Raw genomic sequence first — 72,089 nt, forward strand, 5'->3', positions numbered from 1 at the left:
GAAATTCCGATTTAGTTTAGCTTTTATTTATTTTTAATTTGGATGTGTTTGTAATTGTAATTTAGTAGTTTAATTAATCTTATTAAATAAAGTTCATGTTTTTAATTACAATTTAATTTAGTTTTAATTTGTTCTTCACTTGTATGTGTTTGTGATTTGAATACATTAGTTTAATTAATCCCGTTAGATAAAGTTTAATCTTGATTTAATTTATTTTTTTAGTCTAGAGGCATTTATGTGTTTAGTTAATCTTATGTTAATTATGGATTGTTATTCTCAATTTATGCTCTTCTTGAATCCTTGTTGCTAATTCTTGATGGATATTTCATTAGCTTATTTGATCTAAATATTAATAATTTATTGCTTTGATAGTTTCCTTTTTGTTCAAAGGCCATTGGAAAATCATGAAGATTGGCCTCCACCATCACCATTATCATTTTTGTTAATTACTAAAAAAAAATTTTACTTTGAGGTTTCATTTTTGTTTTGTTGGGTATTTTATTTCTTATATTTTATTTTTTCCAAATTAATTCCTTTTATTTTAAAATAAAATACTTTTCTCAAAAAAATCATTTTAAAAATCTATTTCAAAAACTCATTTAGAGTCCTCAGGATCAAAATCTCTTTTTTTTTTTATTATTTAAAAATAATATGCAACCATATCTTGTTCGGTTTGCGTCCTTCTCGGTTTTCAACAAAAATTTTGGTTTTGAACAAAAACACGAATCAAAGCTTGTGGTCCCAAATAATGGGACAATTCTGGGCTAAATTTGTGTATATTAATTTGGGGGATTGGTGAAACCCCTACATAAGAAAATCTTTTCAAAAATTATTTTTGTTGCCATTTTTGTCACTTGTTGAAATTATGTCTATCTTTTTTTAGGAATTGTATACAGGATGAGTGTGATAATTAATGTTTTCATATACTTTGATAATTTTTGTTATGCTAATTAGATAACAAGCATGCTAGGGTTTCTTTATTTTATTATTATCTAATCCCTCATGTCTTATGGAAGCGCATTGTAAGTTATCTATGCTATCCAGGTACGCCTCCCCCTATCACCTACTTTCTAAATTTTGTAAATAATCATGTCACTGTGAAGTATGTATATGTTTGATAATCCTTAGGTGTTTAGATGTATGCTTGATTCACTATGATTAAATACATGTTGTGTGTTATACTTCTATACTAACTCTGATGTTTTATGATAGCGCTTGAGAGGCAGTCCAGGTACGCACCCTAACTCTCCTTTATTGTGATTTGATCTTGTTTAACATGCAAATTTTTGTTTGAAATCACCTAGCCTACTTAGGTATCCATAATTAACCGATTAATTGTCATATTCCCCTTAACTTAGTCAGTAGAGACCTCTTTAGGGCTTAGAGGGGTGCTACCTCTTAGAGATACCTTCCCAATAAGTAACCTGATCCCCGGACCAAGACTTGGGTTTTCAAAGACACGTTTTTCCAAAAATTATGGAGTCATTTTTTTTAGGGTTTTATTTCTTGTTTTATTTTCCCTTCAAAAATAAAAATAAAATAAGTGGCGACTCCAACTTTTTTAAAATTAATTTTTCACAATAAAAAGCGAGTCTCGCCGATCGAGTGGGGACGCACGTGAAAAATGCGGGTCCACATCTATTACACCATTTTCATAGAAACATCCCCACCATATTGTGTTGGAAAATGGTTGGTAGATTGTTAGAGCAATAATTAGGTTGATAATTTTATTTCAAAAATCATCAATCCGGATATGCTTAATTTCCATTGAGACTTGACATGTAGCCTGTAGCCTCAAGAGGTGCTTGAAGGCTCAGGTGAGTATATTTGGAAAGCACTAAGGAAAGAAGATATAGGTTTTGGAGAGTAAGTCCTTAGGGTAAAATTGTCATATAAATCCATGTATCTTATTCTCATACAGTGAATTAATAGATTTGAGGTCTTAGATCCCATGGTTTTTTATCTCCACAATTAGTGTGAGGGTTTTCCACATAAAAAAATCTTATGTGATTGTGTTTGTGTTGAATATTCATGTTATTTCATAAGATTAAGTTGATCTAAAATGGGTTAAATTCATCTCTTAGATCTTAATTTGAGTTAAGTTTTACAACTCTTATATTGTAATATTTAAAAATCACTCATTCCGCCCTCCCCTATTGCCCCTTTGTGGGTGTTACCCTACTAGACATAAGGTTTTTCATAAGTCGTCTAATTTGAAGTATGATTTTAACCATAAATTTATCTTATTACTTTTTATTCTAAAAAATATTTCAAGTTAATATTTTACAAGCCATTTATTTAATAAAAAAAATGTTTCACATGAGGAAAAATTGAAACATAGGAAAGGCAAGATGCTTCATTGTTCTTGTGTTGATGGGATAAATGATCAGGCAATCTGTCCACCAATGAGTACATGATATTTATTGGGAAGCATCACAAATTCCTAATTAATATAGATTCTTTGTTATAAAGAATAAGAATATTTCTTATATTCATATGTCATTGTAATATTATATTTTCTTATAAAATAAGAAAAGGTATTAAGTTTACAAATATTCTAGGTTATAAGGGAAAAAAGTTATGAAATAAAGATGGACTTATAAAGAATATATATATATATATATAATGGATAGAGATATGAAGAAAAATGAGAGATACACAATGGAATGAAAGAACTCATGGTTAAAGGTATCTGATATAAGGAGTTGAATGATTTTCTCTCATCTATGAATGTAGGTATGTTTCGTCAAATCATGTTAAAATCTTATGACATTGTAAATATTTATTTTATATATTATTAAAATTAAAATTTTAAAAATAAAAATAATAAATTCTACCCAAATGATTCAATTGATTCAATGAATAATGAATATTCCTGTTCAATGTGTAATAAAATATTAAATATTAAAAATAAAAATTTAATATTAAATATTAAAATTTTAATATTCAATTGGAACTTTGCAAATTACAACAATGCAACTCATTGTGGGAGACTGGAGAGTTGTCGATGGCGTCAATGTCCTCATCGACCGCCGGTGTTAGCTCTAGCGATGCTACAGTTGGAGGTTGGAGAATGGAAGCTGGATGGAGAGCAACATCAGCAAGGGGTAGCGATGGCAAGGTGATGCGACTCATGGTAGCTTAGCTTTAAAGGCGTATCAACAAAATTTATACCTTGAATACTATTACTAAAGTAGCCAAGCTACTATAGCATAGTGGTTCTAGGATCGTTCACTGGGAAGGGTTTTCGCAAACACAAGTGATATTCAAGTTAGGAAAATAGGTGATTTTCTTATGGATGTTAGCTTTAAAAGAAGATGTAAATGTTTTAGAAAGATTTAAACTAATCTAAGCTAACATTAAAGACTAAAATGAAAGGGTGTAAAAACAAGTTTCTCAAAGATAGGATAGCTATGCTCTGGCTCTTATGCAAATTGGAAATCTCAGGATAGGCTCCTCGCGTTGGGGTTGCAACTATGGTGATGCTTGCTTCCCGAACCGGTATGGATTTAGCAAATCACGTTTTAATCCTTTAAAATGGCAAAACAGATGGTAGTGAATTTCATCAATGGTTATTCACCTTAGACTTCCTTTGAATGGCTCGTAAGAGATAACTAATGGTCTAAAGCCAAAAGCTTACCAAATATTGGCAACTCAAAGTCATTCCAGGTGATAAACTCACCTTTCAATGGCCATTGAAATTGGTTCTAACGGATTAATACAAAACTTGGAATTGAAAACCTCACCTTCCAATAGCTCGTAGGAGATAACTAATGGATAGAAATCCAAAAGCTTATCAAGTATTGGCCGTTGGAAGTTGTCCAAAGGAAATAAAAACCAAACTTTGCATTAATGAACCTTTAATGAAAAACGACTACCTTACCTTCCGGGTGTGAGAAATTTCCATGGGATTGCATCCAAGTCATCACATAACATCCATACTTTGAGAAACTAAAAGTTTTAGCCAATCATCCTCTGAGGAAAAGCCCTTAGAGGCTGTTTGGCTACCAAGAAAATAAAATAGTGAAGAGAAAAGAGAAAACGAGAGAGTGTAAAACGTAATATGTATTATATATCTATATGTCAATATATCAATATTTGTTACAACGGATGCAAGGGGATATAAATAGAGAAGTTTTTCCAACCTTCCTAGCTAAGAAATCTTATGATTGGTGGATTACAAGGAGAAGAATGGAAATTAATACAAAAATATCCAAAAGAAAAGATCTCGTGTGGAGTCGGCAGAAACAGGGGAAAATTCGCACCACGCAAGGGGTGTGCGAAATTTTCGCACACCTGAAGAAGGTGTGCGAACTTCGCACACCATTCGCACAGCTAAAGGGGGGTGTGCGAAATTCTCGCACACCTGGAGCAGTTGTCTTCCGAAGGCCATATCTTCCTCGTTTCAGATCCAAATCATACACGGTTTGAAGCGTTAGATTCTTGACTTCCTGAGCTTTGAAATGGTATATAGCATGTAGCAAATGGACTTCGGGAAGTGCTCCAAAAGTGCCAAAGAAGACTGCAGCTGCTGTCCTCTGTTTTCCTCCTTGCTTCTCTTTGCTTTTCTTTGCTTTTCTCCTTTGTTGGCTTGCTTTGGTGTAGCTAAAAGCTTGCTTTAACTTGTCCAAGTAGCTCCTCCATCATTTGGCATGCTTGAATTGATTCATAAGCTGATATAAACATGTAAACTTGCCACAAAATGGTTAAAACCAATTACTAAGGACCTTAATGAATTAATTGGGTTAAATGAATATGATTACTACTCAAAGGTGCTTAAAACCATTATAATTAGGTCTACAAAATAGCACTTTTTGGTAGTAATCACAAGGCAGGAGATTAAGGCTGCTAGGAGAATAAGGAGTTTTATACTGAACCAAAACAATGTTGTTTCAATGCCAAATGCATCAAAACGATGTCGTTTTGATGAAGAAAAAAATTAGTTTTTGAACTGTTCGGTTCACTGATCTGACCGCCAGTTCAAACAGTTGAAAGTTGATCTTATCTAGTTTTTAAAACCATACTTTTTCTTTCCCCTCTACTTTTTTTTTTTTCTTTCCCTTACATTTTTATTCACATTTTTCAAGAATCAAACATAAACTAAAACATAATGGATGACAATTGAAAAGGACGATGTTATGTAAGTCATCTAATTTGAAATGTGATTTTAACCATGAATTTATCTTATTGATTTTTATTTTAAAAGATTTTTCAAATATTTACCCATCGATTTATAAAAGTTTGGATAAATTTAAAGTTAGAGAATAGAGTAACAGTACTAAAACATAGAGAGTTTACATAAATACTCCTATTTCCAAATAGAAACCTTAAAAACCGACAATCCCCCAACAGATGATAGGTCAAACTTCAGATTTTACTAAACCTCTTGGTCTTGTCCAACAAATCAGATTTAGTAGCTCACCACCTGAAAAACAAATACACAATACTCCATGTCACGCCCCAAAACCCATTCCAAGGGCATGATGGTCATTTTACACCTCAAATCCAAAGGCTCAAAGTGAAAACAATACAAACATTTGTATTGTAATTGAAAATTTACTAATTACCAAATTCATGTCCAAAGTAGTAGGATAAAATTCTAAAATTTTCAAATATCAACTTTAAAAATAAAAAAAAATTAACACATCAACCAAAGTGTTATTATGCAAATATCTCCAAATTCAAATAATTTAAACGGGAATTAAATTTTAACATTTAAACAATGTCCAAAATAAAGTTTGAACTAAAATCCTAACAAAGAAAAATTTCCTAGCCTAGCAATCACTCCTCATCCGACCTGAAAGTACCTGAAAAATTATCAACGAAGGAGCATGAGCTTAAAGCTCAATAAGAAACATCAATGTAGTTTCATGGATTAAACATTTTCAATCATACTTGCAAATAGGAGATATAACATATACTTATTTTCATAAAAACTTTTGAGTTCAAAATATTAATACATTCAAACTTTTCAATAAAAATTTCTCATCTCCAATTCAAAACAATTTCTCATCAAAACCAAATCGAATACATTCAAAATATTTTTACTCTAGTTATCGTATGACAAATGATGCCCAATCAGGTGGGACTTCACAATTAAGTAACTAATTTCAAATTTGTTCAACTTAAGGTGAATAAAACCAAATGTCAACAATTATAATCCGTTGACTAGGGTCTTAAGGTCGATTATTATAACCCGTTGACTAGGGTCATATAATTCAGAGTCAAACACATTATTTCATTAATTCACACTTACAAAACAAAATATCATATCTCCTTAATTTTTTTCACTTTTCAAAAATAAATAAAGAAAATTCTCAAAAAAATATTTTTCATACAAAACACATATTTGATCCATGAGAAAGATAAAAATAATATTTTTACACATTTCAAATTACAATATAAAAAGAAAATAATTTTTATAAAAATTTGCATTAATTTCCCTTACCTTGATAAAGCACTCAAAATCTTGAAGTATTTAACTCTGAAGAATTTCCTCGTCATCTAACATAATATCAAGCACCACATTTATTATTGATTATTTATCTAAAGATATAAATTTAACAATTCTAAAAATATTTTATTTAGTTTTAGTAATTCTAATTAATTTCCTATATTAATATTATTATCATTAATATTATTTTAAACTTCCTAATCAATAATAAATTAATTTAGTGAGTTTCCAAATTTTTATAAAAATTCATATTCTTTTCTAATTTTACCCTAACTATATATTTTTTTATATGCTTAAATTAAATTAAAACTTACACCAAAACTATTATTATTATTATTATTATTATTATTATACTAATACTTCCACTTTTTAGCGGTTGATTTTTATTTTTTATTCTTTATTTATTTATTTATTATGTCGCCCCAACATAGTGCCTCAAATCCAAAATCTAGAACATGCAATTCTTCTTATTATTATTTTCCAACCCCTTAAGCCACATATAATCATATATTTATTTACTCATTTAATTTTTAAAATTTCATTGTTTAGATCCATTCATCTAAAAAAAAAACAAATTTGAATTTCCCTATATTTATAATTTCAATATTTTGATCTTAAAATAAATTAAATAAACTAACCTTAATCTAAATTAAAATTTTCTAAAGAATATCTAATGTGTTCAAAATTAACTAACGAATATAATATATTAATCTAGGGTTAGAATCTTACTTAGAAAAATCTGAACTTCAAACTCTAGACTTGTAAACCTTTAGCCCTATGGTCTCCAATTTTCTAATTTTTCGTGAATAGAGTTTTCCAAATAAAGAAGATAAGAAAAAAATATAATTTATACCTATGATTTTTAATTGCAAAAGGACTCTTTTACCTTTAATGAGCTTAATTAATTATTTATTTTGCCCCTAAAGTTTATTTTGGGTGTTATAGATATGATCAGGGTTAAGCATGAAGCAAATCACTGATACATACAAACAGTTATTTTGGCTTGAAAGCTTGTGGATTGATACCTGTTCAAGTTCCATGTTGTCTTCTTTCCCATTTGCATTTCTTTTGCAGACGTGTGATAACCACCATCACTCTATCTTTCATCTCATCCAGGAACCGGAAGTAGGCTCGCCTCCAAGACCTATTTATTATCAAAGGGCCAAAAACTCCCCAAAATCCCACCACAAATCCAGGCCCCATGCTGACGTAGAACCACTTCATTTCAAACTCATCTTCATGTTCATCATCATGGTCTTCATTATCCACCCCGGAAGTAGTAGCTTCATCATCGCCTGGGCACTTCATTGGCAGAGGCTCCCCGCAGAGTACAAGGTTATTCTTGTATATGGATGGGTCATTGAAGGTTTGGAACTGGTTGCTTGTTGGAATTTTACCAGATAGTTTGTTGTATGATAGGTTCAAGTGATTCAAGGAAGTCAGAGAAACCATGCTTGGTGGAATCGGGCCAGAGAGCTGGTTTCTTGAGAGGTCCAGAGTTTCTAATTGACTTAAGCTCCCAATGTCCTCTGGTATATTTCCTGTCAAATGGTTTATGGACAAGTTCAGGGTGCCTAGTCTTGAAAGATTTCTTAGTTCAGGCAACTTTCCTGATAAATTATTGTCTGAAAGATCTATGCTATTCACAAGATACAGAGTATTCTGATATATGAGTTCTCTTCCTTTCATCACAACCGACAATTGCCCCTCGTATCGCTCACTGCTAATTTCAGTAGCCATGCCACTCAAATTTCCCAAACAAGAAGGAATGAATCCAGACAGATTATCATGTGCGAGGTCCAATATATGAAGATGGGAAAGACTGCACACTTGGGAGGGAATGTTTCCATCAAAGAAGTTTGATCGCAGGCGTAGAATCAACAATGATTGCATCTCTCCTATCCATGATGGAAGGTTCCCCGATAATCTATTGTCGCCAAGGTCAAAACTATCCATGATCTTGCAATTCTGCAGTGAAGAAGGAATTTCCCCTGAAAGTTTGTTGCCACTCAGTATCAAGAACATAAGTGAATTCAGGGTGCCCATTGAGCTAGGGATCTCACCAGATAAGCTGTTATTTGCCATATCTACAATGTACAAATCTGGTTTATCATTCCAAATCAAAGGAATTTCACCAGACAAATGATTATTTGAGAGAACCAGACTTGCCAAACCCGTAATCTTACCTATAGACAAGGGAATGGTACCATTTAGAGAGTTCCAAGAGACATCAAAATTGGTCAACCACGGCATGGTTTTGCCAACATCCAGAGGTATTGGTCCAGAAAATAAATTGTCTCTCAAATACAATGAACTCAGGTTAGAAGAAAAGTGTGGGATAGGACCGTGAAAGCGGTTGGAGCTCAAATCCACAACAGCATTTTTGGGAAATTTCAATGAATTTGGGACCCTCCCACTCAATTGATTATTGGCAACATCCAGTAGGTTGAGCTGCAAGTCTAACTTCCAAAACCAATCAGGTATAGTGTCTGAAATCCTTGCATTGTTGAGCACTAATGTCTTCAGCTGGTTTTGGTTTCTCAGCCATGCAGGAAATTTGGGACCTAGTTGGCATGTTCTGAGTTCCAGGTAATTGAGTTTAAAAGGAGGAATCCATTTAGAACTCACATTGAAGGCCAAGGTAACGTTTGGAGATACCTTCTTGATTGCCAACTCAGTTAAGTTTGTGAGGTTGGAGAAATGAGACTCGGTTATAACACCAACCCAAGGATTCTCTGAGAGATCCACTGCCACCAATGCTGAGAGTTGCCCCACACTCTCTGGAATTATCCCATTCATTTGATTTTCAGAGATGTAGAATTCTTTCAAGGACGACAAATTTCCAATGGAGTTTGGAATTGACCCCACGAATGAGTTGCTCCACAGACGAAGAAACTTTAAGTTCTTTAGATGTCCCAAAGCATCAGGAAGAAACCCACCCAGTTTATCATTGAACCCCAAATCCAGAGACTCTAAGCTACTACCGTTTACACACTCGGACAAGCCATCCATGAATCCAGTAATCTCACCACTAATACTGTTGAAAGAGAGTTTGAGAGTTCGCAAGTTGCAAAGCTTTCCTAAGTTTCCTGGTAGGTGACCTCCAATAAATAAATTAGAAGACAAATCAATGTATTTAAGGGAAATCAAGAAACCAAATCCATCGGGAACACTGCCTTGAAGATTGTTGGAGTTGAGATCAAGGTATGCAAGACTACTAAAGTTGAACAACCAGTGAGGTATGGAGGAGTTGAAGCCATTATTGGAGAGATCGAGCATCGAAAGTGAGGTGACATTACCAAATGGAAGAGAGAGATCAGGAAGGGAAGAAAGCCCACATCCAGGTAAGCGTAGTTCCAAGAGTGAAGAAAGGGAGCTAACAGCTCGATGCCAATAAGCTGCAGTCTTGCTAAAATCTATATTTCCCAAATTAAGGTGTCTCAGAGAAGAAAGACCCGATAACCAGTGCAGGTCATTCTCAACTGATTCAAGAGAATATGAGTTGAGATCAAGATAGAGCAGGCTAGAAAGGTTCCCTAGGTGGGGTGGGATAGTTCCACCGAAGGATGCACCTGAGAGATTGAGATATCTCAACCTCTTGAATGATCCAATGAACTTGGGGATTTTGAGTCCTCCAAAATAGTTCATGCTCAAGTCCAAGTACCTCAAATATTTCAAATCAAGTAAAGAATGACTTATCTCGCCGCCAAATGCATGAGCTGCTCCATAATAATCCCCAAAAGCACCGGTAGCTTCACCGTCGGCATCTGGACTTCTAGCATACTGGTTGCGGAGTTTGAGTTTGATGACTTGAGGTGCCCTCTGGCTGCACACCACACCTCTCCATCTACAGCAATCCAGGCCAACCCAAGAAGAGAGCCTGCCGGAAGGATCAGTAAGACCTTGTTTGAAGTCAACAAGGGCTTTTCTCTCAATTTCAGTGCAGCTGACATTGAGAACGCCATTGCAGGAACCAAGTTTAACAGTTTCAAGATGGAGAAAAGTGGAGGAGAGGAAAATAAGCAGAAGAAAATGAATGGAGGCATTGATATTAGCCATGTAGGTGGAACTGCAGCAGAAGTTGTATGTATGGAATGCACAAAATACTGATACAAATGCTTTTAATAAGCCAGTTCAGATCATGTGTGGAGGTTTAGAATAGTAATGACAAAGAAAGTGCTTCTTACAAGATGGAAACTCCACTATCAAAATCATGACTTATCTGGCGTCTTTTTCATTCATTTAATGCTAACCCATTTGAGTAGTTTAATATGCTAATATATTTTTTTTTCCAACTTTTTTTTCAAGTCACTGGATAACTGTTGAATTTTGACTTAGTATCTGCTGGAATTTGAATTTTGAATATTGCAGCTGGAGTCTTGCACAAAATCTGCAACATCTAGATATTTTCTTATTTTTATTTGGTCAAGATTTGGTTTCTATTTTATAGGAAGTAGTTGTTCATCATCTAGTAGCTTGATTTTCTGCTATTCTAATGTCATTTTTAGTTACAAGCTCATGTATAAATTCAGCACTCTTCATCAATAAAATGTGTTCCAGCAGCCCAAAAATACATATTTTGTATAAGTATTTAATCTTATACCAACAAAGTGGTATCAGAGCCATAGTTATCTTGAGGGGCCAGTGAGGTGAGTGAACCCAAACACCTTCTAAAATCATTTAGCAATGGAAGAGTCAAGTCTCACAGTTGCACCATCAATTCTTGATGGAGACAATTATGAAACTTGGGCTGTTAGAATGACAGTTCATCTACAAGCACTTGATGTTTGGGAAGCAGTGGAAGAAAATTATGAAGTTCCTCCCCTAGGAGCCAATCCAACGGTGGCTCAAATGAAGTTGCATAAAGAAAGAAGGACAAGAAAGGCTAAAGCGAAAGCTTGCTTGTTTGCTGCAGTTTCACCATCAATTTTCATCAAAATTATGAAAATTGATTCAGCTGCAGAAATTTGGGAGTATCTCAAGGGGGAATACAAAGGAGATGAAAGAATCACGAACATGCAGGTGATGAACTTGATTCGAGAATTTGAAATAAAGAAAATGAGGGAGTCTGATGCTGTTAAAGACTATGCTGCACAACTTCTTTCAATAGTAGACAAAGTTAGGCTGCTTGGAAAAGAATTTTCCAATGAGAAGATTGTTCAAAAGATATTGGTTACACTTCCTGAGAAATATGAAGCTACAATTTCCTCTTTGGAGAATTCAAAAGATCTGTCAACTATTAGCTTGACAGAATTATTACATTCCTTGGAGGCTGTGGAACAAAGAAGACTCATGAGACAAGGAGATACTGCAGAAGGAGCATTTCAAGCAAGAATGCAGAAAAATGCAGGCCATAAAAATGGAAAGATGAACAACAACAAGCCATGCAGCAACAACCAGAAAAATGGAGTTTTTCCACCTTGTCCTCATTGCAAGAAGACAAATCATTCTCCACAAAAATGTTGGTGGAGACCAGATGTGAAATGCAACAAGTGTGGTAAACAAGGACATGTGGAGAGGATTTGCAAAAATCAACAACAGGAAGAAACTAGTGCAGCAGTTGACTATTGCCAGGAGGAGCAATTGTTTGCAGCAACGTGTTTTGCTAATAAAAGCACCTCTGAAAGCTGGCTTGTGGATAGTGGTTGTACAAATCACATGACAAATAATCAAGATCTCTTTAGAGAACTTGATAGAACAACTATTTCCAAAGTCAGAATTGGAAATGGTGAGTATATTCCAGTGAAGGGCAAAGGAACGGTTGCTATCGAAAGCCAAACAGGTTTGAAACTCATTTATGATGTTTTGTTTGTGCCTGACATTGACCAAAACTTACTCAGTGTTGGACAGCTCGTTGAGAAAGAATTTAAAGTTTATTTTGAAGATAGGAATTGCATTATCAAGGATGCTGAAGGCAAAGAAGTGTTCAACATAAAAATGAAGGGCAAGAGTTTTGCCTTGAATTTACTGGAAGATGAGCATACTGCTATTTTACAACAAGATAGCACAACAATGTTTTGGGACAAAAGGGTCGAGCACTTTCATCATGATGATGTGCTCTACATGAAGAAAAATCAAATAGCTGAAGGACTTCCTGACTTAGAAAAAGATCTTCCTATATGTGCTACTTGTCAATATGGGAAGCAAACTAATCTTCCCTTTCCAAAGAAAATATCCTGGAGAGCAACCCAAAAACTGCAACTGGTGCATACTGATGTTGGTGGATCTCAAAAGATGCCATCCTTGAAATTGAATGCAAACAATGTTCACCAGCTCACTGCACCATATAATCCACAACAAAATGGAGCAGTCTATTTTCTGAACATATTGCCAACAAAAGTGTTAAAGAAGCAGACCCCTTTCGAAGTTTGGTTTGAGTGTCTACGTGCAAGACTTGGAGTTTGCATCTACGAAGTCAAGGAGGAGTGTTGAATTTTGACTTAGTATCTGCTGGAATTTGAATTTTGAATATTGCAGCTGGAGTCTTGCACAAAATCTGCAACATCTAGATATTTTCTTATTTTTATTTGGTCAAGATTTGGTTTCTATTTTATAGGAAGTAGTTGTTCATCATCTAGTAGCTTGATTTTCTGCTATTCTAATGTCATTTTTAGTTACAAGCTCATGTATAAATTCAGCACTCTTCATCAATAAAATGTGTTCCAGCAGCCCAAAAATACATATTTTGTATAAGTATTTAATCTTATACCAACAATAACCATTCATGTTTCTTTTGGACTGGTAATATTGATTTGGCTTAATTTCCTTAGGGGAGCTCTCCAAGAAATGGACCGTAATAGAAAATTTGGAAAAATCAATTGCTGACTATTCCAACATAAGCCCAAGTGAGCATATATATTATTATATAACAGTGAAGTAATCACGATTGACCGTGACTTGAGCCTTCTTTTTGCTGTTGTTTTTCCAAGTGGGACGTAAGTTTTAACTTTCCATATAACCAACTTTAGTCGAGAACCATCAATTTTCAAGAGAAGTTAAAAGAGGTCCGGGGCACAGTTTCATGGAAGCATACTTATGATTTTGTATTGGAAAATGGTTAGGGAAAGCCAAATGCTCCTTTGCAGTGGAGGAAACTTAAGCCATGTGGATTAACTTATAAGAAGTGAATGTTGATAAAATCACGCACATACAGAAGCAAAAAAATAAAGAACATGACCCCGCGATCAACGTGATCCCGCGATCAACATGATCCCTACGTCCACAGAATGCACTACCACTCAAGAAAGTAATTCAAATATTTCAAATCAACCAAAGAAAGACTGATCTCACCGCCCAACTTGCCATCTGTTCCATCATCATTGAGACTACGCAGATTGAGTTTGATGACGTGTCCAATCCTGTTGTTGCAGACTAGGCCTCTCCATTTGCAGCACTCTTCCCCTACCCAAGATGAGAATCGATGAGAAGGATCTGTAAGGCCTTGTTTGAACTTGAGAAGAGCTACCCTCTCAGTTTCAATGCAGGCTGCCCTATGGTGATGACAATCACTGCAGCCTGTTTTAAGGGTTTCATGGAAAAGAAACCCCGAGGACATAATGAAAAGAAAAAGAAGTTCAAAAGAGGCATTGGTAGTAGCCATGTTTGTCTGCGAGTTGCTGAAGTAGCATACCGTGAAGCTCTATATATAGGAACAAATGCAATTACCCCAAAGCTTGTCATTAGACATACACTGAAAGATGATGATGAAGTTGCTGACAGAGCATGACTTCACATAATCGAACCCTGGCTATTGAATCTATTGATTCAAATAGCAAAATAGTTTAATCAAATAATTTTAATAGTTATTTGTTTTATTCTTTGTTTTCTGTCTCTTGGCAGTGTCCCTGAGTTATCAAATATAGGTGTTTACCAGAAGATAGAAGAAAAAACCAGAGACATAGATGCACATTGGAAAAGCTTGGACTCAATACTTTATTATATTATAAGAATGTAAACAAAACCAAACACCATTGCATACAAGCCTTCATTTCTTTCAAGAAACTGCTGAAAGTTATTCAAATACTACCTAGATTCAGTTTCCTCCGCAGACGAGCTACATTCAGTGAGATAACCATGAGCAGCCATTCTTTCACGTCATACACAAGCCTAAAATAAGCATGCCTCCACGAATCCTTGACTATTAAGGTGCCACAAACTCCCCAAAATCCCACCGCAAATCCTGGCCCCATGCTCACGTAGAACCACTTCATTTCAAAGCCATTTCCGTTCTCATCCTCATCCTCTTCACTATCCCCACTGCGTGGTTTAGGCGGCTCATCATCACCAGGGCACTTGGCTGTTGTTGGAGGCCCACAGAGTGCAGGGTTGTTCTCATATATGGATGGATCATCTAGGGTTTGCAACTGGTTGCCTGTTGGAATTCTACCCGACAGGTTGTTATACGACAGGTTCAAGTGATTCAAGGAAGTCAAAGAAGCCATACCTGGGGGGATTACGCCTGAAAGCTGGTTCCTTGAGAGGTCAAGAGTTTCTAACCCCTGTAAGCTCCCAATCTTGTCTGGTATTTTTCCTGTCAAATGGTTTATGGACAAGTTCAAGGTGCCAAGTCTTGAAAGATTTGTTACTCCTTCAGGCACCTCTCCACATAGGTTATTGTTTGACAAGTCCATACTATTAACCAGATAAAGAATACTTTTGTACAAGTCTTCTCTTCCTTTCCTCCATACCATCAACTCGGCCTCATATCGTTGAGAGTCAATTTCAGAGGCCATGCCACTCAAATTCCCCACACAAGAGGGAATGAATCCCGACAAATTATTTTCTCCAAGATCCAGTATGTGGAGAGAAGAAAGAGTGCACAATTGTGATGGAATACTCCCATGGAACAAATTTGATCGTAAGCGTAGAATAAGCAAGTTAGGCATCCTTTCTCCTATCCATGCTGGAACATTGCCTGAAAATCTGTTGCCTCCAAGATCAAGAGTATGAATGCCTGTGCAATTCTGCAAATCTGAAGGAATTTCGCCAGAAAGATGATTGTTGCTTATCATTAGGAATCTAACAAATCTTAGGGAACCCATAGAACTTGGCAGCTCACCAGATAAATTGTTGTTGTTCATGTCTAAAACATATAGGTCAGGTAAACCATTCCAAAATTCTGGAATTCCTCCAGACAAATGATTGTTGGAGATGACAAGGGTCAATAAGTTAGTTAGTTTCCCGAAGGAGAGGGGAATGGTGCCATTTAGAGCATTCCAGGAGAGATCTAGATCTGTCAGCATGGACATTCTTTCACCAAGCTCCTGAGGAATTGGGCCAGAAAAGAAATTGTCATATAAATTCAGTCTCGTCACATTGGATGACCATAATGGCAAGGGACCCTGAAAGTTGTTTTCTTCCAAATCAACAGTGGCTCCAGGAAGGAACTTCATTGAGTTTGGCACCCTGCCACCCAGGTTATTAGAACCGATGTCCAGCTCATCAAGATACATATCCAACTTCCAAAACCACTCCGGTATGGTGCCTGAGATCCCAGCATTACTGAGCACTACAGAGGTGAGCTCGGTTTGATTTCTAAGCCATGCGGGAAACTTGGGACCCATTTGGCATGATCTTATTCTGAGGAGGCTGAGTTTAAAGGGAGGAATCCACTCAGGACTGATATTAAAGGCCAGGGAAACTCGTGGGGTCACTCTATAGTTTGAAAACTCCTTTAAACTTGTAAGATTTGAAAAATGAGCCTCTGTTACAACTCCCGTCAGTGGATTCTCAGATAGCTCTATCGCAACCAACTTGGAAAGTCCTCCAAGAGTTTCAGGGATGGTCCCATTCATTGGGTTATCTGAGAGGTACAATTCTTCCAAATACGATAAGTTTCCAATAGTACTCGGAATCGAGCCTACAAAGGAGTTATACCAAAGCCAAAGAGACTTCACGTTTGAGAGTTTTCCTAGGGAATTAGGAAGAAAACCACCCAGATCATTAAAGCCCAGATCCAGCGTCTCTAACCTACTGCTGTTGCACCCAGATAAAACATCAATCAGTTCAGTTATTTCCCCATTCAAATCGTTCTGAGAAAGGATCAATGTTTTCAAATTGCACAGACTACCCATGTTTCTTAATCTTTCAATAGAAGTCCTGTTTGCAAAAGAATCTAGAATTGAGCCTCGTAGATTGTTCGAACTGAGATCTAGATACACAAGATTCCTCATCTGGAATAACCAGTGGGGTATTGTGGAGTTGAAACCATTGTTGGAAAGATCGATGACTGAAAGAGATGTGATCAGACTGGAAAATGGAAGAGAGGGAGGAAGGTCTGCAAGTGCACAAGCAGGTAGGTGCAACTCCAAAAGATAAGAAATCTTGCTAACAGCTTGAAGCCAATAAGCTGCAGCCTGGCTTAGATCTACACCTCCTAAATTAAGGTGTCTTAACGAAGTAAGACCCGATATCCAATGAAGATCATCCTAGCTTGACTCATCGAAGTATTCCTTAAGATCAAGGTAATGCAGGCTGGAAAGATTTCCAAGTTGTGGAGGAATAGGTCCACCAAAGGATGCACCAGAGAGATTGAGATATCTCAACTTCTCCAACGAACCAATGAACTCGGGGATTGGAATCCCTCCAAAATTGTTCATGCTCAAGTCTAAGCAATTCAAATATTTCAAGTGAAGCAAAGCAGGACTGATCTTACCGCCCAACTCGCCTTCTGTTCCGTCACCATCAAGATGACGCAGTGTGAGTTTGATGACATGACCGCTCCTGTTGTTGCAGACCACGCCTCTCCATTTGCAGTAGTCTTCCCCGACCCAAGATGAGAGCCGACCCGAAGGATCTGTGAGGCCTTGTTTGAACTTGAGAAGAGCCACCTTCTCAGTGTCAATGCAACCCCTTTGATGATCACCCTGGCAGGAGCCAACTTTAATGATTTCATGGAAAAGAAACCCTGAGGACGTGATGATAAGAAAAAGAAGTTGAATGAAGACGTTGTTATTAACCATGCTTGTCGCCACTGGAAGACGTTGTGCTATTCAGAGGCCACCTGTGGTGAAGCTCTAGATATATAGACATACACCCCATAGTCTTTGTCACTGGACGTTTTCTAAGGGATGAAAACATGAAGAAGACGTTGCTGACTAATAATACATGATTTCAAGTAATTCATCATTACTTGTTGGATTAACTTGATGGATCATCACGTGGCTCACATCTAAATTTTCTCTTTCTCAAAAACAAGGGGCCGTGGTGGGTACTACAAATGTGAATGCAAGAAGCAGCAAAGGAAGAAAATGAAAAGGTTAGCCTATATTCTCGTGCTCGCTCAATAAAAATCAAAAGACAAGAAACAAAAGCAAATCTAATTCATTGAGCTTAAGTCAAGCGACAATCTCATTAGAAAGAATTAAAAGAGAGTTTTTGACTAAAAATAGTAAGTTTAACAAAAAAAATTCATAAAGTAAACTTGATTCCAAAATTGTCCAATTTAGTGCATCTTGGTCACGTACGCCTCCACGTCACAAAACTGTAATTGGTGACAACAATTTTCATTTTTTTTTTAATGATCAAAATCGTAATCACCGACCACGGCTATAACTTTTAAAACCGTAATTGGAAACTACAACTTTAACTATTTTGAAAAAAAATATTAAAATCATAATCACCAACTACAGTTTTAAGCTTAAAATTAAAGTCATGGTTGATAATTACAGTTTTAATTTTTTTTTAAATGGTCAAAGTCATCGTCATCAACAATGGCTTTAACTTAAAATTTATATATATATATATATATATATAAAATTATACTGTTTCATTTGAAATATTTAACTTTAATTTTTTTAAATAAAATAATTATATTATTTTTATTTTATATTTATTAAAAATATGTGAGTGGTTAATAAACTTATATGATTATTTTAAAAAATAATAATATATGAAATTAAATAATTGATAATTTTAATTTGATATAAAAATATTTTTGTTTAATTTTATTAAAACAATTGGTACTATATTTAATATAAATATAATTACTTAATTATATTTCAATATAAATTAAATATAATAAATTATATTTATTTAAAACAAATAAATTATGAAAGCCTACTTAGAAAAAAATAAATAATATAAATTATTATATTAATTAATTATTTGTTATATACTATAATGTAAATGGTATATAATATCACATGTATATAAGTTCAATTTAAATTTAAAATTTATCTTATTTTCATTTAAATATATAATAATTTGTTCATAATAAAAAAATAAACAACATAATATAAATGAAAATAAACACAAAAAATGAAAAACAGTCCTCAATGAGTACCACATGATGGGGTCTTCCTCTTTCTCTATGACCGCCTATAATAAAAAGACATATTAGTTGAATCTATCTATGCAATTTGTCATGTCTCCATATGTGTAAATTGAGATAGAGCTAATGGAGGCAAGGCTCGACGTCTACGTGGATCACAATTTCACCTAGGTGGGCATACATTTAGTTGTGTAACATGTGTGGGGGTATGATGTATGGCAGTCTCTATGGGAAGACGTGTAGGTGATGGTAAGATGGTAGATGGTGGGGCGATCTCAGGTAGGTGATATCTAATATGGTGGCTTCTAGGAGAGGTGATATAAGAGATGGTAGAATGACATTTGGTGTAATGGTCTCCAATGCAATAACATTTGATATAGTAACTTCTAGGAAATGAGATATAGATGATGATAGTGAGGTGACATGTGATACAGTGGTCTCCTCAAGAAAAGGTAGCGGTGATGGTAGATTATAGATGGTAGGGTGATCTCTAGTGTAGAGGTGTGTCCAATGGGTCGGGTAGCCCATTTTGGCTCGTGGCTTGGCACGCCAAAAGACTAAACCGGGTTGGCACAACCCAAAGAAGCAAGTCGTGTTGGGCCTAAGGAAACAGTTTGCTATGCCATCATGCCACCGTGTCGGCCCATCTCCTTATTTTTTCATGTAATTTATTAAAATATTGAATAAAATAATTATGTTTTTATACTTCATTTCCTTTTATATTTCATTATTTTAAATTTATTATTATTTTGATAAATAAAAAAGCAAATTCAAATATAATTTTTTACTATTTTTAAAAACAAAAAAACTAACATTTCTATAAATTTTACAATTACAAACTCAATAAATATAAATATAAAATATAAAAATATATAATTATTAGAGGTGTTTAAAGTAATAAAAAGAAATTTTATTTAATAATGAAAAAAAAAACTTAAGACAAAAAGACTTAAAAAAATTAAATTAAAACTTTTAACAAAGCAAGTGGCCCATGGGCCATGGCCCACCGACATAGCACAACCCCTAGCATGGAACGACACGATTAGCCTGTGGGCTTTTGGGCCACCTATTTGGCTTGCATGGGCTGGCCCAACCCAACAAGATTTGTAAGTGGGTCGTGTCGGCTCCGCACATTGGCCCAATAGCACGACCCATTAGACACCTTTACTTTAGTGTAGTGACATCAGATATAGTGGTCTCTATGAAAGAAAATAAAGATTATGGTAAGGCAGTACTGATACTACAAGAAATTTTACTTTTCCCAACTAATATACATTGTCGGAATAAACATTTATCGACGGATAATTCTGACATATAGTGGTCGAGGAAAGGTGTGTTGGCAAAAGTCTATCGATATGAATTTTTCGTCACCAATAAATAAAATTTAGCGACAAACTATTGAATGGATTTGGACCATCTCTATTATGTTGGTTGGAAAATGTAAATAATAAATTATTTTATATTGTCATTAAATTTTGATTTCATTAGTTTTTTTTTTCTTTTAGTAAGCATAGAGTCTAACGTCTATTTGATAAATGTTTTCAAAAATGGTTTTCTATTCTTCAAAAAAAATAAATAAATAAATAAAAAATAGGACAACCAGAGAACAAAAAATATTTTATGTTCTTAAAAGTAAAAAATATAGTGTTTTCAAATAACATTTTTTAGTTGTTTTCACTTGTTTTTTTATTATTATTTTAAACAATAATTATGCAAATATGGAGAATGACTACAAATGAATCATTGTATATAAAATTTATTTTTAAAACATATTTAAAAACATACAAAACAAATTAAAAACATTTTAAGTTTCTCGAAAGACATTTGTTCTACAAAACATTAGAAAACAATTTCTGAAATTTTTTTAAAAATAACTTTTTTAAATTGTTTTCAAAAGCAATTAGAAGTGGAGGATCTTTTATATAGATATATATAAAAGTTACTAAATTTTTTCTGTTTTAATAACAAAAACTTAGTAAAATCATTTCATTTAATTTGAAAGAATGAATAACAATTAAAAGAGTTAATTTGACATATTCTACTTCATAGATTTGCTCAACCTCAAAAATTTTGGAATAAATCCAATTGCGTTAGTCATGTTTGCATGTGTTAAATAGAAAATCCACTCGAGTATTTGACTTAGAATAGAATATTGAAATATGAATAAAAAATAATTCAAAAAGATATTCATTACCCACTTTATTTCATGTGATTTTGCCTACTACTTTTCAAATGAGTGAAAGGTATACAAATCAAGACTTACCTATTTCTAATTTTCCACTTAGTGAGTTATGGTGCACCTTCAAAATTTATACTTGAGTTGATACTTGTTTTATGCATTTTCAAAACTTGTCGTACCAGCACTAGTCCCTCCAAAAGCCTTAATTTTTGTTAACTTAGTAGATGGAAAGATTTTTATTTTTATTTTTATTTTTTTGCTTTAAAAAAAACAAAAAACAAAAGGAAAATATCTTAGACTAGAAATGTTTCCTAAACTCATGTGCAACACTTAAATAAGAGTCACTTGACATTGTTAGATTGGCTTTTCCCCAATCCTTAGTTCGCTCTGCTAAGCAAGGCACACGACTCGAAAGCTAGAAACAACAAAGGAAGCAACATTTAGAGGGTTTGGAAGAATGAGACTTATATGGCATAGGAATGCTTTACAAGGCTAGAAATCCTCTTAAGTGCTTGATGCCTTAGCCAAATGAGATTATCCTTTATTAATAAGCACTTATGAAACTCTCTAGAACCTCAAAATTTTATGGCCAAATGAGAAAATTTTATGATTTTTTAGTTGAAAATATCTTTTAGGGGAGAAATTTTCATTTAAAAATATTTGATTCAGTGTAAATTTCATCCATACTCTCTTATTTGTCATCTTTAGGGTAAAACCCAAATTTCTTTTTGTGTGAATTCAAGAAGAGGTGAAAATCAAGTTTAGTGTGAACTTCAAATATGTTTTGAAAGAAGAAGATGAATAACTAAAGTTTGGAGATAGTAGACAAATCGTTTATGAGAGGATTGAAGGTCTTAGGCTAGTAAATCTTTTTACTTGGTTATTTTCTTTATAGTTGATGTTTTTTATCACTTGCGGTGCCATGGTCTTTATCCCTATCCCTTCGTTTCATTTTGTTTATCTTAGCTTATAAAATTTTCATCGATTTATCTTTAGAATAATGAGAAATAATTTCTTGGTTTTAATTTTGATGGATATTTGAAAATGTGTTTTGAATAGTTAAGATTCTTTGTAAATCTTGAGCGACAAGTGTTGGCTCATTTGCACATGAATTACATTAACTAGCTTCTTAGGAGAGCGTTAGTACATCAATTTTTGCATGTGTATTTGGTTGCTTGTTAATAAGATTGAAAAAGTAAACATCGAAATATCACGGAGTATTTAGCATTTGTGAGGTACTATCTCAGTATTTTTAAGAACACTTCTTCACCCCTCTAGATGTTACCTATAATGGAGATTCATCCATAATGTCAATTGTCCATCCAAATTCCAATGCAATGATTATATAACTGGTGCTTAAGTATTGTTTTTCACTAATCAGATCCGTTAGGCCCTCGTATTGAATCACAAGTCTCTGTTCCCAATCCAAATTCACCATCCTTGCAGCACCTTCAACTTAAACCAACCATCCAAACTTTGGTCAATTTGGACACTGACAAAAATCATCTCAAGAAAATAAAAAATAAAAAATCCTAAGCTCCATATGTATTATAGAAGAATATCAATAACCAAAAGAAATTGACATCTCATATGGTGCACCAACAAAATTCAATTGTGGTTTATAAATTGCATTTAGATTTCAGGCATGTAATAAAGAAGATGTGTTGGTTGCATCCACTACCATCTCATTGCAGGAGAAACCATTAATAGCAACCATCTCCAACTCAATTTGTTTGCTTCAATATTCTTATTCATATTTTCTGAACGCCTGACAAAGCTTTTGGGGGGAACACTTCCTTTTGCAGACATGTTCCTCCATCCAGTTACATATAGTTAAAACAATTCATACAACCAGATTCCTTTGAAATCCACACCATCATTTCATCAGTCATCAGTGCCAAAGTACCGGTCACCAAACTCCCCCATGCCTGGTATCACCCTGAACTCTTCATTCAATGCAACATCAATCTCTGAAGTCACAATTTTCAGGGATGGGAACCGTTTGTTGGAAGATATTGATAATATTTTTCTAAAATAAGAATTTATTACAATCTAATTTTTTCAACGTAAAAAAAAATCTATATTTGTAATAAATTAATCATTGCATTGAATTCTATTTCATAATAGATTAAAAGTCAATTTCTAATAGTGATAAAAAATTTAAAATTCTTCTTATTTGACTTTAAGTCCATTACTACTTGCAAAAAATTTAAATTTTATCCAAAAAAATCTATATTAAAAATTCTAATAATATTTATAAAAAATTTTAGAAAATTTTATCTTAAATTTTTTTAATATATTTAGATTCATTCATTTTAAAAATTAAAAATTATGAGAAATTTATGAGATAATACTGCAGCTCAAAGGCCTGCCTTTCTTGGATGCGAATCCTGAGCCATGGATGAGAAATTTAACTGTTGGGGAGCATGCAGATGCCAAGCCACAAGTTGTTACCCTTGGTGAAGTGGAAAAGGGAGCCCGCCTTGTAGATGTCCTGAGAAACACCACGCACAATGGTTTCCCAGTTGTAGATGAAGGGCTGGAGCCACCGGTTGGTCTGGTCATAGGAGCAACTGAACTGCATGGAATTGTGCTAAGAGCACACCTTGTTAAAGTGCTGAAGAAGAAGTGGTTCCTGCCAGAGAGAAGGAGAACAGAGTGGGAAGTGACAGAGAAATTTACCCAGCTAAATCATGTTTTTTTCTTTTCTTTTTTTGTGCATACAATGATAACAATGGCCATCTTGTGAGAGAAACTACAGTTTTGAGGTAAATATGACTAACCTGATTGTTTCCTTCACTTGCAGGTGTCTCCAGTAGTTGGGATCTTGACCAGGCAGGATTTGAGAACCTACAACAAGTTGACAGCCTTTCCTCATCTAGCGAAATCCAAGGAAAGGGATAAGGGAAACTGAGCAGCTTTTACGGAGCATTATCTTAATTTATTTTTCAACATTTTTGTAGAATTTTGTTCATTCAAATTATTGTTATTTACAAGTCATTCAGTCAGTAATAAACAACAAGTTCTTTTTTCACAACACTAGAAAAACAGAAGTTGATTCTTGGTATTTCTTCTGTAGTAAAATATTGAAAGAATCCTTCATTCCTTTTGCTTTGGCACAACCTAACCTCTACTCCCGTTGATCATTTTTCAGCTCCAACGCCACATCAGTAACTAAAATATTCCTCACAAGGGTTTCTTCTTCCTCTTTCCTGACTTCTTTTTCTTGAGACCTACTCCTGGGACCCTTTTGAACACAGCCAAAACCTTGCTCGATGCTGCAATCATAGCCAAACATCATTTATAATAGTTAATAAGCAAACAAAGGAATGAATGTAATGTGCATATCATGGCATACATCAGAACTAACATGTATTCACTTTAAGTTGCTCAAGTCAATCAGGTAGTTATTTTCCATTAAGAACCAAGTATGCCAGTACTGGAACAACAAAAAGTTAAGGGATAAAGTTTAAATTGCTTAATGCAATTTTATGCACCTGTATCATGTATGGCATCAATTCAAATTTCTAGTACAGATTCCCCTTTACCCTAAACGCAGTGAAATAGATTCTTTCTTCTGGAAATTGCTATATGCCTATGTTAGGATGACAAATCAGTAAATCATCAAATAATGAAGGCATTTAGTTAATCCAAGAAGTTCCCAAGAGAAAATTTCATAGACAGTCTACAACTGAAAATATGTTCAAAGCCACCTTAGTGTAAGAGACAAGCTTGATGCCCACTCATATGCCAGTTTACAAATAAACAAGGCCTAGGACTCTGCCAGTAATGAAGCTTTAACTGTAAAATAGATTTGGCTGATTATTGCTGCTGCTAACACAATATTTAAAAGCAATCAAGATCATAAGAAACAATTCTCAAACAGAAATTTATTTGTGTAAATGGCAGGTTTACAATTTATGAGAAATGATGTTTTCATGAAGTATCTCTCCATCTTAAAGCATGTTCCCATATTTTCTTCACCTGCGACAGTTTATTTCCAACTGTTGAATTTTGACTTAGTATTTGCTGGAATTTGAATTTTGAATATTGCAGCTGGAGTCTTGCACAAAATCTGCAACATCTAGATATTTTCTTATTTTTATTTGGTCAAGATTTGGTTTCTATTTTATAGGAAGTAGTTGTTCATCATCTAGTAGCTTGATTTTCTGCTATTCTAATGTCATTTAAGTTACAAGTTCATGTATAAATTCAGCATTCTTCAATCAATAAAATAAGTTCCAGCAGCCCAAAATATATTTTTTGTATAAGTATTTAATCTTATACCAACAAAGTGGTATCAGAGCCATAGTTATCTTGAGGGGCCAGTGAGGTGAGTGAACCCAAACACCTTCTAAAATCATTTAGCAATGGAAGAGTCAAGTCTCACAGTTGCACCATCAATTCTTGATGGAGACAATTATGAAACTTGGGCTGTTAGAATGACAGTTCATCTACAAGCACTTGATGTTTGGGAAGCAGTGGAAGAAAATTATGAAGTTCCTCCCCTGGGAGCCAATCCAACTGTGGCTCAAATGAAGTTGCATAAAGAAAGAAGGACAAGAAAGGCTAAAGCGAAAGCTTGCTTGTTTGCTGCAGTTTCACCATCAATTTTCATCAAAATCATGAAAATTGATTCAGCTGCAGAAATTTGGGAGTATCTCAAGGAGGAATACAAAGGAGATGAAAGAATCAAGAACATGCAGGTGATGAACTTGATTCGAGAATTTGAAATGAAGAAAATGAGGGAGTCTGATGCTGTTAAAGACTATGCTGCACAACTTCTTTCAATAGCAGACAAAGTTAGGCTGCTTGGAAAAGAATTTTCCAATGAGAAGATTGTTCAAAAGATATTGGTTACACTTCCTGAGAAATATGAAACTACAATTTCCTCTTTGGAGAATTCAAAAGATCTGTCAACTATTAGCTTGACAGAATTATTACATTCCTTGGAGGCTGTAGAACAAAGAAGACTCATGAGACAAGGAGATACTGCAGAAGGAGCATTTCAAGCAAGAATGCAGAAAAATGCAGGCCATAAAAATGGAAAGATGAACAACAACAAGCCATGCAGCAACAACCAGAAAAATGGAGTTTTTCCACCTTGTCCTCATTGCAAGAAGACAAATCATTCTCCACAAAAATGTTGGTGGAGACCAGATGTGAAATGCAACAAGTGTGGTAAACAAGGACATGTGGAGAGGATTTGCAAAAATCAACAACAGGAAGAAACTAGTGCAGCAGTTGACTATTGCCAGGAGGAGCAATTGTTTGCAGCAACGTGTTTTGCTAATAAAAGCACCTCTGAAAGCTGGCTTGTGGATAGTGGTTGTACAAATCACATGACAAATAATCAAGATCTCTTTAGAGAACTTGATAGAACAACTATTTCCAAAGTCAGAATTGGAAATGGTGAGTATATTCCAGTGAAGGGCAAAGGAACGGTTGCTATCGAAAGCCAAACAGGTTTGAAACTCATTTATGATGTTTTGTTTGTGCCTGACATTGACCAAAACTTACTCAGTGTTGGACAGCTCGTTGAGAAAGAATTTAAAGTTTATTTTGAAGATAGGAATTGCATTATCAAGGATGCTGAAGGCAAAGAGGTGTTCAACATAAAAATGAAGGGCAAAAGTTTTGCCTTGAATTTACTGGAAGATGAGCATACTGCTATTTTACAACAAGATAGCACAACAATGTTTTGGGACAGAAGGGTCGAGCACTTTCATCATGATGATGTGCTCTACATGAAGAAAAATCAAATAGTTGAAGGACTTCCTGACTTAGAAAAAGATCTTCCTATATGTGCTACTTGTCAATATGGGAAGCAAACTAAACTTCCCTTTCCAAAGAAAATATCCTAGAGAGCAACCCAAAAACTGCAACTGGTGCATACTGATGTTGGTGGATCTCAAAAAATGTCATCCTTGAAATGGAATGCAAACAATGTTTGGTGGATCTCAAAAAATGCCATCCTTGAAATGGAATGCAAACAATTTTGGGCTAAAACTGCAAGTAGAGCAGTATATTTTCTGAACATATTGCCAACAAAAATGTTAAAGAAGCAGACCCCTTTCGAAGTTTGGTTTGAGTGTCTATGTGCAAGACTTGGAGTTTGCATCTACGAAGTCAAGGAGGAGTGTTGAATTTTGACTTAGTATTTGCTGGAATTTGAATTTTGAATATTGCAGCTGGAGTCTTGCACAAAATCTGCAACATCTAGATATTTTCTTATTTTTATTTGGTCAAGATTTGGTTTCTATTTTATAGGAAGTAGTTGTTCATCATCTAGTAGCTTGATTTTCTGCTATTCTAATGTCATTTAAGTTACAAGTTCATGTATAAATTCAGCATTCTTCAATCAATAAAATAAGTTCCAGCAGCCCAAAATATATTTTTTGTATAAGTATTTAATCTTATACCAACACCAACACCTACACCTTTCTTGTCAGACGGGCTACATTCAGTGCCACAGCCAGAAGGAGCCTATCTTTCATTTTGTTGACAAAGCGAAAATAAGCATATCTCCATGACTTCTTGATCACTAATGTGCCACAAACTCCCCAGAGTCCTATGATGAATCCCAGTCCCATGCTAACAAAGAACCATGGCAACTCAGAGTCATCTCCATCTTCATCATCTTTGTCTTCTCCTTTCCCAGTTGGAATTGTTCCATTGTTGTCATGACACTCGTTTGTTAGAGGAAATCCACAAAGTGCGAGGTTTCCCTGGTAAATAGACGGATCAATCAAGGTTTGAAACTGGTTGCCTGTTGGGATTTTCCCTGACAAGTTATTGTGTGACAGATTCAGGTGAACCAAAAAGGTTATGGAAGCCATGCTCATTGGAATTGGACCAGAAAGTTTGTTTCTTGATAGGTCGAGAGTCTCCAACCACTGCAAGTTTCCAATCTTTTCACGTATAGTTCCCCCCAAATTATTGCTGGACAAATTCAAGGTTCCCAGTTTCAGAAGGCTTGTTAGTTCTATAGGAATCTCTCCTGATAAGTTATTATAGGACAGGTCTAGACCAGTCACAAGGTAGAGACTGTGATAGTATTCAATTGCTCTTCCTTTTGAATCAAGGTTCAAGCGTCCCTCATACCGTGCTATATCTCCGAAAGTTCAGATTTGAAGCCGCTCAAGTTCCTAAAACAGGGAGGAATAAATCCTGACACATTGTCGTGTGAGAGGTCCAGAATGTGTAGCGCGGAAAGGGCACAGATTTCTGAAGGAATATTACCGCTGAAGAAGTTGGACCGCAAGGCTAAAATCAACAGGGATGGCATGCTTTCTCCTATCCAGGATGGAATGTTTCCAGAAAATTTGTTATCACCAAGATCAAGGCTTTCCAAGGCACTGCAGTTTTGTAGATGGGAAGGAAGTTCACCAGAGAGATTGTTGTTGGATAGCACCAAGAATCTGAGTGTCGTGAGGGAACCCAGTGATCTTGGTATTGTACCCGGAAGGCTGTTGTTGGACATATCTACAATATACAGGGAAGGCATCTTGTTCAAGAACTGAGGAATTTCTCCAGATAAATGATTGTTGGAGATGACCAAGGTCATCAAAGCCTGTAGATTACCCATGGACAAGGGAATGCTACCATTCAGAGAGTTCCAAGAGATATCTAAATCTGTCAGAATGGGCATTGCTTCACCAATGTTCGGAGGAATAGGTCCAGAAAACAAATTATCCCTCAGATACAGTGTACTTACATTAGACGACCAGAGTGGGAGAGGACCATCAAAGAGGTTTGAACTCAAATCAACATTGGCTAGGTAGCTGAACACTAATGAGTTTGGAACTCTGCCACTTAATTGATTATAAGCAATGTGTAGTTCACTGAGCTGCAAATCTAATTGCCATAACCAATCTGGTATAGTACCTGAAATTCCAGCATTATTCAGCACTACGGTGGTCAACTCATTTTGAGTTCTGAGCCAGGTAGGAAATTTGGGACCCAATTGGCAAGATCTACGGTTGATGTATGTGAGTTTAAAAGGAGGAGCCCAGTCAGAGGAGATGTTGAAAACCAAAGAAACATTTGGAGAACTTTTAGTAATAGACAACTGCTTTAAGCTTGAGAGGTTGGCAAAATGAGCTTCTCTTTAAAAACATTTATAATAATAAAACTATTAATAAAAACATTACGAGTAAAATCAGTTTAATTTTTAATTTTTTTTCCTACACGCTCTTTCTCCTCTTGTCCACTAAGATGGCTAAATGGAAGAGGGTCAATGTCCACTACTGACTTGGGGTGAATGCTAAGGACCGCAGCTTAAGATAATTAATCTTTAATTGTTCAACTTTTACGTAACTTACCAACTGGTTTTAGGGTCTAAAATTCCAATATGAACAAAGGTACCACAAAGGTTTCTTTTCATTCTTGGAGGAGAAAACAAAGTCTAATAATTTATCATGACATTCCATGTCCTGTCTAGACTATAAGTACCCTTGTGGACTAAATCATAGGATATGGAAAAAACTAGGTCTTGCTGCAATTTAAGTCTTTTACTTTAAAGGCTTAAAAAATAATGCTTATCCCAGCATACTTATATCTCTCTGATAAAATTGTCCATGAGTAAATTAAATGGTCCAATTACTATCTCAAACAATTATTTATATGAAGGAACTCTTTTTTGAAGAGTGCCTTAAATTTTCAATTGATATATAATCCATGTTGTAACCAACATTATGGATAAAAAATATCATTATAATAATAGAGTTCTTTATAAAGTAAGAAAAATTATTATAATTATTTTTAGAAATATTTTAGATCACGAGGAAAAAGATTGTGATAAGATGGAGATGATTTTGTAATAATTATACATGGTAGATAGAGGTATGGGAAAGAGCTCGAGACACTTGGTGGATTGAGGGTTTGCAGTTCAAAGTATAAATATAAGGAATAGGAAAACATAAGATGTTTCAAAACTTGTTTTTGGTTTTTTGTTTTTTGTTTTTCTATTCTCTAAAATATTCTTTATGATATACTCCAATGATTTTCTATCATCCATTGATGTAAGAAAGATTAGTTGAATTACATAAAAATATGACATACCTTTGTGTGTAGATTATTTTATCCTTTTGGTTTTACACTAACATACTAGCATTAAAGTAGAATCACGTTAAAACCTCATGTATTTTTATATGTGATTTTTTTTTTTGTGTTATTATATTAATATATTGAGATCAATGATGAAAATATCAGTTTTTGCAAATATATCAATAACTTGATTTTATAAATATATTAAGATATATAAAAAATATCGGTCATAATATATTGAAATCGGTGGATATTTTAATCCAAAATATAGGTGAGATAAAATTAACAAAACCTAAAAAAGAAATGATTTTTTTTATATATATAAAAAGACATATGCTCTCCATGTGACCAAACGCAAAATGGTCAATTTCAATCCTTATATTATAATTTTTTTTAAAATTACTCATTCACCCCCTTCCGTGTGTTACTCTACTAGACAATAATTTTGCACACTTAATCCAAACTACTCAAATATCTCATTTTCTTAAAATAAACTTCAAAATCCGTATTGACTACTCTAACATTACTATAGTCACTGCTCCTTTTTGTCCTATTCCTTCACCTTCATGCTACATCTTCATAAGAAAGGGTCTTAGCCTCTCACGGTTTTTATTCCACTCACAAATTCCATAAGAGAATAGGAAATCTATGCATTATTGAAAAGAAAAGAGCAAAAAGTTGATGATGTATGCATGTGTAACAAAGAGTATCAATTCGAGAGAAGGCCTCTGATGGCCAAGAGAAGATGATATCAGGCAGTTGGAGACTGAAAGTGATTCAAAGAGTTTCATACTAGTGAAAATAAAGGGTCCTAAATAAATAATCCTAGTGGCATGCAAAATATTTATGAAATTAATTATTCTTTCAACAAGATGATACATAAGCATTTTGCTAGACAGGCACATTTCCCGCTGATTCAAAAGCACATTTTGGCTTTAAGTGTAAGAATTTTGTTAAATGGGAATATGAAGTAAAATAAGTCAATCGATTAGAATAGCAAATGAAGATATGAAAAGGATGTTTTAACTCGACGTATTTAATTTTATTTGAATTATTAAACTAGTGTCTTTTTTCTAAACCAAAAAAGGGGCAAGACTTTAGCAAATGTTCCTAAACCAAGTCCGTCAGCTCCTGATGCCTAAAGTCTAAAATTTTCTTCCTTTAGAATTAATGACATTTTCACATGCACATTCTAGTAAAGTTTTAATGTCCACATCTGGACCTATTAAAGCAAATGTTCATACTTTAGCGTGTCAAAGAGGGCACACTACAAAACAAAGAAGACAAGACATTTTCATTAAGGACAGGAAGGCTACTCCATTCAATTTTACCATTGTGGCTGCCAACAACCCCTACCTAGAGTCGGGCTGTCGTAGTTTGTCATTTAATTAGATCATAAGTCATAAAGTGTATAGAGAAGCTAACATTATCACTGATTAAGAGATAAAATTCTTAGGAGAAAATGAAATTTACTAATTCTTTTAGGGGTACTATGCCTAAGCACAACTCATACCTGAATGGTGTAAGATCCACTTTCTTTAGCTTCATCAATTTCTGTTTACTTTTTTATACCAGACCGGCACATGTATTTCATATTATCTACGTACAACATTATGTAATTTTAATATCTAGATTTATATGATTTTAAGGTTGGGAACTTAATAATGTTATTACTATTGTTGCAGATAATTTTTGGGAATAGGTGGAGGCATCTTTTAGGAGAAATAGACTTTTGGGATCGGAGCATGTTGGAGGAATTGATGTTGCATTGGCTCCATCCAGTTTTGGCCAAGCAAATACACAGGTAAACAAAATTTCTAATCTAGAATTCTTAATTGATTGCTTAGGAATGTCTTTATTCTATCTTATTTATCAATCATCATTAAATCATAATTCATTTCAGCATCTGAGAGACATCAAATCCTTGAGAATGTACAATTCTCTTTTTGATACAATTAATTGCTGGAATTGTTGAGGCTGGAGACTCTGGCTTTATTTGCCTCTTGTTTGGACACCCAAGTTTCCGTGTTCCTTTTTGTGTTCCTGCATCACACAGGACACATCGGCAGCTCACTAACATAAGATGCCTGACTCTATCTTATGTTTATTGAGAGAAATCCTACTTATATGTTTCACAAAAGTATGTCCCATATGGGGCAGCAGTTGCTCATTTGTATGCTGGAGCTGGTGTAATTGGATTATCATTAGCTGCCACTAGAAAAAGCAGGCAAGAACGTGGATGGTTCAAGTTCTCTGGAAGTCTCATTCTTATGTCCAACTAGAAGATATATTAATTCCAAGTTAATTAGTCTTGTTTTTCAGGTCTGTTAAATGCATTGAGATCAACAAAGAGGCAAAGCTATCTTTTGAGAAGACAGTTGGCTGCTTACCAATGTCTATAGATAGTACCATCAGCTGGCATCATGCAGACACGCCAATTGTTAGTGTTCAACACCTCAAACTTTTACACTCAGACATACACATACAAACAAAAACACAAATAACCCTTTGAATTTTCCTCTGAAGCTCATACCAGTGACTAAAGTCAGATAAGCTGCCAATATTATTGAAAATTAAATATCGGGGACCTCTTTCTTGGCTAGTGGGATCAGATGTAGTTGTTGTTGACCCTCCTAGAAATGGGCTGGATCCATATCTGGTTGATGCGCTACAGACCATATCATTTGCTGAGAAAAGAACTAAGTCAACTGAAAGGTGTGGGTGTGCTTCTGTAATTTCCATGTGACTGAAATGTTTGAAACAGCAACTCTAAAATTTTAAGATTTAAGTAATTCATTCTTTGTGCCTCTATTTCAGGTCTTTTTCAAAGGTCAAGAACGAAAAGAGACCATGGATTTTACATGCAAAGGAAGCCTCGGTTCAGATTGAAAAGCAAAACATCTCCGGATGAGGGTCAATCACTTCCTAAAACTCTTATTTATATTAGTTGTGGATGGGAAAGCTTCAAAGAGGTACTTCTGGGTCTTAAGTTTCTATATTGTCTACTTAGAATTGCCATGCAATTAGATCTGATTCTGCTTTGGTTTTGGGCAAATTTTGAAAACACGAATTATTGTCTCAAGCTTCTAATGCACCAATTATTAAACAGGATTGTAAGTCGCCGTTCCGTAAGGAATGGCATTTGGATAAAGCCCATGGTTTTAATTTCCTTCCTGGCACCCAGAGGTAATACATTCTTAATTTTTTCTGTTTCTTTTAGAAGACATATAATCCATCTTGTAGCTGGGCGTATCATCTTATTGAATGAACAGTGGCATCATTCTGTAGTTGTTTAGAACATCTAGTACTATGTAACTCTGCATATTTGAAGGCACTGAACCTATGGCATAGTTTCTGATGAAGAATTGTTTGCTTTTCTTTATTCTTCAATAGAAGAGTATCTTGTAATTCAATTAAGGAACCAATTATATGTTTCACACTTGGTCGGGAAGGAAGAAAGATTAAGTTCAACCAATACAAATGATCACCTATGGTGCTTCTGTTGCGCCATATGGGCATAATCTCCAAATCATGTGAGAACCAACTGTAAACTGACATATTAGTGGGCATCAAGTTTGTCTCCTAAACTAAGGGAGCTTTGAACATGTTTTCAGTTGTAGACTGTCCATGAAATTTTCTCTGGGGAACTTCTTGGATTAGCTAAATGCCTTAATTATTTGATGATTTCCTGGTTTGTTATCCTAACATAGGCAAATAGCAATTTCCAGAAGAAAGAATCTATTTCACTGCGTTTAGGGTAAAGGGGAATATGTACTAGAAATTTGAATTTATGCCATAGACGTGCATAAAATTGCATTAAACAATTTAAACTTTATCAGGCATACTTTGGTTCTTAATGGAAAATAACTATCTGATTGACTTGAGCAACTTAAAGTGAATACCACATGTTAGTTCTGATGTATGCCATGATATGCACATTACATTCATTCCTTTGTTTGCTTATTAACTATTATAAATGATGTTTGGCTATGATTGCAGCATCGAGCGAGGTTTTGACTGTGTTCAAAAGGGGCCCAGGAGCAGGTCTCAAGAAAAAGAAGTCAGGAAAGAGGAAGAAGAAACCCTTGTGAGGAATATTTTAGTTACTGATGTGGCGTTGGAGTTGAAAAATGATCAATGGGAAACCCTTCTTTAGCACTTTAACAAGGTGTGCTCTTAGTACAATTCCATGCAGTTCAGCTGACCGACCGGTGGTTCCACCCCTTCATCTACAACTGGGAAACCATTGTGCGTGTTGTTTTCTCATGACATCTACAATGCGGGCTGCCTTTTCCACTCCGCGAAGGGTAACTACTTGTGGCTTGACATCTGCAAGCTCCCCAGCAGTAAAATTTCTCATCCATGGCTCAGGATTCGCATCCAAGAAAGGCAGGCCTTTGAGGTGCAGTATTATCTCATAAATGCTTGGGTTAATGCAGTCACCAACACTTTTGGCTATTAGGAGGACCATCATTGTTATGGGTAGAAAGAGGAGATTGTTTGTGAGTTCAATGAATATGACAGAGAGGAAACAGTCATCCTCATTGAACCAGCCATCAGGGAGGCTGCACCATGAAATGCATAAAGCCCTAGGTCAATTTTTGTGTAGGAGCACAATGCAATACCAAGAATGCATGGGCATTCTTTCACCAAACTCCAGGAATTGGGCCAGAAAAGAAATTGCCATATAAACATAAAGCCCTTGTATGTATGTTTTGTTCTCTTTTAACTCTTACAGAAATCTTTACCTAAGTTTTTATACCGCTTATTATGCAAGTTTTAATCCCATCCATGGTTTGAAATTTTACCAATATTTCGGCAAAATATCGGAGAGTAGTGACGGTTGAAGCGAGAAATGGCATGGAAACTTCGAACGAGAGAGAAATTTTGGAAAAAATTGTAATCGCCAATTTATCAGCTTGGACCGAAATAATCGTTGAAGCAAATGAAGCCAGCCTTGCCGTGTCAAAAAATCGCCAAAATCTCGCCGAAAAGTGACGATTTTCTGCCCAAAAAAATCGACAATATATCTACATGCTTCCTTTCCTCCAATCAAGGTTGAAATGAAAGATTCTTGATCCCATGGCCAACATCACACGTGTTTTTTAAATCTGATCCAAATGGTTAAATGTTTTATCTAAGGCCAAGATTAAATCCAATGATTAAAATTTCGGGATATTTGGTTCAAATAATACCTAAAGAGTGGGCAGAATATTTTTAATTATATTTAAATTTATCTTTTATTTTAAATTTATATTTTATTTTAAAGTATTTTTCATATTTACACATTAACTCTATTTTAAAAAATTACAAACACTTTACTTTTAATTTTTTTTTTATATTTATCATTTTAATTTTATTTAATTTTGAACGTTTTTATTTTAAAATATTAAAAATATAAACTTATTCAGAAATTACTAAAACATAAAAAAAAAGTTCTAATATTTTATAAATATATAATTTTAAATTGAAATTAATTTGAGTAGATAAATTATTAATATAATTTTTAATAATTTTAATTATTTAAATAAATTAATGTCCATAACAAATAATTGTCATCACAAATTTTTAATAAAATTTAATAAATTAAATCTCAAATAAAATATTTTATATAAATCTTAGAAATGATTTAATGTTTTTTTTAATTTTTTAAACAAATGAATATAAATTTATTAAAGAAATTTACCATAATTTTTTTCTAAAAAAAAAATAGTAATATTATTAGAATTTTTAATATAGACGGTTTTGGATAAAATTTAAATTTTTTTAATGTAGTAATCCAAATTAAAGTCAAATTAGAAAAATTTTTAAATGGGTTTAATACACTTTACCCCCCAACCTATAACGTGTTTTGCACATTGTCCCCTTGAGTTCAAAATCGAGCAATGAATCCCCAACATTTATAATTACATGCAATGTACATTTTTTAAGAGACGATGTTAATTTTTTTTAACAGAAAGGCATGTGTTCTCCACGTGATCAAGGGCAAAATGATAATTTTTTTTGGGTTTATTACACTTTACTCCCTAACATATAATGTGTTTTGCACATTGCCCCATTGAGTTTCAAAATCGAGCAATATACCATTCATCCTTACATTTTTTGAGAGACGACATTATTTTTTATTTTATAGAAAGACATGTGCTCTCCACATGATTGAGGGCAAAATGGTCAATTTATAAAACCCTAACTAGTCTGCCCTCCTCTTTCTTCAGTCTTCTTCTTTTCTCTTCACTCTTTCTCTTTCCTCCTCCAATCAATGACTACATCTCTTGAAATTTCAACCTTGAAATCTAACTATGGTAAGTATTCAAATATGGGCTTTGAGGAAGGATGTGATGAAAACAACAAAAACCCCAAATTTCAAACCCAGATTCCATTTTATTCAAACCAATAGCTCCTGCAATTCAACATAATTGATTTTATGGCTATAAGGAGTTGAAAATCAAACTTCAATGTCAAAGCTCCAAACCCTTTAAAAGATAGAATTAAAAGAGGGAAAGAAACACTTCAATTCGGTATGATTACTGATCACAACCAAAGATCCAAAAAAACCAAGCTTTTTGAAAAAAACCAAAATCAAGAATTTGGAAGACTCACATTACACAATTCTGCAATTTTTTTTTGACAAAAATCTTAGTGAATCCAAAACTTTTCCTTGGTGGGTATCTTTTTATAGGTGACAAATAAATGTCTAAATGTTTATCTAGCATAAACCACAGTGGAAATAGGAAGGAGAGAGAAAAAATGGAGAAAAAAAGAAGAAAAACGAAGGAAGAGAAGACTAGTTAGGGTTTTAATCAAAAGGACATGTGATCATAAAATCTATGGCACCGCAGTAATTCCTTAAGTGGAATTTGACATATATATATATATATATATATATATATATGCTCTTTTTAAGGTAGAGATGTCATTTGATCACATAATAAGTAGGATTTGTAACTCAAGGTTGAAGAGACAATCTTGATAGGTGATAGCATTACTTTATTAGATTACGAATACCAGTTCATGAGGAGTCTACATGCAATGAATAGTAGGTCACAGATCCTAAATTTTGTCTCGTTGTTATTTACATAAGGTACTAGAGTGCAATTGATTCTCTTTAGTGGAATGTTGAATCAACTTTAGAATTGAATTCTAAGGGAGTCGGTACTATTATGGGTCCCAATGGTCTTTGCTTTGAACTCATATACCATGATGACACAATTTATGAGAGTTGAATTGTCTTTAAGTTCACTTTTGTGCATATGGGCATTTTGATAATTATGTAAGGTTGCACAAAGGATAATGAACAAGGTCTTTGAATTGGGCTAATTGGTTAATTAGATGACCTTGTGTGGTTAATTAATCAATTAGGTTTGGACTAGATTAAGTAACCCAAGCCTTAGTAGACTTAAGTCACTTAAACCCAGTAGGAGAACCTTATAAATACCCTCTTAGAGAATAAGGTTTCACTTTTTTGGTGAGAGTCGTTTTCCACCTCTAGAGATAGAGAAAGAGAGAGAAAGAGAGAGTCATAGCTTTCTTCCTTCCAAAGTCCACACTTTGAAGTATCAAGATCGTGGTTCGAATCATTAGGTAAAAGATCTTGGGTGTATGAGGCCTTCAGGCATCTTCACTACTAGAAATTAATATAGGAACATCTAGATCTAAGTATGAGTACTACATTTCAAAATCTTTATTCTAATATGGTTTTTATAGCTATATGTTTTTATTTCGATAGATTTAGAGAAGCCTATGATAGTTTGCATGCACCCTATGAGATCCAAGGTATGAGAATGAAGCAATCTAGGGTTCCCAACACATGTTTTGTCACATCATAAGACTAGGTGATTATCAAGACTCAATTGGTGCCCTTACTCCCAATCTTTAGATCTCATGAGAACCAAAGCCCTTACACTCATGTTAAGGATGTTGAAGAGATTTGCTTGACCTTCTAAGAAGCACATTTGTCTCTAGACATGCTATAAATGAAGCTTTTCCCACCCACTTTGAAGGATCAAGTGGAATATCAAAAAATTCAAAAAGTAAAAAAATAGGATGTAACATGTAATGATTAAAATATTGGTTTTTACAGAAATATCAGTAGTTAGATGTTATAGTTATATCAATATATATCGAAAAGTTTTGATGAAAATTTTGACAAAAAATATTGAAAAAGAAACTAAAAAAATGAAAGAAACAATATATACACACACACATATATGAATATATCTAATTTGGATGTATTCAATGATTAAAAAAAACAATGATGATATATGTATGATCTTTTAAATTTTATTTGTAAATTTATATTTCTCATAGATTTAATTAATATATAAAAAATGTAAAAAAAAAAAAAAATCTTTAACAAAATTTTGATAATGATTTTTATATTTTTAACTATTGATTAAGTAGAATTTAAAGATAACATCATTAACGTTAATTTATTAATTAAAATTTTATTTTAATATTAATCATGCATTATCTCAAGAAGCTAAAAATTAACTGTGCCTTATGAACAACACATGTAACTAAGAGAAGACGTACAAGAGAAGGGATCCATTGGTCACTATTTTTGCTAATATCTATCGAATGAAATTTTCTTTTCTCTTTACAATCCAAAATAACGTTCACTTCTATGTCATAACAATAAAAGGAAAAAAAACCTATTGAAAGACAAATGAATTGTTGTATTTATTGGTTTTCAATATCGAATTTTATTTGCCCTTGACCAACCTAGCACAATTTCACAAGTTCAGACTGATTTTAGATTATGGTATCTTAGAAAGTTTTCGTAATTTCATATCTAAGAACTACTCAATCCCACTCTACTCCACTTATTTTATTTTCCCTCTTTTATCTTATTCATTTTAGAATTTTTTTTTTAACCTTAGTATTATTGCTTTCTTTTGTACATATTTGTTTTAAGTTTTTCTTTGGGTTACCCAAAAATTTATAAATGATGGAGCTACATTCATTTTTTTAAAATAGGATTTCTAGAGGTAGGCTTTGGAGGTACATTCTATTTATTCACACAGGGCTATGTATAACCCGATACCTCGAAATATTTTGTTATATTCTTATGACCTGGCCTTCAGCACCACCTATGACCCTACATCCAAGTTGGTTTCCACATTGGGTCCTTTTTTTTGTAGGGGTGGTAATTCTTGTTATTGGGTCATGTCAAAATTGAGAATAAAAATAGTTGAGGTCTTAGATTGGTAGCTTTCCGTCAGTCTAGACCTGGCCTTCAGCACCACCTATGACCCTACATCCAAGTTGGTTTCCACATTGGGTCCTTTTTTGTAGGGGTGGTCCTTTTTATTTTTATAATTTATGTTCCTTGGAAGATAATATCTTAATACACAACATAAAATTAGAAGACCCAAATGTAGTCATAATGGCTAATGCTTAGAAAATGTTCTCTTCCTTTTTTATTTATCATATCGTGCTTTTTGAGATATGTCAATATTAATATTTTAAGTGAAGACTAAATGTCAAATAATATTTATATCCATATGAAGAATTTTACTTTCTGAATAATTAATTGAATTTTATTTCATCATGAGTAATGATAGAGAGAGGGATTTTTTGCCGAGGAGATGAATGGTATTTATATCTAAACCTCCACACATGATCTCAACTGGCTTACAAAAAGCATTTTATCATTATTTTGTGGAGTCCATACATAGAACTTCTGGCTGCAATATCATCGTACATGGCTGATATCAATGCCTCCATTCATTTCCTTCTGCTTATTTTCCTCTCCTCCACTTTGCTCCATCTTGAAACTGTTAAACTTGGTTCCTGCAATGGCGTTCTCAATGCCAGCTGCACTGAAATTGAGAGAAAAGCCCTTGTTAATTTCAAACAAGGTCTTATTGATCCTTCCGACAGGCTCTCTTCTTGGGTTGGCCTGGATTGCTGCAGATGGAGTGGTGTGGTGTGCAGCTCAAGGCCACCTCGAGTCATCAAGCTCAAACTCCGCAACCAGTATGCTAGAAGTCCGGACCCCGACAATGAAGCGATGGATGACTACGGAGCAGCTCATGCATTTGGCGGCGAGATAAGTCATTCTTTACCTGATTTGAAAGATTTGAGGTACTTGGACTTGAGCATGAACAATTTTGGAGGACTCAAAATCCCCAAGTTCATTGGATCATTCAAGAGGTTGAGATATCTCAATCTCTCAGGTGCATCCTTCGGTGGAACTATCCCACCCCACCTAGGGAACCTTTCTAGCTTGCTCTATCTTGATCTCAACTCTTATTCTCTTGAATCAGTTGAGAATGACCTGCACTGGTTATCAGGTCTTTCTTCTCTGAGACACCTTAATTTGGGAAATATAGATTTTAGCAAGGCTGCAGCTTATTGGCATCGAGCTGTTAACTCCCTTTCTTCACTCTTGGAACTACGCTTACCTGGATGTGGCCTGTCTTCCCTTCCTGATCTCTCTCTTCCATTTGGTAATGTCACCTCACTTTCGGTGCTCGATCTCTCCAACAATGGCTTCAACTCGTCGATGCCTCACTGGTTGTTCAACTTTAGTAGTCTTGCATACCTTGATCTCAACTCCAACAGTCTTCAAGGCAGTGTTCCTGATAGATTTGGTTTCTTGATTTCCCTTGAATACATTGATTTGTCTTTTAATATATTGATTGGAGGTCACTTACCTAGAAACTTAGGAAAGCTTTGCAACTTGCGAACTCTCAAACTATCTTTCAACAGTATTAGTGGAGAGATAACTGAATTGATAGATGGGTTGTCCGAGTGTGTCAACAGTAGTAGCTTAGAGTCTCTGGATTTGGGGTTCAATTATAAACTGGATGGGTTTCTTCCTAATTCTTTGGGACACCTGAAGAACCTAAAGTCTCTTCATCTGTGGGGCAACTCATTTGTGGGGTCAATTCCAAACACCATTGGAAATTTGTCGTCCTTGCAAGAATTCTACATCTCTGAAAATCAAATGAATGGGATAATTCCAGAGAGTGTGGGCCAACTCTCAGCATTGGTTGCAGCGGATCTGTCAGAGAATCCATGGGTTTGTGTTGTGACAGAGTCTCATTTCTCCAATCTCACAAGCTTAATTGAGTTGTCAATCAAGAAGTCATCTCCAAACATCACCTTGGTCTTCAATGTGAATTCTAAATGGATTCCTCCTTTTAAACTAAGTTACCTGGAACTCCAAGCATGCCATCTAGGTCCCAAATTTCCTGCATGGCTGAGAACCCAAAACCAGCTGAAGACAATAGTGCTCAACAATGCTAGGATTTCAGACTCCATACCTGATTGGTTTTGGAAGTTAGACTTGCAGCTCGACCTACTGGACTTTTCAAATAATCAACTGAGCGGGAAGGTCCCAAATTCATTGAAATTTACAGAAAATGCTGTTGTGGATTTGAGCTCCAACCGCTTTCACGGTCCTTTCCCACACTTTTCTTCTAATCTGAGTTCATTGTATTTGAGAGACAATTCATTTTCTGGACCAATACCCCGGGATTTTGGCAAAACCATGCCCCGGTTGTCAAATTTTGACGTCTCTTGGAACTCTCTAAATGGTACCATTCCCTTGTCTATGGCTAAGATTACGGGTTTGACAAATCTGGTTATCTCAAATAATCAGTTGTCTGGTGAAATTCCTTTGATTTGGAATGATAAACCAGATTTGTACGAAGTAGATATGGCAAATAACAGCTTATCTGGTGAGATCCCCAGCTCAATGGGCACCCTGAATTCACTTATGTTCTTGATACTGAGTGGCAACAAACTTTCAGGGGAAATTCCTTTTTCTCTGCAGAATTGCAAGGACATGGATAGTTTTGACCTTGGCGACAATAGATTATCAGGAAACCTTCCATCATGGATAGGAGAGATGCAATCGTTGTTGATTCTACGTCTGAGATCAAACTTCTTTGATGGAAACATTCCCTCCCAAGTGTGCAGTCTTTCCCATCTTCATATATTGGACGTCGCACATAATAATCTGTCAGGATCCGTTCCTTCTTGTTTGGGAAATTTGAGTGGCATGGCTACTGAAATCAGCGATGAGAGATACGAGGGGCGATTGTCAGTTGTGGTGAAAGGAAGAGAACTCATATATCAGAGTACTCTGTATCTTGTGAATAGCATTGATCTTTCAGACAATAATTTATCGGGAAAGTTGCCTGAAATAAGAAATCTTTCACCTTGAACTTGTCCATAAACCATTTTACAGGAAATATACCAGAGGATATTGGGGGCTTAAGTCAATTAGAAACTCTGGACCTCTCAAGAAACCAGCTCTCTGGCCCGATTCCACCAAGTATGATTTCTCTGACTTCCTTGAATCACTTGAACCTATCTTACAACAGACTATCTGGTAAAATTCCAACAAGCAACCAGTTCCAAACCCTTAATGACCCATCCATATACAGGAATAACCTTGCACTCTGCGGGGATCCTCTGCCAATGAAGTGCCCAGGCGATGATAAAGCTACTACTGATTCTTCCAGGGCGGGTAATGAAGATCATGATGATGAGTTTGAAATGAGGTGGTTCTACGTGAGCATGGGGCCTGGATTTGTGGTGGGATTCTGGGCAGTTTTTGGCCCTTTGATAATAAATAGGTCTTGGAGGCGAGCCTACTTCCGGTTCCTGGATGAGATTAAAGATAGAGTGATGGTGGTTATCACAGTGAATGTTGCACGTCTGCAAAAGAAATGCAAAGGGGAAAGAAGACAACATGGAACTTGAACAGGTATCCATCCACAAGCTTTCAAACCAAAATAACTGTTTCCATATATCAGTGATTTGCTTCATGCTTAACCCTGATCATATCATACTTAATTTGATGGAGTACTCTGTATTTGTTTTTCAGGTGGTGAGCTACTAAATCTGATTTGTCGGACTGAAGTTTCACCTGTCATCTGTTGGGGGATTGTCAGTTTTTTTTTTTTTTTTTTGTTTCTAAGGTTTGAAATACGAGTTTTTATGTAAACTCTCTATTTATAGCACTGTTACTCTATTCTAAACTACCTCCAAGGTTTCTTGAAGCCCTATAGATATAAAACATAACCCTAATAAAATCTATTAAGTTTGAAAGATATTGTACATGGTTTTCCCTCATCTGAATATACACTCTTAAAGTGTCTAATATCGGTTGGCACCTACATCATCCTTTATGTCCTCCGACATATCATCATGCGCTCATCCGGGAATACCTCAATTCATGTTAAGGCTAACAGATCACTTGATCATTTATCCCATCAACCCATAGACGACGAAGCATCTTGCCATTTTAGCCCTGCACCTCTCATGTAAAACTCTTTTTTATTTTCGTTTTTGCATTAAATAAATGGATGGATGGGTAAATATTTGAAAAATCTTTTAAAATAAAAAATAATAAGATTAACTCATGGTTAAAATCCCATTTCAAATTAGATGACTTATATGACATTTTCCTCTTCGGTTGCCATCTACTATGTTTTAGGTTATGTTTGGTTCCAGAAAATGTGAATAAAAATGTAAGGGAAAGAAAATAAAGAAAAAAATATGAGAAAAAGAGAAAGTGAAGGTAAATAAAAAAAAGATTTAAAGTCAATAAATGTCATTTCAAACTCATTTAACTTGTATTAACTCTTCTATATATAAAGTAAATAATTTAAAAATATATAAATGTCTAATTGTTGTAAAACAAAGACAAATACAATGCAAATCAAAGTAGTAGAGATGAAATATATCTTACTTTGATTTATAATAGGGAAGAAGAAATCAGAGAAGAGAGTTGAAAAAGTTGAGAGAATGAAAAACAAAGAGAATGAGAGGAAGATAATTTCTTTCTTTTCTCGGGATGTATATTACAGAAGACGGGAAGCCCTTTTATAGGCTTTCCAAATGGCTTCCATTAATATCCCCATTAATGAATATTAATGAAACTCAGAAATAACATTAATGGTTTCCATTAATGAGTATTAATGGAAGTCATGAATAATACTTAATTAACATTAATGTGGTGGCATTTATTACTACAATTATAACACTCCCTCTTAGATGTCCACCACATTGAAAGAATATGCCTCATTAAAATCTCGTTAGTAAAAAACCCTATAGGAAAAACCTAGCGAAGGAAAAAGAGTACAATATTCTTTTCTTGGTATATTAGGACTGCCTCGTTAAAAACCTTGCCAGTAAAACCCAGTAGGACAAAACCTGGACAAAGGAAAAAAGAGTACAGTACACTAACACCCTTTTACAAGCATACTCCCCCTCATGTCGATATCCTTGAGTTGACACATTCCAATCCTGTGTATTAACTTCTTGAATGTTGAGGTTGACAATGATTTTGTGAATAAATATGCTAGATTATCACTTGAGCGTATTTGTTGCACATCAATTTCACTACTCTTCTGGAGTTCATGTGTAAAAAAGAATTTTGGTGAAATGTGTTTAGTTCTATCTCCTTTAATATAAACCCCCTGTTATTTGTGCAATACATGCAGCATTATCTTCAAATAATATTGTCGGGTCACCTTTGATAGAGGAGAGTCCACATGATTCCCCGAATATGCTGGATCATAGATCTTAGCCATATACATTCATGACTTGCTTCATGAATTGCCAGTATTTCTGAATGATTTGATGATGTGGCCACCATTGTTTGTTTGACAAATCTCCATGAAATAGTAATACCATTGCAATTAAACACATACCCTGTTTGTGACCTACCTTTATGTGGATCTGAAAGATATCCTGCATCTGCATATCCAAGCAATTGTTGCTTTGATTCCCTTGAGTAAAATAAACTTATATCAGTAGTTCCGCGAAGATAACGCAATATATGTTTGATACCATTCCAATGTCTTCGAGTTTGAGCGAAACTGTATCTTGCTAATAAATTGATAGAAAAAGCAATGTCTGGACATGTACAATTGGCAATATACATAAGTGCACCATTAACACTAAGATATGGTACTTCAGGACCAAGTAACTCTTCATTTTTTTTTGGCAAGGACGACATGGGTCTTTTTTCACATCAAGTGATCGGACAACCATTAGAGAACTTAAAGGATGCGCTTTATCTATATAAAAATGCTTCAAAACTTTCTTAATGTATGTTGATTGATGTACTAAAACTCCATTTGGAAAATACTCGATCTGCAAGCCAAGACAAAATTTTGTTTTTCCAAGATCTTTCATCTCAAATTCCTTTTTTTAAGTAATTTGTTGTTCTTGTGAGCTCTTCAGGAGTTCCAACAAGATTTAAGTCATTAACATACACTGCAATAATTGCAAATCCGGTTTCTGATTTCTTAATGAAGATGCATGGGCATATAGGGTTATTCACATACCCTTCTTTTAGCAAGTATTTGCTAAGGTGATTGTACCACATGCATCCAGATTGCTTTAATCCATACAAGGATCGTTGTAATTTGATTGAGTACATGCTACGAGGCTTTGTACTATTTGCTCCAGGCAATTTAAATCCTTCAGGGATTTTCATGTATATATCATTATCCATGGATCCTCATAAATATGCTGTAATAACATCAATGAGACACATATCCAGTCCTTCTGAGACTGCCAAACTAATTAAGAAACAAAATGTGATTGAATCCATGACGGGAGAATATGTTTCCTCATAGTCAATACCAGGTCTCTGCAAGAAACCTTGTGCTACTAATCGCGTTTTATATCTTATGATCTCATTATTCTCATTGTGTTTTCATATAAATACCCATTTGTACCCAACAGGCTTTACATCTTCAGGTGTTTAGACTACAGGTCCAAAAACTTATCGTTTTGTTAATGAGTTTAACTCTGCCTGTATAGCTTCTTTCAATTTTGGCCAATCATTTCTATGTCAAAATTCTTCCACATTTCATGGTTCGGGGTCTTCATGATTTCTTATGACTTCAAAGGCCACTTGGAAAGCAAAAATATTGTTAATAATAATATTATTTCGATCCCATTTTTCTCCCGCATGTACATAACTTACTGAGATCTCACAATTTTTAGGTACCTATGCCTCTTCAAGGACTTTTTGTTCAATATGTGCCTCTTTGGGGGCTTCTTGTTCAATATGTGCCTTTTCAGGGCCTTTCTGCATTATTTGTGCCTCTTCTAGGGCTATAGATTTATCAATTTTAAACTGATTAGTCATTTTGATGGCCTCTTCTAGAGTGCCAAGTTTTTCTTGGGTTCTCCTCTTTCGGGGAGTTACATCCTTTGAGCCGACAGGTCTACCACGCTTCAGGCGTATCTTAGATTCATTTGTTAACTGTCCTACAGGGACATCAATCCGTGTTGGAGTATTTGTAGCTGGGATATGTGACTTTGTCACTTTCTTTGTATCAATGAATGCATCTGGTAATTGATTTGCAAGATTTTGTAAATGAATGATCCTTTGAACTTCTAGTTCACATTGATTTGTACGACGATCAAGATGGGTCATAGTAGATGCCTTCCAACTAATTTCTCATCGTTCTTCAGGAATCGACTTTTCTCCCACTAATGACGGGAAAACACTCTCATTAAAATGACAATCCGCAAAGCGGGCTGTAAAAACATCGTCTGTCAAAGGTTCAAGATATCTTATGATAGATGGAGAATCAAAACCTACATAAATCCCAAGTCTTCGTTGGGGACCCATTTTAGTGCGTTGTGTAGGTGCAATTGGTACATATACTACACAACCAAAGATTCGTAAGTGAGAGATATTTGGTTGTTTTCTAAGCATAAGTTGTGAAGGGGAGTATTCATGGTAAGTTGTAGGTCGAATACGGACTAAAGCTGCAGCATGCATAATAGCATGTCTCCAGGCGAAAGTAGGTAATTTGGTTTTCATTAGTAATGGTTGAGCTATTAATTGGAGACGTTTGATGAAGGATTCTGCTAAACCATTTTGGGTATGAGTATGAGCAACAGGATGCTCAATATTTATCCCTACTAACATGCAATAGTCAATGAATGTTTGAGAAGTAAATTCGCCAGCATTATCAAGATGTATTGTCTTAATTGGATAATCTAGAAATTGTGCTCGTAATCTGATTATTTCTGCAAGGAGTCTAGCAAAGGCAACGTTACGTGTAGAAAGGAGACAAACATGTGACCACCTAGTAGAAACATCTATTAAGATCATAAAATAATGGAATGGTCCACATGGTGGATGGATAGGCCCACATATCACTACAAGAAAAAAGCCTTTTGTTGACAGTTTTTCACCATCAAGGTAGGGTATATCTGTCAAGGTATGTTACTATTTATATATGTCATCTATGCCAATGTCAAGAAAAGTTTAAATCTACCTTGACATTTACATATGTCAAGGTTGTTTCTATTTCTACCAATGATCGAATCTTTGTTACTATGACATATGTCAATCTTTCTTTCACTTTTGTCAAGGTTGGATTCAACATATGTCAAGATTTTTTTATCATATGTCAATGTTAACTTGATCTTCTGTTAAGGTTGCTACAACAAATGTCAAGGATAAGTATAATATGTCAAGGTTTCTAGCTATTGCAATGTCAATGTTGGGCATTGGCCATCTGTCAAGGTTGCCTATGACAAATTTAATATTATTTTACTATAATTTTTAGTTTTAATGGAAAATAAACTTGTTACCATATGAAACTTGTTTCCAAATTAAATTTGATACATATTTAATTATGATAATAATAACTAAGTCCTAAAACAATTTAAATAAACTATTACTCAAGGGAAAAAATTATTATAGATACATTTGAATATTAAAAACACAATGGAATAAATCTTTTTCTACTTACTCTCTATTTTCTATATACAAAAAAAAAACTAATTACAAATATTCAATTAAGATAATATATAAACTTGAATTAAAAAGTACAATACTATCTTCGTAAGAGGTGATCATTAATTCTTCATCATCTTCTTCTTTTTTGCTATATTTCTTGAATACCTAGTAGGATAGACACATGTTAATAGAAAAGTAAGCAACAAGTATCAAAATAGCAATTTTCAAGTATTATATTACTCAACATGCATTTTATCAAAGGAAATCAAATGAATATCAAGGCACCCAAAGTCAATATCAAATGAGGATATAGTTCTTAATGACATACATTTTCATTAAACTTTAAAATGGGAAGAGAGAGAGCGTACCTATATAGTAAGCGTCAGTGATTCTACAAAAATGAGGTTAATTCACCAATAATAATGATAAGATTAAAGACTAATAAATAAAAAATAACTAAACCTATATTCTTAAAGTGGCAATCATCTTCTTTGCATGGTATGGTTGCCCTCCAAATTCATCAAAACGTGTGGATGCTTTTCACAAAATCTGGTGGTGCCATATTCTTAAAGTGGCAGCATTCGTTTTTTTTTTTTTTACAAAAAATAAACTGATGTGTAGTGGAGGTTCAAAGTGGCAGCCTTATTCTCATCCTAGTAGACCCAAGAAGATTTAATTTGCATTCAATGAAAGTTGTTGTTTGACGAAGTTTTACTGATCTATCAGTCAATGAAGTGCTTGCATTTTCATACTTGCACTGCCACTCTGAAAGTTCCTCATCAATAATATCCCTAGCAACAACTACAAGTGTGAGTAAGCCTTGTGATGAATATTCAATCAAATGGCTCTAAGTTGCCGGCCTTACATGACTATTCCTCCCACTGTCTTTTGCTAAAATGCTAAACATTTAAGAATCAGCACCTTTCACTAAGACTTTCATAGTATCGTTGGGGAATTTGATGACAATAGACATTCTTTTGGGCACGCTATCAAACTCATGCAGACCCAATAGATCCAGACTGTGCAGAGACAATTAAAACAGATTGCCCAATTAAAGCAACCCATGGCATTTCAGATGTACTTCCAGGACCCTGATTTAACAAGAGAGCCTGAACAGCAGCAAGGATTTTCTGGTCTGATGAATCTTGATCTATTTTACTAATTACACCGATTTTTCTTGTACCATCTCCATCATATTCCTTAGCAATTTTGAGAGCTCAAGATAAAGCCATTTCGGGTGCCTGGGCAGCAGGTACAATAACCAGCAAAATGGCATCATTGTGCTGAGCATAATCACTCACCAATGTCTCATCCATAATCCGTTGATCCAATCCAAGCAAATCAACCAGTTTCAAAGGAGGTGTTGTACTAGTTCGTAGCTTCAAATATATTTCATCTCGGTTCTTGCCTGAGGCACCCTTACTCAGCCTGTCCTAGAGAGAATGTCGAAGAGCACTTGTAGAAACTTGTTGAGATTTGTTGGCAATTTGTAAGATGATCGACTTGCTGCTTAGGGAACCATATTAGAGCCCGAGTAGCACCATTTTCTCCCATAGGCAAAACAGGATGTCCAATCAAATTGTTCAAAACTGCAGATTTACCAGCACCGACATTTCCAAGAGCAACAACGTTAAGAAAAGTTGAACCCCTACAAGAAGAACTGGAACTCGAATTCTCATCCGCATCTTCATCCGCCAACAGCTCCGCGGCCTAGCACATAGACCCTGACAGTTGCACAAGGTCATCGATCGCCTCCTAAGATCAACCAAACAATCCAACAATTAAATGATCAAACCCTGGGTGAATTCGGAATCGAGATCAAGGAGATCGAAGCAAAAACTGGAATAGACAAAATCAAAACCCTAGGTTGAAAATTCAACGAAGAAAAAAAAATAAAAAATAACAGAAATCGGAGATCTGCGTGGATCGAGGTGCGGGAGATTGGGAGACTTTGAGATTCAGAGAATCAAGAGGTTCTGGGAGAAAAAAAGAGTTGAAATGTCAACGAAGAAGTCCCCTTAACTAAAGGGAATTTCAAAGCATCCGACTCCCACAAACCTGAATCTTGAGAAGAATTTAAAGAAGATCCATTGGAGAGTCTTTTGGGCTCTTGGTGTTTTCCACTCCATAACCATAAAAAAAGATGGGTTAATGACACAGACATACTCTTACTCAGATATCGATTTGAATAAGAACATAATGAATTTTGGGGCTAGAAATTTATGAATAATTAAGATGTGGCTAAGACCAGATAATCGGAAACAAATACGTTTCGATGAGTAGTTTTTGCCTTAAAGGTCAAAACCTAGAAGATTGCTTCTCAAAATCAAAAACCTAATTTCTCTTTCTACCACTCAATAGGAACCATCAATCTAGAGAGAGAGATTTTTCTCGAATGGAGCTGGATTGTTCTTCATTTTTCAAAGCCCTTTTTTTTAGGTAAATAAAATAAAATAAAATAAGCATTTTAAAAAAGAAATGAAAATAAAATAAAAAATAAAAACATAAAGTAAATAAACAAATAATAATAATAATAATAATAATAATAATAATAATAATAACTTTATGAAAATCAATTCATGGAATATATTTATAACTTTTATAATGTCAATTTTCCATAATTAATTTTCTTCTTTCCTAATGTCTAAATTTGTATGAGTTAACTTAAAAAATAAAATTTTGAAACCTGATATTATGCCGAACAATTGATAAATCAAAATTCCAAATATCTTAATTTTCAAGCTTACACAAATTTATTAATTATTTTTAAATCAAATACAAGTTAATTACTAATTTAAAAATAATGAAAAATAGCTTATGAAAAAAAGATTATATTAATACAAACTCAAAAAAAAAAAAAATCATTAACATCAATGAATAAAAAAATACTTTATTAGTATTGATTTTATTTACATCCAGTTATAAAAAAACCATAATGTAGCAAATTTTATTTCACTAAAATTAGTGAATAAAAAATTATGTACAGAAATTTATTTCAGTGCTATTGATATAGACTAAAAAATGATATAATCAATTTGATAAAAAAAAAATGAAAATTGATATTAACATTACTAAAAAAATTTATTAAATATTAACTTCCTTAATCAAAATTGATTGTTGTCACTTCAATTTATAATACTTAGTAAGTAAATTAGATATACATATATCAAACAAATTATTATCATTATTGCTTTTATTTAAGTACCTTGAATACATTGACTTATAAATTATCTGTCAAGATTCTATTATATAAGTCATGAAAGAATTCAACAAATTTTATATATGTCATTATTGGTTTAAACAAGTTGTATATGTCATAGTTGTTCATTAAAATAAGCAACATTGACACATATCACCTTAAGTCAAGATAATATATGTCAACAATGACCTTTTTTCTTGTAGTGTATGTCCCCATGTATTCTTTCTAAAAAGACTGGTGACTCAGATATGACTTTAGTAAAAGATGGTTTGATTATCAATTTACCTTATGAGCAGGCAGCACATGAGTATTCATTGGGCGAAAGAATCTTCTGGTTCTTTAGTGGATGCCCATGTGAGTGTTCGATTATTCGACGCATCATTGAAGACCCTGGGTGACCTAGCCTGTCATGCCAAAGGATAAAAACTTTTGGGTCGTTGAACTTTTGGTTCACGACAACATATGATTCAATAGGCTTTATAGTTGTATGATACAACCCAAAGGAGAAAGCCGAGAGTTTTTCCATTATAAGCTTCTGGCCAGATATAATGGAAATAATGTAAAGATGTTCTACATTATCTTCATTCATAGTTTCAATATGATATCCATTTCTGTGGATATCTTTAAAACTGAGCAAATTTCTTCTGGATTTGCTAGCATATAAAGTGTCATTTATATTGAATGTAGTTTTGTTTGGCAACGTTATGTTTGCTCTTCCAGAGCCTTCAACTAAGTTTGTAGTACCATATATGGTACTTACATTAGCTTTTATTAATGTCAATCACAGTCTGTGAGACATACATCATCCTCATTCATCTTAAGACCAAATAACACATGGATTTTAGATATAACTAAAAAAACAAGGTATAATGTAAATAACAAAGTAAATCAGATGTAAATATAAGACATAATAATATATTATTTCATATATAAAGTAACATCAATCAATGTTAATTTTCTTATCATTTATTAAATGGTCTGTTTTTTTCATTGGGACCTCCAAAGAAATCAATGTCATAGTAGGTTAGGTCTAATCCATCACCATCGATAAAATTCATCTCTATCTCTTTTTTTTTTGCTTTTATTGATGCCTGGTAGAGGTCAACCAAATGTTTGGGCGTATGACAAGTACGCGACCAATATCCCTTCATACCACATGTATAACAATTATTCTCATGGTTCTTAGGAGGTTTATCTTGTAAACGCTTTCCAGTTTCTTGTTTTGCCTTAGTATTGTTCCACTTCTGGTGGTGCAATGAGGCTTTCATTTTATGAGAATTATTACTATAAGAAACATGGTATCGGGGATTTCTATCATGACCATGTCTTCATCCTTGTCCACGTCCATGAATTTGGGACAATATTGCATTCACTTCAGGGAATGATTCAGATTCAATTGGACGAGACTAGTGATTTCTTATCAAAAACTCATTTTTTTTTCAAACCTTCATGAAGATGATGACAAAGGAAAATAAGTGTTTTTGCACAATCCTATAGGGATGCTTGATTTCCTTCTTTGATCATAGCTCCAATATTCATTGCATCAAGATGTATTTTAGCATCAAGGATCCAAGATAGATAGTTCTTTCCCGAAATGTCAAGTGCCACAAATTCGAGTTTTGTGATATTCGACATTGTCAAATAATTTCAAATATATAACAAAACAATATTATTAGAATCATAAGAAATTGATAGCATTGGTATAATTGATTATAAACAAAATCAAATAATTTGTTTATAACGTTTAACAATATATAACAAAACAAATCAACAATAATATAAATATGTAAAATTTTATTCTATGTAAATAACTTCAAGTTTAAGATACGAGAATTACCTTCAGAGCAATTCGTGCTGATAACGTGTTGTAAAACAAAGACAAATATAATGCAAATCAAAGTAGTAGAGATGAAATATATCTTACTTTGATTTATAATAGGGAAGAAGAAATCAGAGAAGAGAGTTGAAAAAGTTGAGATAATGAAAAACAAAGAGAATGAGAGGAAGATAATTTCTTTTTTTTCTCGGGATGTATATTACAGGAGACGAGCAGCCCTTTTATAGGCTTTGCAAATGGCTTCCATTAATATCCCCATTAATGAATATTAATGAAACTCAGAAATAACATTAATGGTTTCCATTAATGAGTATTAATGGAAGTCATGAATAATACTTAATTAACATTAATGTGGTGGCATTCATTACTACAATTATAACACTAATTAATTTTAATTATATTTGTTTGTTTGTTTTTTTTTTTTTTTGTATTTTTCATAATAAATCGAAATATAAGAAAATAATTTTTCTTAATATTTTTTTCTTTCCTTAATACTTTTTTTGAAATAAAATATAGTTCAAGGAAAATAGTTTTCTTGCCTTAGTACTTTCTAAATTTTGCTTATTTAACCCTTTAATTGGCTCTTGAGGTGTATAAGTCTTAAAGGAAATTAAGTTGATCCAAATCGGTGATTTTTGGAATAAAATTGTCAACCTAACTATTGCATTAACATTAATCTACTAACCGTTTCCCAACACAATATTATTGTGTCAACGAATGCTTTAATCTAAATAATATTAATTCAAAAACACAAAGATAAAATAATTCATATAAGATACATGATGTTTTAATGTAGTTTGACCAAACATGCCTACATTCATAAATGAGATAAAATCATTCCACTCCTTATATTTATACCCTTAACCATGAGTTCTTTCGTTCTACCATGTATCTAGCTCTCATTTTTCTCCATATCTTTATCCACTACATATATATTGTCTTTATAAGTCCATCTTCATCTCATAACTTTTCCCTCTTATAACCTAGAATATTTGTAAACTTAATAATTTTTCTTATTATATAAGGAAACTAATATTACAATGACATATGAATATAAAAAATATTTTATATTATATTTTTTTTTATAACAAAGAATCTATATCAATTAGTAATTTGAGACAATTCCCAACCTCATTGGTTGACAGATCGCTTGATCATCCATCCCATCAACCAAGGATAATCAAGCATTTTGCCCTTCCTATGTTTCAATTTTTCCTCATGTGAAACTTTTTTTTTTTTATTAAATAAATGGGTTGTAAAATATTAACTTGAAATATTTTTTAGAATAAAAAGCAATAAGATGAATTTAACCCATTTTAAATCAACTTAATTCTATGAGATAATATAAATATTCAATGCAAATACAACCAAGTTAGCTCTACAATGAAAAATATGTAGTAGACATTTATAATGAGTCATTGTAAACATAGGGTGTCGCTACAACATAGCTTCACTTTATCCATTGACACCATAGAGGGTACCAATTGGTGACATATTTGGAAGCGACACCAAAGCAGATAAATAGTGACACATTCAGAAGCGACACCATATATTTTTAGTGATGCTTAAATATAAGGTGTCGTATTAAATGCATAACCTTTGAGTTATGGTGTCATGTTAAATGAATCACCTTATGGTGTCACATTATTGCAAATGATTATGGAAGATATGGTTGTTTTTAGTTGATTAGCCTGTTAATAAATAAGATCAACCTGTGCATGTTTTGTCTATAAATATAATAATCATATCACATTTAACTTATATTTTCATAATGCTTATGGATTAACTTGTAATACATTACATCATCTAATAGTTGTATATCAAATGTACAAAACGATAGTACATCAAACCCACCAAAACTAAAAAAGAAAAGTGAATGCACATTAAAACATGATTTAAAAATGTTAAGCATCCCAACATTCATGTATATTTGCATTTCATATGCATAAAACCGGCTAACCATAAAATGACACAAGAGTTGGATCCAAAAACCCAAAATTCTCAATACCAAATAAAGTAACGTTTATGTTCTATAATGTATGACATAAGAGTCACATCTAAAAACCAAAAATCTTGTTACCTCTTTCTCCTTTCTTTTTATTCTTCATACTATCCTCCCAAGAGTGTATCCTACATTTCATAGTTTAATGAGTTTTAGAGTTCTTATTGAAAATAAAAATTAATTAATGTTATAAAAAAATAAAAAAATCTAAGTACTAATGTTTTCTTTTTTCTTTTTCCCATTTTGATATAAAAATAGTTCGTAAAGAATAAGTAATATCATACAACTAAGGGACTCACCATACATGATCACGATACATCAACATGATTCATGATTAGTCATAACAAAAAAAAAGTCAATTATCCTCTAATTTCATCAAATTCTACTTAAGAATATGTTTTTTTATCATCAAAATGAAATCAAATGAGAATAACATTAATATCACAATAATTGAAAGTATGAAACTATGTACAATTCATTAAATGAGTAAAACCTTTAATGCAATAACTGTAGAATCAATAATTATCTCTTTAATGAATCTCATAACAAAGTAGTCACATTTGAACTTAAATAAAAACAATTCAAGAAAATAAAAAATAAATCAAAACTACGAAATCAAAATATAAATCTAAAATTTTAGAAAATACTAATCTTCCACTTAAAATCTGCACTTTTTAAATTTATTTTTTATATTTCATTATGCTTTTAAAAATCATTTTTAACATTTGATTCTTTTTATATATATGTTTTTATTTCTTGGAAGGATTTTCTTAATTTCAATATTTTTTTAATGTTCATTTTGTGAAATAACAATGTCCATTAAATTTCATCTCAATTATATAAAATAAAATTTTAATAACAAAATATAAATATGTTTTCAACTACTAATATAATACAACCTGATATTATAACAAGCATAAAAATTGTGTATATAAGACAAAAAAAACCTAATTCATTATTAAAAAATGTTAAGAGAAAAAATAGTATGAGAAAGAATTAAAGAACTTTTCATAAAAATTATTGATTTTTCAATCATAACTCCAATTGATATTTCTTTTTTCTAATTAAAATAATTAATAAAAAAATTTGGATATGAAAAATATGTTCAAATAAAAATAATAAAAAATTAAAAACATCAAAGGAAAAGATATTCAATATTTTAAATTTTTTACTTTTAATATTCTTTAGATCAATAAATTATCAAACATCTTTTTCAAAAAATAAAGAAAAATGAAGAAAAGGAAGAGCTTTATGGAAGAAATTGGAAAAAACTTTGTAATAAAAGGATTTTATAGAAATTTCCTAACCTTGAAAGGAAAATTTCATCATCAATTTCAAATTACTCCAAAGTTTGGTCAATTCATATAAAAACAATAAGAAAAAAAGGCAAAAATAAAACATATTTTTAGAATCCTTTTGTGGGAGATGACAATATTGAGAATAATTTTCTCAAAAATTATTTTCCAAATATGACCAACCAATATCTTCTTAGAAAATAAACAAACAGTCTGATTAAAGGAAATTTCATTAAAAATCAAAAGAAAATTATAAAACATCTTCTTAAAAAAATAAATAAATAAAGAGAGTTTTATGGAAGGAATTGGAAAAGTTTATGTAATAAAAGGATTTTATAGAAATTTTCTAACCTTGAAGGGAAATTATAAATTTTGGTCAACACATATAAGAACAATAAGAAAAGAAGTTAAAAACAAAAAACACAAAAACATATTTTAAGAATAGAAAAAATATGAATAGAACAAGATGAGATAAAAAATATAAAAAAAAATCAAAATATAAGATTTGCTCATTTTTATAATTATAAAAATTTTCATTCCTATTTAAATTTTAAAAAACAATTCATTTACATTAATAAATAAAAAATCAAATTAACTTTTCATTGTTAATTCCAACATTCCAAACCAACTCCAACATGATATGAAATATATTTCATTTTTCCTTTTGTGGGAGATGACAATATTAAGAATAACTTTCTAAAAAATTATTTTTCAAATATCACCAGTACATATCCTCATCACAATATACTATAATATTCCTAGAAAACAAACAGAAAGTCTCATCAAAGGAAATTTCTTGTAAATCAAAAGAAAATTTCATATTGTAAAATGTTTATCCCTCATTCTGAGTATGAAAGTGATCGCTTGGATTTTTTCGTTGTTTGTTGGATCAAAACAAAATTTATAACCTAATTCACTATTCTAGAGTAGCTTGTACTCAATCAAAAATGGTTTTAGTACAAACTACCGTAGTATAGTGGTTTTTAGGTGTTGTCCACTATGATGGATTATTCTCGGTAATTAAGGCTTGAATGAGAGAATAAGAAATGGTTGTGGTCAAGTGAAATTGATTTGAAAATTCATGATGAAAAATCAATTTGGCAATGGTCTAAAATTGGGAAGAAAAATAAAAGAAAATTAATAGGAGATGAAATTCTCGGAGTTAGGATTTTCTAGAAAACAATTTCCATGGTGAATAGATGTTGAGATCTAATTTTCATCTAAACCGATTTTTTATTTAGCTTTAGGTTAGATCTAATTTCTCTTCAAATTAGGTCATTTAATCTAAGATATCAATTCAAATCATATATTCAATTTATCTTAAATTATCTTCTATTGATTCACACAATGCAACTATTCAATCTCATCAAATCTAACTTTAAAAATGTGATGAATCTACCTAGCTTGCATTGTAGTAATCATCCAAGCAATTTGAAGAGAAAAATCCTCAAATTTCAATTAATCAATCAAATTACCTTTGCAATTCAAGCTCATTTCTTTAATTCACCATAGATCTTGACTCTAGATCCTCCCTCATTCGAGAAAAACGAGATTTAGCCACTCATGCTTGGAGATTTGGTCTCACAAGGCATGTTTGGCTAGTGAGAAAATGAAAGAAAATGAAGAAAAATAGAAAATTCTATAGAGAGAAGAAATCTGGAAAGTTCTACAATTAGAAATGTATCAAAAGTCTAAAAAATGAGTAAATCAACTTTCTATTTACAGGCCAAGGGCAAGTGGACACTTGGCATCATCCAAGAGGTCTTCCGGAGGCTTCTTCATCAAGAAATCTGGAAAACATGCAATTTCGAATGAGCTCCAACAATTTCGCACGACTGTGCGAAGTGGAAAACGCATCAGCAACAATTTTGCCTTCCTAGAGCATTTTGCATGACTGTGCGAAATTTTCGCATGGTCATGTGAAATCAGTTTTTAGTTTTTCCTTTGAGCTGCAACCAAAATAGCTTTTTGGTCCATTTTGCACGATTGTGAGAATTTTTCGCATGTTCATGCGAAATTGAAAAACATAGTTTTTCAACTCTTTTTTGCCTTTTCTTCCATTTCTTTCTCTTGATTCCACTTCAACCACCTCCAAATCAACTCTAATCTCAGTCCAAACCAATTACATTACTTCTTTCATTGTGCATTTGGATCATCATCAACTTTATTTGTTCTCTTCAATTTGATTCATCTCTTTTGGCCCAAATTTATCAAAATCATACCTTGAAATGACTCCAAAACTTCATAAAACTTGTTAGTAACTCTTGCAAGGGAAAAAACATGTTAATTGAGTGTTTTAGGCATAATTACTACTAAAAAAATGTGAAACACATGAGAATTATTATCTAAAATATGCTCTTTTTGAGTAGTAATCAGAAATATATTAAAAAAATCATTCATTTATCTTATTTTCATTCATTTTGGGGTTTATGGGTTTAACAATGAAACAAAAGATATGGTGGAATGTTAAACCTAATTTTTACTTTCCTACAACTCAATAAAAAAAAACATTATTTACACAATCCACATGACAGATATACCAAATCAATGAATATAAATCAATTGTGTTAATAAAGATTTTCACATTAATAAAAAAAATGAAAATGATAGATCTAAGAGATTTTGGGTTACCTGAGAGTCCAAGAAGTAGAGAAGAATAGTTGTGTGTTAACTATGGGTGTGAGAAGATGTAGAAAAAAATTATGGTTAGGGTTATGGAATGAGACTTTCAATGAATATAAATCAATTATGCTAATAAAGATTTTGACATTAATAAAAATAAAAAATAAAAATCATAGATCTAAGATATTTTGGGTTACCTGAGAGTCCACGAAGTAAAGAAGAGTAGTTGTGTGTTAACTATGGGTGTGAGAAGAGGTAGAAGAAAATTATGGTTAGGGTTATGAAATGAGATTTTTTTTTTTGGATTGTGGGTATGTGGAAATAATGAGTTTTTTTGTATACTATTATTATTCTCAAAGTGGGCCCATTAAGTTGTAGTATTTTAAAAATTTTATTTTATATGGTGTTACTTTTCAAAAACTGACACTATAAACTTAAAATCAATATCATCTATCTTAATTGAAAATTTTTATATGATGTGTCACCTTTATGGATTTTAAGTCATATGGTGTCATTATTTTAAAAGTGACACCATAAATAGTGACACAATAAATTATTTTTGTAGTTGTTGTTTCATACATTTCAGTCACATGGAAATTACAGAAACACCCATACCTTTCAGTTGATATAGCTCATTTCTCAGCTAATGATATAGTCCATAGTGCATCAACCAGAGATGGATCCAACTCCTTTCTAGGAGGGTCAACAACAACTACACCTGATCCCACTAGCCAAGAAAAAGGTCATTGTTCCAGTTCAATGAATGAAACTCTTATTGTAGGCTGAAATATTTATAAAAAAGAGAAGTCAAAATTTAATTTTCAATAATATTGCCAGCTTATCTGACTTTAGTCGCTAGTAATGTAAAAGAATAAAAAGAAAAGAATAAAAAAGTAGGAGATATCCGTATGCATGAGCTCCAAAGGAAAAGTCAGAGGGTTATTTGTGTTTTTGTTTGTATGTGTGTGTGTGCATGTGTATGTATGAGTGAAAATGTTTGAGGTTTTGAACACTAACAATTGAAGTGTCTGCATGATGCCAACTGATGGTACCATCTATTTACTTTGGTAACCGGTCAAATGTCTTCTCAAAAGATAGTTTTTCCTCTTTATCAATCTCAATGCATTTAACAAACCTGGAAAACATGAATAATTAACTTGGAATTAATATATCTTCTAGTTGGACATAAGAATGAGACTTCCAGAGAACTTGAACCATTTGAGTTCTTGCCTGCATTTTTTGGTGGTAGCTAATGATAATCTAATGACACTAGCTCTGGGACACAAATCAACAACTCTGGCCCATATAGGACATACTTTTTTAACTTAAGAAGCAATGAATCAAAATCCTGAACAAAAGCAGCAGACCAGCAACATACAAGTAGGATTTCTCTCAAGGAACATAAGATATAATCAAACATCTTACGTTAGTGAGCTGCAGTTGTGTCCTATGTGATGCAAGAACACAAAAAGGAACACAGAACTTGGGTGCCCAAACAAGAGGCAAATAAAATTGGAGGCTCCTAGCCTAGAAATTCCATCAATTAATTGCATCAAAAATGGAATTGTACATTCTCAAGGACTTGATGTCCCTCACATCCTGAAATGAATTATAATTTAATGATGATTGATAAATAAGATAGAATAAAGACGTTCCTATCAAAGGTGAAATCTAAAATGCCACGGTTGTGGAAGAAGTCAATGACGTCGTCAAGAATGATTGGACGGTGGAGGTTGACCTCTTGAGTACAACGAAAGCACCTGTAAAAACAAACATTGGAAAACAAATTGTACAAGTGAGTAAGTGGAGAAAAAAAGAGAAAGGGGTTTTGTTGACCAATACGAATCTTCTTGTTGATCAATACGAATCTTCTTGTTTATTGTTCGTTGAAAGGGTTACATTCGTCTCTATGCATTAATTTGGAATATGCTGGCTAAACTTGATCACCATTCCAAATGATTGAAGTTTCTCTCAGCCTTTTATATTTCTGCGTGCCTTGGGTTATGTGACCTTTTTATCAGCCATCATATCCTTATATTATGTCACTATGAATAGAATTCAGGTTTTGCTGCAAGGTGACGCTTCTAGAGATCATGACTCATGTCCACCAAGGGTGTTCAAACATCAAATATAGTTGTGGAGACAGGGTGGAGATTAGGTCTGGATGTTTGAGGCCTATACACTGAGTCTCTACTTGGAATTGAAATAATTATTTTCGGAGTTATATATTCTTGGGAGATTTATGATTACTACTCAAAAAGTGCTATTTTGTAGCTTGTAATTAATCCTTTTAAACACTTTTGAGTAGTAGTTATTGCCTTTTAACTCAATTAACATGTTAAGGACCCTTGCAATCATTTCTAATCAAATTGTGTAAGTTTTGGTGTTTTTGTTAGTAATTTGATCACCAAAGCAATCCAAGAATGAGGGAGAGCTGTATATAGTTCATGGCAAAGCTTTTGGAAGCTCAAATTCATGAAGAAACCAAGCTTTGGAGCCCCATATCCCTTTGCCAAAGTCGTTCAAAGTATGCAAGGAAAGAACAATGGAGAAGAGGAAAAACAGAGTGAAGAAAACAGAGGAAAGCTAGCTGCAGTCTTCTTTTGCACTTTTGGAGTACTTCCCGAAGTCCATTTTCTACATTCTATATACCATTTCAAATCTCAGGAAGTCAAGAATCCAACGCTTCAAACCGTGTATGATTTGGAGCTGAAATGAGGAAGTTACAGCCACTGCAAGTCAATCACTCTAAAGTGTTGCGGAATCAGCCTTTTGTTGCGAGAATTTCGCAGCCTTTTTGTACAGTGCTATGGAATTCCTCCTGAAGCTACCCGATACATGCCGCAACCTGGAACGTTGAGAATCTCAAGGTGGAAGCCAATTTCGCAGCCCTGCGAGTTTAACTTGTTGTTGCGAAAATATTTCACAGCCCTCTTGAGTGTTTGCGAAATCTCGCAGACACCATTTTCACCTGCGAAATGGTCCTTAATGCTTCCCGATATTTGCCACCGACTCTTTTGGATATTTTTATTCAGATATTTTTGTATAAATTTCCATTCTTCTCCTTGTAAGCCACCAACCATAAGATTTCTTAGTTAGGAAGGTTGGAAAAACGTCTATATATATATTCCTTTGCATCCACTGTAAACATCATCATATATCATATATAGAATATACAGAGCCTTGCTCTGTTTTTCCTTCTCTTTCATTTTTCATTTCTTTTTCTTTCTAGCCAACCAAACTCTGAGGATTTTTCCTCAGAGGATGAGAGGCTAAGCTTTTTGTCTCTTGGAGTGAGGAAAGCCGGGTAAGTTTCCACATGCATAATTTGGAAGTTTTGTTGTTTTAGTTTTTAATGAAGAGAAAGTGTGACCCGTTAGTGATTTCTATGTTTTTAGTTAACTTAAAACACCTTAGAGTCACCTGGGCCAACACTTGGTAAGGCAAGTGATTTCCAACCATGGAAATGCACTAGTTTACCCCTTGCGAGCCTTTGGGAGGTGACTTGAAGGTAGGATTTTCTGGAATTGCCAACACTTGGTAAGCTTTTGGACTCCAAGGAGACATCCATTAGTTATCTCTTGCGAGCTTGAGAAGGGAAGTCCAAGGTTAAAGATCTCCTTGAATGGTAAGTGCTCGTGAGAGGCATGAACCATTGCAAGTTGCATCAGTGAGAGGGATTTAGTGTTTGAACCCATTAATGGGAAGCATCTGTACAACACCGGTTAGAGAATTAACTATAAGTTGAATCTCTAATGCGAGGAAAAGAAACAAGTGACCGGAATCTCCATTTTGTATGAGGAATCTGAGCCTAGTGATCTGAACTCCAAGAAACATCTTTTCTTTATAAGTAAAATCAGTTACTATTTGTGGTTAGTTTAAAACCAAACCTTTTTCTTTCAAACATCTTTATGTTTTCTTTTAAAGCTAACCTTGAAATGAAAAGGCACCAATTCATATTTGAATTAATATCAATTGTGAAGTGAAAACCCATCCCAGTGAACGATCCTAGAGCCACTATGCTATAGTAGCTTTGTCTTTGCTACTCTAGTAAATGGTGTAATAGGTTATAAATTTTGTTGATTACTCCCTCAATCAAGGAGCACCAGTTGGACACAAATCAGCTGAGACACCAAGTGGGCACGAATCAAATGGCGCCGTTGCCGGGGATCGAACCTCGAATCAAATGGTGCCATTGCCACTGCCACTGCTAGGGACGAATCAATTTATTCCTATTCCTTCTCTTCTGACAAGTAAACAAGGCCTAGGACTCTGCCAATATTGAAGCTTTAATTGTAAAATAGGTTTGGCTGATAATTCATGCTACTAACACAATATTTAAAAGCAATCAAGATCATAAGAAATAATTCCCAAACATAAATTTATTTGTGTAAATGACAGGTTTACAATTGATGAGAAATGATATTTTCAACAAGTATTTTTTTCATCTTAAAGCATGTTCCCAGATTTTCTTCAACTACCACAGTTTTTTTCAAACACCTACACCTTTCTTGCTAGACGGGCAACATTCAGAGCCACAACCAGAATGAGCCTATCTTTCATTTTCTCGACAAAACGAAAATAAGCATACCGCCATGACGTCTTGATTATCAAAGTGCCACAAACTCCCCAGAATCCTATGATGAATCCCAGTCCCATGCTAACAAAGAACCATGACAATTCAAAGTCATCTCCATCTTCATCATCATTGTATTCTCCTTTCCCAATTGGAATTGTTCCATTGTTGTCATGGCACTCTATCGTTAGAGGAAATCCACAAAGTGCGAGGTTGCCTTGGTAAATAGACAGATCAATCAAGGTTTGAAACTGGTTGTCTGTTGGGATTTTCTTGTTGAATTTTGAATTTTGCCTTAGTATCCGTTGGAATTTGAATTTTGAAGTTAAATATTGGAGTTGGAGTCTTGCACAAAATCTGTAACATCCAAATATTTTCTTATTTTTATTTGGTCAAGATTTGGTTTCTATTTTATAAGAAGTAGTTGTTCATTATCTAGTAGCTTGATTTTCTGCTATTCTAATGTCATTTCAGTTACAAGCTCATGTATAAATTCAGCATTCTTCATCAATAAAATGGGTGTTCCAGCAGCCCAAAAATATATATTATGCATAAGTGTTTAATCCTAGATCAACATTGTGGTATCAGAGTAGAAGTTATCTTAAGGGGTCAGTGAGTTGAGTGAGCCTGAATACCTTGAGAGTGCCTAAACATCTAAAGACCCCATAAGGTGAGTGAACCCAAAACACCACGAGTGAACCCAAACACCTTCTAAAATCATCTAGTAATGGAGGAGTCAAGTCTCACAACTGCACCATCAATTCTTGATGGAGACAATTATGAAACTTGGGGTGTTAAAATGATAGTTCATCTACAAGCACTTGATGTTTGGGAAGCAATGGAAGAAAATTATGAAGTTCCTCCCCTGGGAGCCAATCCAACTGTGGCTCAAATGAAGTTGCATAAAGAAAGAAAGTCAAGAAAGGCTAAAGCGAAGGCTTGCTTGTTTGCTATAGTTTCACCATCAATTCTCATCAAAATCATGAAAATTGATTCAGCTGCATAAATTTGGGAGTATCTCAAGGAGGAATACAAAGGAAATGAAAGAATCAAGAACATGCGGGTGATCAACTTGATTCGAGAATTTGAAATGAAGAAAATGAAGGAATCTGATGTTGTTAAAGACTATGCTACACAACTTCTTTCAACAGCATACAATGTTAGGCTGCTTGGAAAAGAATTTTCCAATGAGAAGATTCTTCAAAAGATATTGGTTACACTTCCTGAGAAATATGAAGCTACAATTTCCTCTTTGGAGAATTCAAAGGATTTGTCAACTATTAGCTTGATAGATTTTTTACATTCCTTGGAGGCTGTGGAATAAAGAAGACTCATGAGACAAATAGATACTGTAGAATGAGCACTTCAAGCAAGAATGCAGAAAAATGCAGGCCATAAAAATGAAAAGAAGCACAAGAAGAACAACAACAAGCCAAACAACAACAACCAGAAAAATGGAGTTTTTCCATCTTATCCTCATTGCAAGAAGACAAATCATTCTCCACAAAAATGTTGGTGGAGACCAGATGTGAAATGCAACAAGTGTGGTAAACAAGGACATGTGGAGAGGATTTGCAAAAATCAACAATAGGAAGAAACTAGTGCAACAGTTGACTAATGCCAAGATGAGCAATTGTTTGCAGCAATGTGTGTTGCTAATAAAAGCACCTTTGAAAGTTGGCTTGTGGATAGTGGTTGTACAAACCACATGACAAATGATCAAGATCTTTTTACAAAACTTGATAGAACAACTATTTCCAAAGTCAGAATTGGAAATGGTGAGTATATTCTAGTGAAAGGCAAATGAACGATTGCTATTGAAAGCCAAACAGGTTTGAAACTCATTTATGATGTTTTGTTTGTGTCTGACTTTGACCAAAACTTACTCAGTGTTGGACAGCTCGTTGAGAAATGATTTAAAGTTTATTTTGAAGATAGGAATTGCATTATCAAGGATGCAAAAGGCAAAGAGGTGTTTAACATAAAAATAAAGGGCAAGAGTTTTGCCTTGAATTTATTGGAAGATGAGCATGCTACTGTTTTACAACAAGATAGCACAACAATGCTTTGGCATAGAAGGCTTGGGCACTTTCATCATGATGTTGTGCTCTACATGAAGAAAAATCAAATAGTTGAAGAACTTCCTGACTTAGAAAAAAATCTTTCTATATGTGCTACTTGTCAATATGGGAAGCAAACTAAACTTCCCTTTCCAAAGAAAACATCTTGGAGAGCAACCCAAAAAATACAACTAGTGCATACTGATGTTGGTGGACCTCAAAAGACGTCATCCTTGAAGGGAGTAAGTACTACATTACACTTATTGATGACTTAACTAAATTTTGTTGGATTTATTTTTTGACCACTAAGTTTGAAGTAGCTGATGTATTTTAGAGATATAAGGTTATGGTTGAAAACCAAAGCAAATGCAAAATCAAGGTTATAAGGTAAGATAATGGTGCAAAGTACGCATCAAAGAAATTTAACAAATTCTGTGAAGATGTAGGCATTGTTCACCAGCTCACTATACCATATAATCCACAACAAAATGGAGTCGTGGAGAAGAAAAATAGAATGATTTTAGAGATGACAAGATGCCTTCTGCATGAAAAAGATTTGCATAAAAAATTTTGGGTTGAAACTGCAAGTACAATAGTATATTTTCTGAACAGATTGCCAACAAAAGCGTTAAAGAAGTAGATCCCTTTCGAAGCTTGGTTCAGTTATTAACCTAAAGTAATGAATTTGAAAACATTTGGTTGCTTATGTTTCTCTTTCGTTCCTAAGGTGAAAAGGGACAAGCTGGATAAACAATCAGAGATGGGAATTTTCGTCAGATATAGTGACACTTCAAAGGCTTATAGAATTTACTTACCAAAAACTAATAAAATAGTGGTGAGTAGAGATGTCAAGTTTTTGGAAACAAAGAAATGGAGCTGGGATGAAAAGATGCAGCAGTATAATGATGAAAATGTTGATGAGCTTCCAGTTAGAGGTACTAAAAAACTCTCTGATATTTATTGTAATGTTGTTGTCCTTGAACTAGCAGGGTTTGAAGAAGCAATTGAAGATGAAAAATGGCAGGCTGCAATGCAAGATGAGGTGAATATGATTGAGAAAAACAACACGTGGGAGCTGGTGGACAGACCTTCACACAAAAAACCTATCAGAGTTAAAGAGGTTTATAAAACCAAACTTAATCTTGATGGTTCTATAAACAAGTATAAGGCAAGGTTGGTTGTTAAAGGTTATGAACAAATGTTTGGTGTGGATTTTTCTAAAACTTTTGCACCGATAACTCGTTTGGACACAACTAGAATGTTGTTGGAAATTGCAACACAAAAAGGATGGAGGATTTATTAGCTGGATGTGAAGTCAGCCTTTGTAAATGGCTATCTAGAGGAGGAGATTTTTGTTGAACAACCAGAAGGATTTTATGTCAAGGGAAAAGAAGATAAAGTCTACCTTCTAAAAAAGGCCTTGTATGGCTTGAAACAAGCCCCAAGAGCTTGGTATAGCAGAATTGATGCTTATATGCTAACCTTAGGCTGTCAGAAGAGTTAGAGTGAATTTACTCTCTACATCAAGAAGATTAAAGAAGATAATCTAATTGTTTCTTTGTATGTTGATGACTTGCTTGTAACAGGAAATAATGTGGGGCTGGTCAATGAGTTCAAGGTTGAAATGAAGCAAGTCTTGGAAATGACAGATGATTCATTCCCAGCAGCGGCAGTGGCAATGGCACCATTTGATTCAAGGTTCGATCCCCGACAACGGCGCCATTTGATTCATGCCCACTTGGTGTCTCAGCTGATTCATGTCCAGCTGGTGCTCCTTGATTGAGAGAGTAATCAACAAAATTTATAACCTATTACACCATATACTAGGGTAGCAAAGACAAAGCTACTATAGCATAGTGGCTCTAGGATCGTTCACTGGGATGGGTTTTCACTTTGCAAATGATATTAATTCAAAGCTGAATTGGTGTCTTTTCATTTCAAGGTTAGCTTTAAAAGAAAACATAAAGATGTTTGGTTTTAAACTAATCAAAAATAGTAACTGATTTTACTTACAAAGAAAAGTGTTTCTTGGAGTTCAGATCACTAGGCTCAGATTCCTCATACAAAAAGGAGAGTTCCGGTCACTTGTTTCTTTTCCTCGCATTAGAGAATTAACATATAGTTAATTCTCTAACCGGTGTTGTACAGATGCTTCCCATTAATGGGTTCAAACACTAAATCCCTCTCACTGATGCAACTTGCAATGGCTCATACCTCTCACCTAGCACTTGCCATTCAAGGTGATCTTTAACCTTGGATTACCCGTCAAAAGCTCGCAAGAGATAACTAATGGATGTCTCCTAAGAGTCCAAAAGCTTACCAAGTGTTGGCTATTCTAGAAAATCCTACCTTCAAGTCACCTCCCAAAGGCTCGCAAGGGGTAAACTAGTGAATCTCCATGGTTGGAAATCACTTGCCTTACCAAGTGTTGGCCCAGGTGACTCTAAGGTGTTTTAAGTTAACTAAAAACATAGAAATCACTAACGGGTTACACTTTCTCTTCATTAAAAACTAAAACAACAAAACTTCCAAATTATGCATGTGGAAACTTACCCGGCTTTCCTCACTCCAAGAGACAAAAAGCTTAGCCTCTCATCCTCTGAGGAAAAATCCTCAAAGTTTGGTTGGCTAGAAATAAAAAGAAATGAAAAATGAAAGAGAAGGAAAAATAGAGCAAGGCTCTGTATATTCTATATATTGATCGATTGATTACATATATGATATCTGATCTTCTTACAGTGGATGCAAGGAAGTTTATATAGGAAGGTAATTTACCCTTCCTTGGATACTTTCTAGCTAAGGAATTACATGAGTGGTTGAATACAAGGAGAAAATGGAAATTATACAAAAATATCTGAAGAAAAATATCCAAAAGAGTCGGTGCAAAAATATCGGGAAGCTCTAGGAACATTTCGCAGGTGAAAAATGGTGTCTGCGAGATTTCGCAGACACTCAAGAAGGCTGCGAAATATTTTCGCAACAACAAGTTAAACTCGTAGGGCTGCGAAATTGGCTTCCACCTTGAGGTTCTCAGCGTTCCAGCTTGCGGCATGTATCGGGTAGCTTCAGGAGGAATTCCATAGCACTGTACAAAAAGGCTGCGAAATTCTCGCAACAAAAGGCTGATTTCGCAACACTTTGGAGTGATCTGCTTGCAATGGCTGTAACTCCTTCGTTTCAACTCCGAATCACGCACCGTTTGAAGCATTGGATTCTTGACTTCCTGAGCTTTGAAATGATATATAGAATGTAGAAAATGGACTTCGGGAAGTGCTCCAAAAGTGCTCATGAAGACTGCAGCTAGCTTTCCTCTATTTTTTTTCACTCTGTTTTTCCTCTCTCCTTGCTTCTCTCCTTGCATACTTTGAACGACTTTGGCAAAGGGCTATGGAGCTCCAAAGCTTGGTTCTTCATGAATTTGAGCTCTTCATTGCTTTGCCATGAAATATATACAATTCTCCCTCATTCTTGGATTGTTTTGGTGATCAAATTACTAACAAAAACACCAAAACTTACACAATTTGATTAGAAATGATTGCAAGGGTCCTTAACATGTTAATTGAGTTAAAAGGCAATAACTAATACTCAAAAGTGTTTAAAATGATTAATTACAAGCTATCAAATAGCACTTTTTGAGTAGTAATCAACAGACCTTGGAGAGATGACTTATTTCTTGGGAATAGAAGTACATCAGCAACAACATGATATTTTCATCTGTTAGAAAAAATATGCAAAAGAAATATTGAAGAAATTCAAAATGGAAGAATGCAAGCCTACATCAACTCTTATGAACCAAAAAGAGAAGTTTTGTAAGGAAAATGGTGCTGAAAAGGCTAATGAAGGACTTTTTAGAAGCATGATCGGATGCCTAATGTACTTGACTTCAACAAGACCAGATATAATGTACGTCGTAAGTCTACTTTCGAGGTACATGCATTGTGCAAGTAAAAATAATTTTCAGGCGGCAAAACGTGTGCTGAGATATGTTAAAGGTACAATTGATTATGGTATTAAGTTCAGTCAAGTTAAAAATTTCGTTTTTCATGGATATTCCGATAGCGATTGGACTGGATGTGTTGATGATATGCAAAGTACTTCAGGCTATTGTTTTAGTTTTGGTTCTGGTATATTTTCTTGGAGTTCAAAGAAACAAGAAGTTGTGGCTCAATCCACAGTTGAAGCGGAGTATGTTGCGGCTATTGCTACTATTGCTACTATAAAGCAAGTTTTATGGCTTAGGAAGTTGCAAACAAATCTAGACATGAAGCAAGAAATGAGTACTCAAGTGTTTCTTGACAACCAAACCGCTATATCTATTGCTAATGACCCAATTTTTCATGGTAAAACAAAGCACTTCAAGATCAAACTATACTTTTTGAGATAGGTGCAGAAGGAAGGAGATGCACAACTAGTCTATTGCAACACGGAGAGTTAAAATGCTGATATATTCACTAAACCTCTTCCTAAAGCAAGGTTTGAGTTTCTACGTGGAAGACTTGGAGTTTGCATCTACTAAGTCAAGGAGGAGTGTCAAATTTTGAATTTTGCCTTAGTATCCTTTGGAATTTGAATTTTGAAGTTAAATATTGCAGATGGAGTCTTGCACAAAATCTGCAACATCCAAATATTTTCTTGTTTTTATTTGGTCAAGATTTGGTTTCTATTTTATAGGAAGTAGTTGTTCATTATCTAGTAACTTGATTTTCTGCTATTCTAATGTCATTTCAGTTACACACTCATGTATAAATTTAGCACTCTTCATCAATAAAATGGGTATTCTAGCAGCCTAAAAATATATATTCTGCATAAGTGTTTAATCTTATATCAACATTTCCCTGACAAGTTATTGTGATAGATTCAGGTGAACCAAAAAGGTTATGGAAGCTATGCTCATTGGAATTGGACCAGAAAGTTTGTTTCTTGATAGGTCGAGAGTCTCCAACCACTACAAGTTTCCAATCTTTTCTGGTATATTTCCCCCCAAATTATTGCTGGACAAATTCAAGGTTCCCAATTTCAGAAGGCTTGTTAGTTCTATTGGAATCTCTCCTGATAAGCTATTATTGGACAGATCCAGACTATTCACAAGGTAGAGAGTGTTATAGTATTCCAATGCTCTTCCTTTCGCAACAAGTTTCAAGCGTTCCTCAAACCGTTCTAGATCATCGTCGGAAAGTTCAGATTTGAAGCCACTCAAGTTCCCAAAACAGGGAGGAATGAATCCTAACACATGGTTGTGTGAGAGGTCCAGTATGTGAAGCGCGGAAAGGGCACAGATTTCTAAAGGAATATTACCGCTTAAGAAGTTTGACTGCAATGCTAAGATCAACAGGGAGGACATGCTTTCTCCTATCCAGGATGGAATGTTTCTAGAAAATTTGTTATCACCAAGATCAAGGCTTTCCAAGGCACTGCAGTTTTGCAGATAGGAAGGAAGTTCACCAAAGAGATTGTTGTTGGATAGCACCAAGAATCTGAGTGTCATGAGGGAACCCAATGATCTTGGTATTGTACCTGAAAGGCTATTGTTTGACATATCTACAATATACAGGGAAGACATTTTGTTCCAGAACTGAGGAATTTCTCTAGATAAATGATTATTGGAGATGACCAAGGTCATCAAAGCCTGTAGATTACCCATGGACAAGGGAGTGCTACCATTCAAAGAGTTCCAAGAGATATCTAAATCTATCTGAATAGGCATTGCTTCACCAATGTTCCGAGGAATCGGTCCAGAAAACAAATTATCCCTCAGATATAGTGTACTTACATTAGACGACCAGAGTGGGAGAGGACCATCAAAGAGGTTTGAACTCAAATCAACATTGGCTAGGTAGTTGAACACTAATGAGTTTGGAACTCTGCCACTTAATTGATTATAAGCAATGTCAAGTTCATGGAGCGGCAAATCTAACTTCAATAACCAATCCGGTATAGTGCCTAAAATTCTCGCATTATTAAGCACTATGGTGGTCAACTCATTTTGAGTTTTGAGCCAGGTAGGAAATTTGGGACCCAATTTTCAAGATCTAAGGTTGATGTATGTGAGTTTGAAAGGAGGAGCCCAGTCAGAGGAGATGTTGAAAACCAAAGAAACATTTGGAGAACTTTTAGTAATCGACAGTTGCTTTAAGCTTGAGAGATTGGAAAAATGAGCTTCTATTATGCCACCTTCCCATGAATTCTCATTGAGCTCTAGCACGACCAGTGATGAGAGTTCTCCAAGGCTGTCTGGGATGATCCCACTCATTTGATTCTACGAGAGGTACAATTCCTGTAAAAAGGATAAGCTCCCAATTGATTCTGGAATTGAACCGCGAAATGAATTAGACCATAATTGAAGATATCTTAAATTCTTAAGATGCCCCAATGAATTTGGCAGGTTTCCAGTCAGTTTATTGAATCCCAAATCCAGATTCTCTACAGTGTTGTAAGAGCATGCAGATAAGCCATCGAGGAACTCAGTTATCTCACCAGAAAGTTTGTTAGCAGAAAGAATCAATGTCCGCAAATAACACAAATTTCCCAATGTTCTCAGTAACTTGCCTTCAATGTTCAAATTATTGGACAAATCAAGTAGCTGGAGAGAAGTGAAGTTTTGGAATGCATCTAGGAGTCCACCTTAGAGGTTGTTGGAGTTGAGATCGAGGTACACAAGGCTACTGAGATTAGATAACCAGTGAGGAATAGTGGAGTCAAACCCATTGTTTGAGAGATGAAGAACGGAAAGAGAGGTAAAATTGAGAAATGGAAGAGAAAGAGAAAGGTTGGAAAGTTGACAGTTGGGCATGTGCAACTCCAAAAGAGATGGT

At 34.1% G+C, this 72,089-nt stretch overlaps 3 protein-coding genes and 3 pseudogenes across 3 annotated transcripts; 1 reads left to right on the forward strand and 5 right to left on the reverse strand.

Moving 5' to 3' along the window:
- Positions 1-5,394: 5,394 nt before the first annotated feature.
- Positions 5,395-10,513, reverse strand: LOC100260021 (receptor-like protein EIX2). The gene is made up of 2 exons (XM_010648496.3): positions 7,480-10,513; positions 5,395-5,425 (listed from the first exon to the last, which is right to left on the reverse strand). Exon 1 carries the CDS (start codon positions 10,511-10,513, stop codon positions 7,484-7,486), a length of 3,030 nt encoding a protein of 1,009 aa, XP_010646798.1. The 3' UTR covers positions 5,395-5,425; positions 7,480-7,483.
- Positions 10,514-14,469: 3,956 nt separating this feature from the next.
- Positions 14,470-16,527, reverse strand: LOC100254922 (receptor-like protein EIX1). Its single transcript, XM_059742734.1, has one exon. The coding sequence runs from the start codon at positions 16,525-16,527 to the stop codon at positions 14,470-14,472; it is 2,058 nt and encodes a 685-aa protein (XP_059598717.1).
- A 354-nt stretch (positions 16,528-16,881) lies between these two features.
- LOC132255084 (receptor-like protein EIX2) lies at positions 16,882-17,415 on the reverse strand. Its single transcript, XM_059742735.1, has one exon. The coding sequence runs from the start codon at positions 17,413-17,415 to the stop codon at positions 16,882-16,884; it is 534 nt and encodes a 177-aa protein (XP_059598718.1).
- A 9,923-nt stretch (positions 17,416-27,338) lies between these two features.
- On the reverse strand, positions 27,339-31,500 carry LOC132255085 (receptor-like protein EIX2; annotated as a pseudogene).
- An 8,062-nt stretch (positions 31,501-39,562) lies between these two features.
- Positions 39,563-42,950, forward strand: LOC100251551 (receptor-like protein EIX2; annotated as a pseudogene).
- Positions 42,951-63,141: 20,191 nt separating this feature from the next.
- The window catches only part of LOC100263544 (receptor-like protein EIX2), a 9,495-nt pseudogene continuing 547 nt past the window's right edge, over positions 63,142-72,089 (reverse strand).

The sequence above is a fragment of the Vitis vinifera genome, chromosome 14, assembly GCF_030704535.1.
Source record: "Vitis vinifera cultivar Pinot Noir 40024 chromosome 14, ASM3070453v1".
NCBI classification, from domain to species: Eukaryota; Viridiplantae; Streptophyta; class Magnoliopsida; order Vitales; family Vitaceae; genus Vitis; species Vitis vinifera.

Excerpts from the sequence above, each read along its gene's own strand:
- LOC100260021 (XM_010648496.3), bottom strand. The coding sequence starts at position 10,513 with ATGGCTAATATCAATGCCTCCATTCATTTTCTTCTGCTTATTTTCCTC.
- LOC100254922 (XM_059742734.1), bottom strand. The coding sequence starts at position 16,527 with ATGGGTAGTCTGTGCAATTTGAAAACATTGATCCTTTCTCAGAACGAT.
- LOC132255084 (XM_059742735.1), bottom strand. The coding sequence starts at position 17,415 with ATGGTTAATAACAACGTCTTCATTCAACTTCTTTTTCTTATCATCACG.